The following is a 72,089-nucleotide window of genomic DNA, read 5'->3' on the forward strand; positions in this document are numbered from 1 at the left end:
AATTCCACACCAACGTATTCATAACCTACACATTCATACCAAGAAATGTCCAATAGTGGCCTTATTCATCACAAGTCCATTTATCTTGAATTTTTCGAATAAGCGAAAATGTCGGATGTAACATCCTCCCCCCCCTTTAAAAACATTCGTCCTCGAATGTTAAATTGACCTTATGGGGCATCATACTACTTCGGGAGGGTCCTCTTTATAATCGTCCTTTGCTGACTTTCCGACATGGCTCCTTTACCAACATTATGGGGTAATGTTTTTTTCACATCACTGATTCAAATGCCTCGATAATATACTTTCTCATACCCCACATAATCATCGAACCATAAGCTATATTCTTGTAACAGACGAACGCTTCCCAGATATCATAGTCAATATCATTTCTTGTTACTCTGCTGAGTTCCCTACCACATTATCGTAATCCCTCTTCATACCAGACACTTCATACCAGCAGCTTCCGAATTAGGACCGGACGCGTAGAAGCATATCGGACGGATTCGTAATCGGGGGCAGACGTACTAAACTATGGCGGACGGATTCGTAGTCGAAATCAGAGGTACGGAAGTACGTCAGACAAATATGAGATCTTAGTCCAACGTACAGAGAGGTATCAGACAGATTCGAAATCAGAATCAGACGTACAGAGGCATATCAGACGGATTCATATCCAGAGTCAGACATACAGAGGTGTCGACCAGAAACAGATTCAGAATCGCATGTGCAAAGATCTATCAGATGGGAACGTAATCGAGTTCAGGAGCATAGAGGCGTAATAGACGGAGCCCTATCAGAATCGGAAGTGCAAAAGTATAACAGAGAGAATCCGAATTAGGGTCAGATCACTCCTATTAAGGCTCTAGTGATTCATGAAAATTTCCCTTTATTCGTAAACTTGTTCGCCAAGTGGTCATACAGATCGTCGTCCCTTCTTCGCTTCATGTATTCGGTTTAGTAAAACCTTCCGTCTATCACAACATCAGTCGCCGGGACTCGGCTCTGGATCCATACAGGCATCAGACGAAAATCGTACACATACACATTCACATACACATACACACATACAGATATATCTACTAATATCTTACTGGCAAACGTCTCTGACTGTTATTCGAATTCGTTCAATTTCCCGAGCGGTATTGCACCTTTTTATTTCCGCCCATTTAGTCCGCATCAGTCTGCGCGACTTCTGTAAGGGCACTAATTACTCCACACATTCTATTTTCCTTTTGGTTACCCCAAATTTCCATTTATATCTATCATACTTACACTTGGGCAAAACTTTGCATTACTTCCCAGGGGGTCACTCATCCCAGAATTGCTCTGGCTTGAGCACGCTTAACTCCGAAACTTTCATGCATTTTGACGCGTTAGGGCTAATATAATTTCGTCGATTGCCCCGCACGACCTTTGTCACGTAATTTTAGGTCAATTCGGGGTCTTAGCAATTTTTCGGAAAATTTTTGTAGCGGGTCCCACCCCCGGCTAAATCGTACAATTACCATGACGCCTTTTGAATCTCGGTATCTACCAAGTTAACATTTACCTTACTATTTCTAATACCCAGACGTATAAGATCACGTAATGCAGCAAAATACAGACTTATCCATACATATATCTCTCAAAACGAATCGCTGGCATACCTGGGCGTGCGCTCGAAGACGCTCCTGGGTCCTGCCGGCCGGTCAAAGCAAACACGCGGTTCGAAAGACCGCTGTAACCAGAAGCTGCGCCACGACCTCTGCCACGACCTGCTGGCGCTGGTGCTGGTGCTCCTCGCCCTGTGGGGCGTATAGCTGTCGAAAGGGAAGATGAGCCTGCAACGGACCCAGCAGGCTGAACTAAACCTGAACCCGAACTGCCCTTAAGCGGGCACTCTCTGACTCGATGGTCTGGGCTCCCACAAAAATAACAAGAGCCCGTAGTGCGATAACACTCCCCCGGGTGGGGTCTCCCACAGTAAGAACATGGGGGTATGGGTGGCCTCGACTGACCGGGACCTCTGCTCATCTGTGGGCCTGGGACTCTGGAGCTCTGTCCCGAAAACTGTGGGGGTGTACTGTAGGCTGGCTGGGACGAATACCTGTTACCCTGCCGCTGGGAAGGTTCGCTCTGAAATCCCTCTGAATATCCAGCCGATCTGGCTCTCTTAGGCCGGCCCCTGTCGTAACCCCTATCAGGCCGACGCTCCCTACGTCGGTCCTCCATGCCCTGGGCGTATGCCTGTACCCGGGCTACATGCATCCCTGGCTGAGAAGCCATGGCCAAGCAACCATCAATCAGATAAGGGTCTAGTCCCATCACATACCTGTGCACCCTGTCAGCCATCTCGGCTACTATGGCGGGCGCATACCTAGCCAGTGAGTCAAACTCTAGGCTGTACTCGCGAACACTTCTACCATTCTGTCTCAAGTTCAAGAACCGATCAACTCTAGCTCTCCGTAGCTCTGGTGGTAGAAAATGGTCAAGAAAGGCCTTAGTAAACTCGGCCCATACAGCTGGGGGAGCATCGTCACCCCTGGAGAGCTGCCAAGACTCATACTAATTTGCCGCCACCTCATATAATCGATACGAAGCCAACTCCACAGACTCAGTCGGCGAAGCCTTAATCAATCGTAGTGTGCTCTCCATCTTTCTAATGAACTCTTGGGGGTCCTCCTCAGGTTTTGTCCCGGAGAATTCTGGAGGATTACATGTCAAAAACTCACGAGCCCTGGAGCTCTCATACCTGTCCGCACGACCACCCCCAAATCCATGCCTGCGAACCTGCTCCGTCATCAATGTGGTCAATAACTGAACCGCATCCCGCATGGCCCTACCCTCCGCCCCTGCCTGTGGAGCTGGAGGCTCGGGCACTGGAACCTCAGGAGCTCGCGGTGGAGCCGTCTCCCGATTCGCAGCTCCTGCTGTTCTGACATCCTTCGGCAAGGGGGGTGTAACAGATCCAGACTACGGGAGCACATCCTCAAGTGCAGGCTGCACACTGGCCCTGGTAACCCTCGGGGCCCGGCTGGTCTCTCCTGCCTCAACCCTCGCCTTGCCCTTCTGGGCAGCTGCTGCCTTCTTCAGAGGCATCACTGAAACATAGCAGATCGTTAGGAGGGGATCATCCTAATCACACAGCTTTATCGCACGATCTAAGAATCCAAAGAAGGGTAACATCCTAAATGCCCTGTAGCTTCCTGTTTATAGATGTGGTGCACAACACATCGATAAACAAGACTCTACTAGACACGGCCTGTAGACATTCCGAGGACTAACCGCTCTGATACCACTTTTGTCACGACCCAACCCCGTGGGCCGCGACAGGCAACCTACCTACCCGTACATACCTACCTGACCGAATTTCGTATCGTACAGATTTTTTTTTGAAACAGAAATTACAAAAGTAGGCCGATACAACTACGGCACGCGCGCAAACCTATATATATCTGAATATACAGAAACATACGGATAAGCCGACAAGGCTAACATACAGACGAAACCCGTAACCCACACATCTCTCTACAGGCCTCTACAGACATACGGAGTCATATGACGGGACAGGGCCCCGCCGTACCCAGAATATCCATACATACAGAGTATACAGAAGACAGGAGATATATACCAAAAATATACGCTCCGGATCAAAGGAGCTCTTCAAAACAGCTGAATCAGAAACCTACGCTGGCGGCGTATCACCTGGCGCTTCTGTACCTGCGGGCATGTAGCACAGCCCCCGAAGAACGGGGGTCAGTTCAAAAAATGTACCGAGTATGTAAAGCAGAAACATAACAGATATAAGCATAGTCCGAACCGGAGTCACAGAAATATAACGGACAGAACCATAAATCAGACTGACGGACAGAGTCATGATCCAGACAGACATACAGAATCGTGTTCCATACAAATAAATCGAATTATGGTTCGGACAGACAGACGGAATCATAATACGGACAGACGAGCAGAATTAGAATCCATACGGACATACAGACATAGTCGTAATTCAGACGGACAGACAGAAGTATGTCGGACAGAATTATGCATGCAGAGTAGTACAGAGTCATACAGAATCATACAGAGGCATGTGCTTATATAAATATAGATAGCACACGCATACATACATACAGATCCCGGCCCTGTCTGGGGGCGCGGTAACAGAACCCGACCCTCTTAGTACGGGACGCGGTGGACAGACAGAATCAGATCAGATCATATGCCATCCTGGCCGCCATCCCCATACACAAATCATAATATCATACAGACATACAGATCCTGGCCCGTACGCCGAGGGACGCGGTGAACAATGCAGAGAAATATGCACGATAACAGAACCTGGCCCGGGTGGCAGTGAAAGAATGCATTGAGACAGACACGAACCGATAAATGAGAAACTACTTACATACAGACTCAACATACAGACTCGATCAACCTGAAGGGTGCCAAATGGCGAGTCAAATCATAGTATCCAGATAGTATGCATAGTACGAGCCAACATCCTAGTCGGGAAGGCACGGTAGATTATTATCAGAATCAGAATCTCAGATGTTCAAAAATCATTTCGTATAAATCGCACAAAAATGGTTATATCATACACAAAATAGTAGTCCAAAGATTTTTAGAGAAAATCGTACAAAACGGAAATATTTAAAATTTTACAGAAGATATTGGGCCTTGTGGGCCCGCCTCGGACCAACTCGAGGCTACATAGGTAAATTATTGCTAATAGACCTTATGAGGTCATCCATAGTCGTTTGGAAGTGTTCCGACTCCGTTTGGGGAAGTTTTGTACAAAAATTCACTTTAAAGGCAATTTGTAAGAAAATAGCTTCAATTGAATTGAAGGAATTGGAGCGGTTTTCCGTCTCGAATTCCGGGGAACGGAGTCGTACATAAGGCTCGCGGCCGAGCCTATCACATCCAGAACATGCCTAGGAACATAGGGAAATGCTTCACATACCTCGATGGCGCCTTATGCTCGCTTGGCGTCAATCCAAATTTCGTCCAAAATCTGGAAATGGTCAAGTTTACCATTTGGTTAGTTTCAAACTTTCAATATTCCAACTTTACACATACTTGCCTACCGAAATTTCGGCAGCATTTCCTCTGTATATACGACATCCCCGAGACTTAGCTCGGCTCAATTCATCAACACAACAACCCAAAAATGACATCAAAACATCAATGGACATTAAAACATACACTAAGGCATCATTAGCCATTTTTCGACATAACGAAACATTTTTCGTTTCAAACTTGCATTTCCAAACCAAACTTATTATTTTCATATCCATTATCCATCAAAATCATTACGACATACACCGGAGGCATCCATACCATTTTCACATAATATTCATAAGATACACAAACATTCCAACTTTCCATTAAATCACTACTTTTCCAATCTTTTCCTAATTTTCAACATACAAGTTCATAACACATTTCCATCTTCCAAATTCATCAACAATAATCATAATTTGCCTCTTGATACCTTCATTTCCATTTTTACATAAATCATAACAAAGTTGTATACTTTCCTACAACAACTTGATAACCATCTTTCCAAAACAATAAAGATTGTTATCTTTTCCATTCACTTCACCATAACATACTTAATATACAAACAAGATCAAATTCATACTCCATCAACACATGACCATACCACATGGCCACCTCCTACATTCTTCAATTTTCACTAATTCATTCCACTTCCATTTCTAATACAATTTCCACCACACTACAACTAAATTACAACATGAATTCCAATCATCCAAGACATGTAATACATATACATATATTCGGCCAACATGCATATTTTTCCACACACAAAATTTCCATGTTTTTCATTCATTCACACATACTACAACATACATATACCATTTATAACATAACAAAAGCATTAAATCCTCACCTTTCTTCAAGTTCTTCACTTCGAGGATAGAATTGCTTTCTTGCCACAATAGTTATACCAACTTGTAGAGGGCTTTGCACTTGGTAATATTCCCACAAGAACATGATTTTTAAACCAAAGATTAGGCCTCAAAATTTTTTTCTTTCTTTTTCTTTCTTTTTCTCCTTCAAACCCGAAATGCCTCTTTCTCTTCCTCTCAATTCTTTTTCTTGAAGCTTCTTTGGATAAACATGTATTATTACCTCTTTATATTAACTAGTCATGTGACTAATCACATGACTTATGGCCATGGATTTTGGGCCAATATGGCCGGTTGGGCCTCCAAGTTTGGGCCTTGTTCTCTTATTTTTTTTTGAGTCCAACTTGGCTAATTTTGTAATTTATGGAACAAGTTTCCAAAATTCCAATTTTTCCCTTGGCCTCCTTCCGTAATTCCACACCAACGTATTCATAACCTACACATTCATACCAAGAAATGTCCAATAGTGGCCTTATTCATCACAAGTCCATTTATCTTGAATGTTTCGAATAAGCGAAAATGTCGGATGTAACATTATCGTTACATTTACATTATAGGCTTACTCGTCATACGAGGAACGTAGTATAAGCATAGTACATATCAAGGGTTGTGAGCTTATGAGCTCGGAATGTCAACCATGTAAAGACAACATACTCATATAGAGGAATTTAGGAATTTGGCCAAGAACCATGCCTTATGAAAGAAGGGTTAGCCTTACATACCTTTCCATCGAACTATTCTATGCTTGCACGTTCCCTTCCAATGCTAGCGTTTATACCTTCATTAATATCATAACAATGGCCTTTAGTCATTCACATTATCTAGAATTCCTCAATTTGCCTCTAATTCACCCACATTCATGATTATAACACCCATCTTCGTCCATTCGTCTAAAGTGTTTAGTTCATGATCTTAATACCATTTATAACACATTCATATCACAACACAACAACATTCATAACTCATTTCAAACTATTTCTCAAAATGTCACTATTTATCATTCATGACCTAGTTGACCACATTTTCTACAATCCATGTATTTTAATTCTCCAATACCTCAAACATCTTGTAAAAATCATGAATCTTACCTTAGAAGTTGTAGGAACAAGCTTTGGTTGATAATACTCTTCTTTGAGCAAAACCATAGTTTTTCTCCATTTGGATTTCTTGACTTGGATGATCCTTGATGATTCCCTTATCCTTGATTTACTTATCTTAATGTTATGGATGACTAATAATCCTTGAAAACTCATAAAATAAATGTAGAGAGAAGTTCTAGAGAGAAGTGGTGTAATGTTGTAAATGAAATAAGACAAGTCTTGATCCTCATATTTAATGAATTGAAAAATCTGTGTTGGGTGAACAGTGGTCATCCATGGAGGTTTACGGTCCATATGTCAGTTTACGGACCGTCCCTCGTGGTCGTTTTTAAGCTTAAGCAGAACCAGAAACTTTGTCCTGCATGCATGGTGATTTACGACCATGGTTTACGGGCCGTAAATCCCTTTATGGTCCGTCCACCAGGTCGTATTTTAGCCATTTCCTCAGCTGGCAGAAAGTTGAAGTTGGACATGCCAGTTTACGACGTCAAGTTTACGGACCGTATTGCACTTTACGGTCCGTATTTTGCACTATACGACCACTGGGCAGTTTTGCCAACTTTCAATTTTTCTCATTTCTCGACTTTTCATTCTAATCATCCACATCCCTTTACATACATTTCCCATGAAACATTATACACTCGCACTCCTCGCACACATCATTAGTTCATTTACTTGCGTACCAACGGGAAATTTTCCGAGGTGTAACACTCAGCCCCAGCTCCAGCACCTCCGGCTCCTCCACCGGATGCTTCAGGCTAAGATGTGAAAGAGGCCAAACGTTTGCTTACTCAGTTGGTTGCTGCTCAGACTCAGCGGCAAAGTGCTAGGCAAGGTGATAGGGCTGTTAGTGCAAGGGCCCGTGACATCATTACTTTGAACCCTCCGAAATTCTTTGGATCAAAGCCGGAGGAGGACCCTCAGTATTTTATTGATGGTATGTTGAGGACGCTTCGACCGATACACGCTTCGGACACCGAATCGGTGGAGTTAGCGTCATATAGATTGAGAGATGTCTCGATCCAATGGTACACGGTTTGGATGCCTTCACGGAGAGCCAATGTACCTCCCCCGGTATGGCAAGAGTTTGTTGATGCTTTCCTCCGACACTATATGCCTCCAGATGCTTGGCAAGCTAGAGCTGACAAGTTCTTAAATTTGAGGCAAGGTAGCATGAGTGCTCTAGAGTATAGTCTCCGCTTCAATTCCTTGGCTAGGTATGCTTCGGCCATGGTAGCGGATATGGGTGACCGAGTGCACTGATTTGTGAAAGGCCTAGGGCCGCATTTGATGGATAGGTGCTTGACTTCGTCCCTTCAGGACAACATGGATATTGCACGCATTCAGGCTTATGCTCAGAACTTAGAAGAAAGTTTACAACAGCAGAGAAATGAACGCGAGCAGGATAGGGGTCATAGCAAGAGGGCCAGATCCTCAGGTCCGATCAGTGAGTTCAGAGGTAGGCACAGACAACAGATTTCTAAGTACTCAGGCTATTCTATGACTAGTGCACTGTTATATCCTGCATTTTTTCACATTCGGATAAATCAAGACAATTTCAAGAAGTTAAGGACAGGCCTCTATTTTGACCTTGTTTAATACATAAGTTGTTTATAAAAATTTTGAAGTGGGAATATTAAGAAAGGCTAGGGGCAAAAAGGGAAATTTGCAAGATGGCTCATAGAAAATATAGAAGAAGGCTAAGGGCAAATTTGGAATTTGAAAAATAATTTTTCATTAATTACAAAACAAAAAACAAAGATGGGCTTGAGTTAATGGGCCACTTGGCCGTCCAAATGGAGTGGGCTTAGGCCCACATAGAGGCTTAATGAATAAGATAAAAGATGACTAAGTCATCATAATCTTCATCATATCACTTGGAAATTTCAAGAAGCTTGGAGAACAAAAAGAGAAGGCAAAAAAATAAGAGGCCATTCGGCCATACCCCAACCAAACAAGAACCTTGGAAAAAAAATGATCAAAAATTATTTTCTTCTAGCTAAACAACCCATTGAAAGGTCCCTAGCAAAGTGAAGTGGTCATTGGAGCAAGTAAAACATCTATTCTTACAAGTTACAATTCTAGCCAAGTGAGAAGTTAAGGGAAAAAGGTAAGGTTTAGTCCTTTTCTTATATGTTATGGATGATTATGTATGTTGTAGTATGTAAAAGTGGATGAAATTCATGAAAATAGGGATGTTATATGTGGCCGTGTATATGTAGTGTGTGGCCGTATGGGTATGGTGTGGTGTGGAAGAAAATGAATCAATTTTACTTAGTATTTTGGTTGTTGTTGTAATGGAATCTATGAGAGGAATGAAAGTTTAATGATTCAAGTTAAAGTTGTAAGTGTTGGAGAGTTGTTTGGAAGCTAATGTGATGTTAAAGATCATTTCTTATATTCATGGAAAATGATGTTGTTAGTGTGTAAATTGTTGGTATGGTTTATGAACTTGAAAGAAGGAAATGTGTTGTTATTGTTCTGGTTGAATTTGGAAGGTCTCGGGTGAAGTAGTATGTTGATTGGGTTGTTTTGAATGTAATGTGAATTGTTTGAAGTATTCATGAATCATGGTAGAAAGATTTCGAATTAATACTTGAATGTGGGATCATTGGTGTTAGTTGGATTATATGTAACTGAATTGAATATAAATGAAATGCCGTTGAATTGTGTGACGAAGGTTGCTAATGCTAGAATATATTTTGGATTGATTGTTGAAGTTGTTAGTATGATTGTTGGTACTGTTGTTGATAATTTGGCCGAGTTGAATTCTCGGATTATTGTTGATGAAATTGGCCGAGTTAGATTCTCGAGGATGGTGTATTTACAGGGGAAATGCTGTCGAAATTTCGGCAGAATATAAATGAATTCATTTGAATGACAAAGCCAAGTATATGATGATGAATCTAACGATTATGTGAATCTTCTTGAATGTAGACTAGCGATAGCGAGCTTGGACAATTAAGCGTAGCTAATAGGACACGGAGTAGGTATGTAAGGCTTACCCTTTCTTTCTTTTGGCATGATCTTTGTGAAACCAACAAGACAAAGTATATGTATGATTTCAAAGAAACTCCCATTCTTAGAGCCACTAGGATGGCTAACGTTCTTGATTTCCATAAGCTGTTTCATATGGTTTTGATGCCTATCTATGGTGTCCAAAGTTCGGTTGATATGTTTTCTAATGGCATTCGAGAGATAATTGATATGACTAATGTCTTGATTTTCAAATGAAAGCACGTTTGGTTATTCCTTTGAGTCTTTGATATATTTAGATATGTACATATGGTTCCAAAAGCTATATTTGATTTGATCCATAACGAAATCCGAAAGGTACTTGATATGATTGTTGCTTTGATTTTCCAAAAATAGCTTCTGAAACGCTTGTAGAAGGTTCTGTACTTCAAACACGCATAACTTTCTTATACTAAGTCGGATTGACCCGAAACTTGTTTCTGAGCCTTCAGGTGTCGGTAAGTATACTTGTCTATCGAGTCTTCCATAATATATTCGGAGGTGACCGACCTTACGTCAGTTCGATAGGGACATAACATTCTTTATGCTCTCCTTCATGCTGCTTACATGATATATGTATGTGATATATGTATATGATACATGAGCATGATATATGTATATGTAAATGGCGAAAATGGGAAAAAGGTGAGGCGCTATAGACGCATTGCCCCCTGATCAGTGGGTATCGGAGCTGGTGGTGGGGCAAACCTCAGCAAGAACGCTGAGTCTCAAAGTGGGGGTGGGGGGTGGGGGGGTGAGTGTAAGGCTTGCCTTAGGCAAATCCCACATTGGTTTAGGCAAATCCCACATTGATTCAAGCAAATCCCACATCGGTTAATATTGTCCCGGACGCGGGATATATTTGGTTACATGAATGGAAGCCGATATTGCTCGGCAATACAATATGTTCTATTTTCTATGTATATGATAAAGAAATGTGTTTAAAGGAAAGATAAGCATGCATGGCATCCGACCTATGAGGCACTCGAATGTACAGGTTGCTCTTCTATCTCATGATATGCTCTATATTTCCTTTATGTCATTATTCATGTTATGTATCTCTCGTATGTTATTATTCATGCCTTACATACTCGGTACATTACTCGTACTGACGTCCCTTCTTGTGGACGCTGTGTTTCATGCCACGCAGGTAAGCAGGTAGACGCGTTTGATCCCTAGGAGCTCCACCAGCGGTACATTGGGAGCGCTCCAGTTGTTCTGGAGCTTGTGTTTATCGATATTACTTTTGTGTATATATTTTGGCACGGCAGAACCCGACCCTCCTTGTGAATATATGTATTTTGTTTAGAGGCTCGTAGACAGATATGTACAGTCAGATGTTTCACAATCTTGTTTGTCCCTGTTGCTGCATAATATATTAGTAAAGTTTACTGACACTTGTTTACGAGTATGCTATTAATGATGGTGTTGAGTAAAGAAATAACGGTATCGTCCATACGACCCACTCAGTAGTAAAAGTAGGATGCGAGATAAGAGGTGCTCGGTATAGTTGTATCGGGTACCCGTCACGACTTCTAGTGGGGTCGTGACAAAGTGGTATCAGAGCAGCTCGTCCAAGGGGTTGTCTATGAGCCGTGTCCAGTAGAGTCCTGTTTATAGGTGTGAAGCGCGCCACACTTATAAATAGGGGGCTGCAGGGCATTTAGGAAATCTGACCTTTTTTGTACTTTAGATCGTGCGATAGAGCTATGTTACCAGGTTTCCATGTCCTTTTCTTAATCATGTGTTATGGTTTCAGTAATGCCGGTGAAGAGGAAGGTTACGGCGGCCCAGAAGGGCAAGACGGTGGCTGGAAGAAGAGCTGAACAGGAGCCACCGGCGGAAGTAGAAGAAGGCGAGTATCAGAACGAAGCTCCTCCTCAGACTTCTTATGCTCCCCCCGTGTCAGCAGAACAGGAAGGAGTTCCAGCTCCAGCCCCAGTACCTCCAGTTCCACCGCTAGCAGCTTCGGGCCAGCAGATAACAAAAGTTATTCAGTTGCTGACCCAGTTAGTTGCCGCACAAGCTTAGCGGCAAGGTGCGGGCCAAGGAGACAGGGCGGTGAGTGCAAGAGCCCCTGATTTTATCACCCTGAATCCTCCGGAGTTTTTTAGATCGAAACCCGAGGAAGACCCGCAACGTTTCATAGACGAGATGCTGAGGACGCTGAGGATAATACATGCTTCGGATATAGAGTCAGTAGAGTTGACTTCATATAGATTGCGAGATGTAGCAGTCCAGTGGTATAACGCTTGGATATCTTCAAAGGGAGCAAATGCACCTCCCCTAGTTTGGCAAGAGTTCACTGAAGCATTCCTGCGACATTACTTACCACCAGAGGTTCGACGGGCTCGAGCCGATATGTTTTTGAATCTCAAACAGGGAAATATGAGCGCCCGGGAATATAGTCTCCGTTTTAACTCTTTGGCCAGGTATGCCCCAGCCATGGTGGCCGATATGGGAGATCATGTACATCGGTTCGTGAGTGGATTGGGGCCACATTTAGTTAAGGATTGCTTGACGGCTTCACTCCAGCATGGAATGACTATCGCTCGTATCCAGGCCCACGCCCAAAACCTGGAGGAACAGCAACAGCTACAGAGAGGTGAACGTTATTCTGATAGGGGTCCCAGAAAAAGGGCCAAATCTTTCGAAACTAGAAGTGAGTATAGAGGGGGACAGGCACAGCAGCATTCCAGTTATTCAGGCTAATCAGTGGCCCGCGCACCTCCTCTATTTGCGGATAAAGGATTTGATCATTCTATTTATTCAAGAAAGGGCCAAAGCTCGAGAGTTTTAGGTTCTCTGTTAGGAGGAGCTCCCAGTCAGAGGAGACAATCAATTCCACGATGCAGCCAGTGCGAAAAATTTCACCTGGGTCTGTGTCACCACGGCTCGGATGCTTGCGGTCAAATTGGGCACATGATGCGTGAGTGTCCATCAGTAGAGGGTAGCGGTAGGAGCCAGCCCGCCGGGTCGGCAATTGGTTCATCATCGTCCGTGCGCCCTCCTGGACATACTTTCCAAGCTCCAGCAAGCCGTGGCCGAGGCAGAGGAGGGGCACCCAGTTCAAGCGGTCCTCAGAACCATATATATGCATTAGCGGGATGGCAAGATCTTGAATCTTCCCCAGACGTGGCTACAGGTACACTATCGGCATTCTCCTATGATGTGTATGTGTTGATTGATCTAGATTCTACTTTATCATATATCGCCCCTTGTATTGCTGAACGTATTGGGTGAAACCCGAGCCAAATCAAACGGTTTGGGATGTCTATGTCTGTTGGCGACCAAGGTGCTTTCGCCACTATTAGGAATCTGGAAATCCAGGACGAAAGGTAGTCGTACGCATAGGTGAGAGGTGAATGTTAGGGATTGCGAAGGATAAAATAGTAATTGTTAAAGGAGTGATGTGTTACGAAAGTGTTTCGGAAGTTGTCAAGACCCCAACTTGCTCCAGATTACATGATAAAGGTCGTGCGGGGGGAGTGGATGCAAATATACCAGCATTAAGACACCGAAATGCATTAAAGTTTCGAGGTTATGCGTGCTAGGGTGAGAGCAATTTTAGGATGGGTGACCCCCCTGGGAAGTGTACTAAAAGTTCCATAAATGTAGATATAGGAGACGAATGTGAAATTAGGGCAACCTAAAGAAAATTAGAGTATATGGAGCGGTTAGAAACCTTATAGAGGTCTCGTAGGCTAAGACGGACTAGACTGGTGAAAAGGAAGAAAGCGCAACATAGCTCTGGGATCAGAGTAAGTTTGAATAGCGTTTGGAAATGTTTGTGAGTGAAATGGTAGTAAATATATGTATGCATATGACATCTCATTTGTGATTGTATTGATCGATAGGTGAATCCCAGCAACCATTGTTGCGATGTACGGAAGACACTAATTGAACGGAATTCAAGAGACAGAGTGAAAGACATAAGTACAGATGTTACAGGATAAAACTGATATTGGATCCACCACTAGTTAAGGCTAAAAAGTCCTAATACAGTGATATTCGGGAACAGAAAGAAAGTGAGTACGTATAGGGTAAGGAGCTTCGAAGTATCGGAAATATCAAAGGAAGAACCAGGATAATGGGCAGTTGACCGGAAAAACCCATGATATGGAATGAGAGATTCATGTGAAGATCGAGAGGTTCGACTATAAAGAAAACAGGATGAAAGATAAAGAACGGGCATGGAGGAAAGGACGTAGAAGTAGATTGACAACGAGTGTAATATGAGGCAGATATAGGGAGAAAATACGGAAGATACCTGGAGAGGTCAACAAATATAAAAAGGACAACTGAGACGACACCATATGAGTCTTTGTATAGCAAGAAGTGCAAGTCACCAATCGGTTAGTTCGGTGTTGGCGGAACTAAGTTAATCGTCCCACGGCCTACAGGTAACCTAAGCTTCTAAAACGGATGTGTTAAGTGATCGTATGTGACAACTATAAAGGAGACCTCCCCGAAGTATTACAATACACCATGCGGCCAGTTCAACATTTGAGGAAGAATGTTCTTAAGGGGGGGGGGGGGGGCGGGAGGATGTTATATCCCGCATTTTTGCACATTCGGATAAATCAAGACAATTGCAAGAAGGTAAGGACAGGGCTATATTTTGACCTTGTTTAATACACAAGTTGTTTATAAAAATTTTGAAGTGGGAATATTAAGAAAGGCTAGGGGCAAAAAGGGAAATTCGCAAGATGGCTCATAGAAAATATGGAAGAAGGCTAATGGCAAATTTGGAATTTGAAAAATAAATTTTCATAAATTACAAAACAAAAAAAAAGATGGGCTTGAGTTAATGGGCCACTTGGCCGTCCAAATGGAGTGGGCTTAGGCCCACATAGAGGCTTAATGAATAAGATAAAAGATGACTAAGTCATCATAATCTTCATCTTATCACTTGCAAATTTCAAGAAGCTTGGAGAACAAAAAGAGAAGGCAAAAAAATAAGAGGCCATTCGGCCATACCCCAACCAAACAAGAACCTTAGAAAAAAATGATCAAAAATTATTTTCTTCTAGCTAAACAACCCATTGAAAGGTCCCTAGCAAAGTGAAGTGGTCATTGGAGCAAGTAAAACATCTATTCTTACAAGTTACAATTCTAGCCAAGTGAGAAGTTAAGGGAAAAAGGTAAGGTTTAATCCTTTTCTTATATGTTATGGATGATTATGTATGTTGTAGTATGTAAAAGTGGATGAAATTCAAGAAAATAGGGATGTTATATGTGGCCGTGTATATGTAGTGTGTGGCCGTGTGGATATGGTGTGGTGTGGAAGAAAATGAATCAATTTTACTTAGTGTTTTGGTTGTTGTTGTAATGGAATCTATGAGGGGAATGAAACTTTAATGATTCTAGTTAAAGTTGTAAGTGTTGGAGAGTTGTTTGGAAGCTAATGTGATGTTAAAGATCATTTCTTATATTCATGGAAAATGATGTTGTTAGTGTGTAAATTGTTGGTATGGTTTATGAACTTGAAAGAAGGAAATGTGTTGTTATTGTTCTTGTTGAATTTGGAATGTCTCGGGTGAAGTAGTATGTTGATTGGGTTGTTTTGAATGTTATGTGAATTGTTTGAAGTATTCTTGAATCATGTTAGAAAGATTTCAGATTAATACTTGAATGTGGGATCATTGGTGTTAGTTGGATTATATGTGACTGAATTGAATATAAATGAAATGCCGTTGAATAGTGTGACGAAGGTTGCTAATGCTAGAATATATTTTGGATTGATTGTTGAAGTTGTTAGTATGATTGTTGGTACTGTTGTTGATAATTTGGCCGAGTTGAATTCTCGAATTGTTGTTGATGAAATTGGTCGAGTTAGATTCTCGGGGATGGTGTATTTACAGGGGAAATGCTGCCGAAATTTTGGCAAAATATAAATGAATTCATTTGAATGACTAAGACAAGTATATTGTTACATCCCGTGTTTTCACACGTTTGGAAAGAATTGGAAATATCCTTGACTTGTAAGAAATAAGGTCAAAATTGATTTTTTTTTTAATGTAGGAGTTATGCGTGAAAGAATATTGCTGTGAAAGTATGGAATAAGGCTAAGGGTAAATTTGGAATTTTGGAAATTAGCTTCGGGAATTACAAAACGTAGACTATGAATCATTGGGCTCAAAAAAAATTAATGAAATTGAGGCCCAAATCAAGGGGCATGGCCGGCCAACATGGCCTTGGCCCAAGTCCATTCACTTAGTCATGTGCTTGGTCATGTGACAAATTAATATAAGAAGACCAAGTCTTCATATTATATACATTAGAAAGTTCAAGAAATTAGAAGGCAAGAAAACAAAGCAAGAGCAAAAAAAACGAGGGGTTTCGGGTTTGGCCATAGAAAATTGACCACCAAAAATCTTGCTTCAAAAATTTTTCTCTTGTTGAATTTCTACTAAGTTGAGTGCCCTTTTCAACTTGGTATAGTTGTTTTGGAGGAAGGAGCACTTGGTTCCTCAAAGTGATCACATATCCAAGTAAAGAAGACTAAGGAAAAAGGTAAGAATTCATCCCTTTTATTTGTGTTATGAAGTCTTGTTTGTGTTGTAGTATGTGGGAATGAGTTGATTGTATGGAAATATGGAGGTTTACCAAGTGGACACATATATATGCATGTAGCCGTGTGTATATGTATATGTATACCTATAGTGTGTTGAATTTTTATGTTGTATTTTAGCTGTGGTTATGGTGGAATGCACATTGGAAATGAAAGTTGAATAAATTTGGTTGAAGTTGAAATATAGGTGTTTGGCCGTGTGGTATGGTGTTGGTAGGATGCCAACGAATTAATTTTGTTTAATGTGGTAGTTGTGTCGTTGTGATGCTTGCAATGTAAATGAAGATAAAATGATATAAGTTTGCATTGAAATGGAAGGTAGAAGCTTATGTCTTTTTAGTACGATTTGATGACATTATGAAAAATGAAGTTGTTAGGTTGCAAATTGTGATGATCATTGATAGATTTGGAAGATGAAAACATGTTATGAATATGTATGCCAAAGATTAGAAGCTTTGGATGAATTATGACTTTAGCGGAGAGTTTGTATATTATGTATATCGTATGAATATATTGTGGAAATGATACGAAATGCTTCTAAATTATATGGTGATGATCTTGATTAATGATGAATATGAAAACATGGAACTTGGTTTGGAAGTGCGAAGTTGGAATGAAGGTTGCGATATTATGTTGGAAAGATACTAGTTGTGCTATATTATGTTATGTAGTGATTGTTGTTGTTGTTGAAGTTGTTGTTGGGTTGTTGTTGATTGTTTTGGCCGAGTTAAATTCTCGGGGGTGCTATATGTATAGGGGAGGTGCTGCCGAAATTTCGGTAGACAAACATGAGTTAAGTTGAATTCGTAGAATCTACAACTCACAATTGGTAAATGTGACCATTTGCAGATTTTTGACGAAACGGGAAGTGAGCTTGGAAAAGCGTGAGGGGCCCAAAAGGTATGTGAAGCTACCCCGATTCTTCTTTTGGCATGCCCTAAGTATACTAGGATCGGATTCGGGCCTCGAAAGACTTTTTGCCCATCGGAATCCACAATTGAAAATGTCACTTTTTCCTTCAGTAAGACTGAACCCTTTTTGTATGTTTTCTTGTGAGTTATGCGAACCTTCCCCAAATTACTTGGAAAGTGATAGAATGTCCGTAGAACCTTCGTAGGTGACCCCATAAGCTTAAAAATGCGTAATTTGAGCCCACCGCCTTACTTGTCCCGAGGTGGGCCTATTATTCCCGGTTTTGCCCTTATTGTACTTAAGACTTGTTTTCGAGCAATTTTTTTTTTTGAAAGAAATGTTCTGACTACTCTTTTAATTACTAAACAAAAATTATTTTAAATATTCCATCAAGTTTTATAAAATGTTTTGACACTTGGAACGATTTCAGAAAAGATTACGCTTCTGTAATTCATTATGTCATCCGAAACTCACTTATTATGATCCCGTCCGACTTTATTGGATTGGTTTGCCATTGATATGCCTCATTGAGTCTTTGAAAATATTTATGATGTTTTAATTGCATTTAGTTTCTCACTACTCTATTCGTGGATGCCCCAATGTTTCCCACACTGAGCCCGGGCCAGGATATGTTGTCAAGCGTGATCCTCTGCATTGTTCGCCGTGCCTCGATGTGAGGGGGCAGGTATACGCGTACATAGGTTTGTGGGGTATGCTGTGAAATGTACGCTCGTTCTGATATGATTTGCTATGGCCATCTGATATGACATATTATGTTACGGGGCTATGCCCCTATTCTGATTCTTCTGTGGTGGCACCAGTGTCGGGAGGGTGGCCACGTTCTGTCTGCCGAGTCCCTTGTTGTGGCACCAGTGTTGGTTGAAGTTGAAATATGTCGTTTTAGTACGATTTGATGACATTATGAAAAATGAAGTTGTTAGGTTGCAAATTGTGATGATCATTGATAGATTTGGAAGATGAAAACATGTTATGAATATGTATGCCAAAGATTAGAAGCTTTGGATGAATTATGACTTCAGCGGAAAGTTTGTATATTATGTATATCGTATGAATATTTTGTGGAAATGATACGAAATGGTTCTAAATTATATGGTGATGATCTTGATTAATGATGAATATGAAAACATTGAACTTGGTTTGGAAGTGCGAAGTTGGAATGAAGGTTGCGATATTATGTTGGAAAGATACTAGTTGTGCTATATTATGTTATGTAGTGATTGTTGTTGTTGTTGAAGTTGTTGTTGGGTTGTTGTTGATTGTTTTGGCCGAGTTAAATTCTCAGGGGTGCTATATTTATAGGGGAGGTGCTGTCGAAATTTCGGTAGACAAATATGAGTTAAGTTGAATTCGTAGAATCTATAACTCACAATTGGTAAATGTGACCATTTGCAGATTTTTGACGAAACGGGAAGTGAGCTTGGAAAAGCGTGAGGGGCCCAAAAGGTATGTGAAGCTACCCCGATTCTTCTTTTGGCATGGCCTAAGTATACTAGGATCGGATTCGGTCCTCGAAAGACTTTTGGCCCATCGGAATCCACAATTGAAAATGTCACTTTTTCCTTCAGTAAGACTGAACCGTTTTTGTATGTTTTCTTGTGAGTTATGCGAACCTTCCCCAAATTACTTGGAAAGTGATAGAATGTCCGTAGAACCTTCGTAGGTGACCCCATAAGCTTAAAAATGCGTAATTTGAGCCCGCCGCCTTGCTTGTCCCGAGGTGGGCCCATTATTCCCGGTTTTGCCCTTATTGTACTTAAGACTTGTTTTCGAGCAGTTTGTTTTGAAAGAAATGTTCTGACTACTCTTTTAATTACTAAACAAAAATTGTTTTAAATATTCCATCAAGTTTTATAAAATATTTTGACACTCGGAACGATTTCAGAAAAGATTACGCTTCTGTAATTCATTATGACATCCGAAACTCACTTATTATGATCCCGTCCGACTTCATTGGATTGGTTTGCCATTGATATGCCTCATTGAGTCTTTGAAAATATTTATGATGTTTTAATTGCATTTACTTTCTCACTACTCTATTCGTGGATGCCCCAATGTTTCCCACACTGAGCCCGGGCCAGGATATGTTGTCAAGCGTGATCCTCTGCATTGTTCGCCGTGCCTCGATGTGAGGGGGCAGGTATACGCGTACGTGGGTTTGTGGGGTATGCTGTGCCATGTACGCTCGTTCTGATATGATTTGCTATGGCCATCTGATATGACATATTATGTTACGGGGCTATGCCCCTATTCTGATTCTTCTGTGGTGGCACCAGTGTCGGGAGGGTGGCCACGTTCTGTCTGCCGAGTCCCTTGGCAGGGGCCGGATTTGATATGACATATGTTTTCTATACGCAATCAGTATGTTTTGAAAATATGCATTTGATACTTTGGATTTTCTACTCACTTTTTCTGTACGTTCTGCACCAGTTATGATTTTGTTTCTGCAATTCAGGCTTTGCATATTCAGTACATATTTCGTACTGACCCCCTTTCTTCGGGGGCTGCGTTTTCATGCCGCGCAGGTACTGGCGACAGGTTTGCTGACCCTTCCGTCTAGGAGATCTTTTCTGCCATTTGGAGCGCTCTTTTATCCAGAGCCCATCTTTTGGTACAGTCTGTCACTGTGGTATATATATGTACGTTATTCAGGGGTATGATGGGGCCCTGTCCCGTCTTATGATTTTGCTATGCTCTGTAGAGGTCTGTAGATGTATCTATGTGGGTTCTGTATATATATTTGGGGTTGTTTTGATCTGCGATGGCCTTATCGGCCTCCACGTGCCAAACCTGTTCATCTGTGATATTCAGTAGCGTCAACTAACCCTCTAATTAATATGTTCTAATAGTATGCTGGTTTAGGGTATTGGGTACGTCTAGGTGTCCAGCACGGGCACTAGTCGCGGCCTACGGGGTTGGTTCGTGACATATATGATGATGAATCTAACGATTATGTGAATCTTCTTGAATGTAGACTAGCGATAGCGAGCTTGGACAATTAAGCGTAGCTAATAGGACACAGAGCAGGTATGTAAGGCTTGCCCTTTCTTTCTTTTGGCATGATCTTTGTGAAACCAACAAGATAAAGTATATGTATGATTTCAAAGAAACTCCCATTCTTAGAGCCACTAGGATGGCTAACGTTCTTGATTTCCATAAGCTGTTTCATATGGTTTTGATGCCTATCTATGATGTCCAAAGTTCGGTTGATATGTTTCCGAATGGAATTCGAGAGATAATTGATATGACTAATGTCTTGATTTTCAAATGAAAGCACGTTTGGTTATTCCTTTGAGTCTTTGATATATTTAGATATGTACATATGGTTCCAAAAGCTATATTTGATTTGATCCATAACGAAATCCGAAAGGTACTTGATATGATTGTTGATTTGATTTTCCAAAAACAGCTTCTGAAACGCTTGTAGAAGGTTCTGTACTACAAACGCCCATAACTTTCTTACACTAAGTCGGATTGACCCGAAACTTGTTTCTGAGCCTTCAGGTGTCAGTAAGTATACTTGTCTATCGAGTCTTCCATAATATATTCAGAGGTAACCGACCTTACGTCACTCCGATAGGGACATAACATTCTTTGGGCTCTCCTGCATGCTGCTTACATGATATATGTATATGATAGATGAGCATGATATATGTATATGTAAATAGGGGAAATGGGAAAAAGGTGAGGCGCTATAGATGCATTGCCCCCTGATCAGTGGGTATCGGAGCCGGTGGTGGGGGCAAACCTCAGCAAGAACGCTGAGACCCAAAGCGGGGGGGGGGGGGGGGGGGGTAAGTGTAAGGCTTGCCTTAGGCAAATCCCACATCGGTTAATATTGTCCCGGATGCGGGATATATTTGGTTACATGAAGGGGAGCCGATATTGCTCGGCAATACAATATGTTCTATTTTCTATGTATATGAAAAAGAAATGTGTTTAAAGGAAAGATAAGCATGCATGGCATTCGACCTATGAGGCACTCGAATGTACAGGTTGCTCTTCTATCTCATGATATGCTCTATATTTCCTTTATGTCATTATTCATGCTATGTATCTCTCGTATGTTATTATTCATGCCTTACATACTCGGTACATTACTCGTTCTGACGTCCCTTCTTGTGGACGCTGTGTTTCATGCCACGCAGGTAAGCAGGTAGACGCGTTCGATCCCTAGGAGCTCCACCAGCGGTACATTGGGAGCGCTCCAGTTATTCCGGAGCTTCTATTTATCGGTACTACTTTTGTGTATATACTTGGGCATGGTAGAACCAGGCCCTCCTTGTGAATATATGTATTTTGTTTAGAGGCTCGTAGACAGATATATACAGTCAGATGTTTCACAATCTTGTTCGTCCCTGTCGCTGCATAATATATTATTAAAGTTTACTGACACTTGTTTACGAGTATGCTATTAATGATGGTGTTAAGTAAAGAAATAACGGTATCGTCCATACGGCCCACTCAGTTGTAAAAGTAGGATGCGAGATAAGAGGAGCTCGGTATAGTAGTATCGGGTACCCGTCACGACTTCTAGTGGGGTCGTGACAAAGTGGTATCAGAGCAGTTCGTCCTAGGGGTTGTCTACGAGCCGTGTCCAGTAGAGTCCTGTTTATAGGTGTGAAGCGCGCCACACTTATAAACAGGGGGCTGCAGGGCATTTAGGAAATCTAACCTTCTTTGTACTCTAGATCGTGCGATAGAGCTATGTTACTAGGTTTCCATGTCCTTTTCTTAATCATGTGTTATGGTTTCAGTAATGCCAGTGAAGAGGAAGGTTACGGCGGCCCAGAAGGGCAAGACGGTGGCTGGAAGAAGAGCTGAACAGGAGCCACCGGCGGAAGTAGAAGAAGGCGAGTCTCACACGAAGCTCCTCCTCAGACTTCTTATGCTCCCCCCGTGTCAGCAGAGCAGGAAGGAGTTCCAGCTCCAGCCCCAGTACCTCCAGTTCCACCGCCAGCAGCTTCGGGCCAGCAGATAACAGAAGTTATTCAGTTGCTGACCCAGTTAGTTGCCGTACAAGCTCAGCGGCAAGGTGCGGGCCAAGGAGACAGGGCGGTGAGTGCAAGAGCCCGTGATTTTATCACCCTGAATCCTCCAGTGTTTTTTGGATCGAAACCCGAGGAAGACCCGGAAGGTTTCATAGACGAGATGCTGAGAATACTGAGGATAATACATGCTTCGGATACAGAGTCAGTAGAGTTGACTTCATATAGATTGCGAGATGTAGCAGTCCAGTGGTATAACGCTTGGATATCTTCAAGGGGAGCAAATGCACCTCGCCTAGTTTGGAAAGAGTTCACCGAAGCATTCTTGCGACATTACTTACTACCGGAGGTTCGACGGGCTCGAGCCGATATGTTTTTGAATCTCAAACAGGGAAATAAGAGCGCCCGGGAATATAGTCTCCATTTTAACTCTTTGGCCAGGTATGCCCCAGCCATGGTGGCCGATATGGGAGATCGTGTACATCGGTTCGTGAGTGGAATGGGGCCACATTTAGTTAAGGATTGCTTGACGGCTTCACTCCAGGATGGAATGACTATCGCTCGTATCCAGGCCCACGCCCAAAACCCGTAGGAACAGCAGCAGCTACAGAGAGGTGAACGTTATTCTGATAGGGGTCCCAGAAAAAGGGCCAAATCTTTCGAAACTAGAAGTGAATATAGAGGGGGACAGGCACAGCAGCATTCCAGCTATTCAGGCCAATCAAACGGTTTGGGATGTCTATGCCTGTTGGCGACCAAGGTGCTTTCGCCACTATTGGGAATCTGGAAATCCAGGACGAAAGGTAGTCGTACGCATAGGTGAGAGGTGAATGTTGGGGATTGTGAAGGTTAAAATAGTAATTGTTAAAGGAGAGATGTGTTACGAAAGTGTTTCGGAAGTTGTCAAGACCCCAACTTGCTCCAGATTACATGATAAAGGTCGTGCGGGGGGAGTGGATGCAAATATACCAGCATTAAGACACCGAAATGCATTAAAGTTTTGAGGTTAAGCGTGCTAGGGTGAGAGCAATTTTAGGATGGGTGACCCCCCTGGGAAGTGTACTAAAAGTTCCTTAAATGTAGATATAGGAGACGAATGTGAAATTGGGACAACCTAAAGGAAATTAGAGTATGTGGAGCGGTTAGAAACCTTATAGAGGTCGCGTAGGCTAAGACGGACTAGACTGGTGAAAAGGAAGAAAGCGCAACATTGCTCTGGGAATAGCGTTTGGAAATGTTTGTGAGTGAAATGGTAGTAAATATATGTATGCATATGACATCTCATTTGTGACTGTATTGATCGATAGGTGAATCCCAGCAACCAGTGTTGCGATGTATAGAAGACACTAAGCGAACAGAATTCGAGAGACAGAGTGAAAGACATAAGTACAGATGTTACAGGATAAAACTGATACTGGATCCACCACTAGTTACGGCTGAAAAGTCCTAATACAGTGATATTCGGGAACATAAAGAAAGTGAGTACATATAGGGTAAGGAGCTTCGAAGTATCATAAATATCAAAGGAAGAACCAAGATAATGGGCAGTTGACCGGAAAAACCCATGATGTGGAATGAGAAATTCATGTGAAGATCGAGAGGTTCGACTATAAAGAAAACAGGATGAAAGATAAAGAACGGGCATGAAGGAAAGGACGTAGAAGTAGATTGACAACGAGTGTAATATGAGGCAGATATAGGGAGAAAATACGGAAGATACCTGGAGAGGTCAACAAATATAAAAAGGACGACTGAGACGGCACCATATGAGGCTTTGTATAGCAAGAAGTGCAAGTCACCAATCGGTTGGTTCGGTGTTGGCGAAACTAAATTAATAGGCCCACGGCCTACAGGCAACCTAAGCTTCTAAAACGGATGTGTTAAGTGATCGTATGTGACAACTATAAAGGAGACCTCCCCGAAGTATTACAATACACCATGGGACCAGTTCAACATTCGAGGACGAATGTTCTAAATGGGGGGGGGGGGGGGGAGGATGTTATATCCCGTATTTTTGCACATTCGGATAAATCAAGACAATTGCAAGAAGGTTAGGACAGCGCTATATTTTGACCTTGTTTAATACACAAGTTGTTTATAAAAATTTTGACGTAGGCATATTAAGAAAGGCTAGGGGCAAAAAGGGAAATTCGCAAGATGGCTCATAGAAAATATGGAAGAAGGCTAAGGGAAAATTTGGAATTTGGAAAATAAATTTTCATGAATTACAAAACAAAAAAAAAGATGGGTTTGAGTTAATGGGCCACTTGGCCGTCCAAATGGAGTGGTCTTAGGCCCACATAGAGGCTTAATGAATGAGATAAAAGATGACTAAGTCATCATAATCTTCATCTTATCACTTGGAAATTTCAAGAAGCTTGGAGAACAAAAAGAGAAGGCAAAAAAATAAGAGGTCATTCGGCCATACCCCAACCAAACAAGAACCTTGGAAAAACATGATCAAAAATTATTTTCTTCTAGCTAAGCAACCCATTGAAAGGTCCCTAGCAAAGTGAAGTGGTCATTGGAGCAAGTAAAACATCTATTCTTACAAGTTACAATTCTAGCCAAGTGAGAAGTTAAGGGAAAAAGGTAAGGTTTAATCCTTTTCTTATATGTTATGGATGATTATGTATGTTGTAGTATGTAAAAGTGGATGAAATTCATGAAAATAGGGATGTTATATGTGGCCGTGTATATGTAGTGTGTGGCCGTGTGGATATGGTGTGGTGTGGAAGAAAATGAATCAATTTTACTTAGTTTTTTGGTTGTTGTTGTAATGGAATCTATGAGGGGAATGAAAGTTTAATGATTCTAGTTAAAGTTGTAAGGGTTGGAGAGTTGTTTGGAAGCTAATGTGATGTTAAAGATCATTTCTTATATTCATGGAAAATGATGTTGTTAGTGTGTAAATTGTTGGTATGGTTTATGAACTTGAAAGAAGGAAATGTGTTGTTATTGTTCTTGTTGAATTTGGAAGGTCTCGGGTGAAGTAGTATGTTGATTGGGCTGTTTTGAATGTTATGTGAATTGTTTGAAGTATTCTTGAATCATGTTAGAAAGATTTCGGATTAATACTTGAATGTGGGATCATTGGTGTTAGTTGGATTATATGTGACTGAATTGAATATAAATGAAATGCCGTTGAATTGTGTGACGAAGGTTGCTAATGCTAGAATAGATTTTGGATTGATTGTTGAAGTTGTTAGTATGATTGTTGGTACTGTTGTTGATAATTTGGCCGAGTTGGATTCTCGGATTGTTGTTGATGAAATTGGCCGAGTTAGATTCTCGGGGATGGTATATTTACAGGGGAAATGCTGCCGAAATTTCGGCAGAATATAAATGAATTCATTTGAATGACTAAGACAAGTATATGATGATGAATCTAACGATTATGTGAATCTTCTTGAATGTAGACTAGCGATAGCGAGCTTGGACAATTAAGCGTAGCTAATAGGACACAGAGCAGGTATGTAAGGCTTACCCTTTCTTTCTTTTGGCATGATCTTTGTGAAACCAACAAGACAAAGTATATGTATGATTTCAAAGAAACTCCCATTCTTAGGGCCACTAGGATGGCTAACGTTCTTGATTTCCATAAGCTGTTTCATATGGTTTTGATGCCTATCTACGATGTCCAAAGTTCGGTTGATATGTTTCCGAATGGAATTCGAGAGATAATTGATATGACTAATGTCTTGATTTTCAAATGAAAGCACGTTTGGTTATTCCTTTGAGTCTTTGATATATTTAGATATGTACATATGGTTCCAAAAGCTATATTTGATTTGATCCATAACGAAATCCGAAAGGTACTTGATATGATTGTTGATTTGATTTTCCAAAAACAGCTTCTGAAACGCTTGTAGAAGGTTCTGTACTACAAACGCCCATAACTTTCTTACACTAAGTCGGATTGACCCGAAACTTGTTTCTGAGCCTTCAGGTGTCAGTAAGTATACTTGTCTATCGAGTCTTCCATAATATATTCAGAGGTAACCGACCTTACGTCACTCCGATAGGGACATAACATTCTTTGGGCTCTCCTGCATGCTGCTTACATGATATATGTATGTGATATATGTATATGATACATGAGCATGATATATGTATATGTAAATGAGGAAAATGGGAAAAAGGTGAGGCGCTATAGACGCATTGCCCCCTGATCAGTGGGTATCGGAGCCGGTGGTGGGGCAAACCCAATGGTGGGGCAAACCTCAGCAAGAACGCTGAGTCCCAAAGTGGGGGGGGGGGGGGGTGAGTGTAAGACTTGCCTTAGGCAAATCCCACATTGGTTCAGGCAAATCCCACATCGGTTAATATTGTCCCGGACGCGGGATATATTTGGTTACATGAATGGGAGCCGATATTGCTCGGCAATACAATATGTTCTATTTTCTATGTATATGAAAAAGAAATGTGTTTAAAGGAAAGATAAGCATGCATGGCATCCGACCTATGAGGCACTCGAATGTACAGGTTGCTCTTCTATCTCATGATATGCTCTATATTTCCTTTATGTCATTATTCATGCTATGTATCTCTCGTATGTTATTATTCATGCCTTACATAGTCGGTACATTACTCGTACTGACGTCCCTTCTTGTCGACGCTGCGTTTCATGCCACGCAGGTAAGCTGGTAGACGCATTCGATCCCTAGGAGCTCCACCAACGATACATTGGGAGCGCTCCAGTTGTTCTGGAGCTTCTGTTTATCGGTACTACTTTTGTGTATATATTTGGGCACGGCAGAACCCGTCCCTCCTTGTGAATATATGTATTTTGTTTAGAGGATCGTAGACAGATATGTACAGTCAGATGTTTCACAATCTTGTTCGTCCCTGTCAATGCATAATATATTAGTAAAGTTTATTTACACATGTTTACGAGTATGCTATTAATGATGGTGTTGAGTAAAGCAATAATGGTATCGTCCATACGGCCCACTCAGTAGTAAAAGTAGGATGCGAGATAAGAGGTGCTCGGTATAGTAGTATCGGGTACCCGTCACGACTTCTAGTGGGGTCGTGACATGCACCTCCCCGGTTTTCGAGCCAGAGATTCGATAGATCTATTCATTCCAGGCCGAGTCAGAGTTATTCGGGGTCTCAGTTTAGAGATGATTCGGGTCAGGCAAGGCCACCCACACTACGATGTTCCTAGTGTGGGAAGTTGCATTGGGGTCGATGCCGATTGGGTTCAGATGTTTGCTATTCATGTGGTCGACCAGGCCATATCATGCGTGATTGCCCCTCAGTTCATGGTAGAGGTAGGACCTAGCCTTCAGGGTGGGTAGCTGGGTCTTCAGCATCTGTGCGCCCTATGGGGCCTGGTTCACATGCGCCCGTCGGTCCTCAGCTCTAGCGGTCCTCAGCACCGTGTTTATGCTTTGGTTGGATGTCAAGATCTTGAGTCTTCTCCTGACGTGGTCACAGGTATATTATTGGTATTCTCTCATGATGTATATGCTTTGATTGATCCGGGTTCCACATTATCATATGTTACTCCATATATTGCGGGTCGATTTAGAGTCGAACCGGAGTCGATCAAACCTTTTGAGGTGTCTGCACCCGTTGGTGAATCGGTAATAGCTAGCCGAGTATATAGAAATTGTGTAGTTGTGATTTGTGATCGTCGTACCATGATTGACTTGCATGAGTTGGAAATGGTGGATTTTGATGTTATTATGGGCATAGATTGGTTGGCTTCTTGCTACGCCAATGTTGATTGTAGAATGAAAGTGGTTCGGTTCCAATTACCGGGAAAACCAGTCTTGGAATGGAAAGGGAATACGGCGTCACCAAAAGGTAGGTTTATTTCCTATTTAAAGGCAAGGAAAATGATCACGAAAGGTTGCGTTTACCATCTAGTCCGGGTTCAAGATGTAGAAGCTGAATCACCGACTCTTCAGTCAGTTCCTGCAGTAAATGATTTTCCGGATGTGTTCCCGGAAGAGCTTCCAGGCCTTCCTCCCGAGCGGGAGATTGATTTTGCTATTGTTGTGTTGCCAGGCACTAAGCCTATATCTATTCCTCCCTATAGAATGGCACCCGCAGAATTGAAAGAGTTGAAGGAGCAGTTGAAAGACTTGCTTGATAATGGCTTTATTAGGCCTAGTTCATCCCCGTGGGGAGCACCCGTATTGTTTGTCCGAAAGAAAGATGGCTCCTTGAGAATTTGCATTGATTATCGGCAATTGAATAAGGTGACGATTAAGAATGAATATTCTCTCCCGAGGATTGATGACTTATTTTATCAATTGCAAGGTGCCAAATGGTTTTCAAAGGTCGATTTGAGGTCCGGTTATCATCAAGTGAGAGTTAGAGAGAAAGACATCCCTAAGACAGCCTTCAGAACAAGATATGGTCATTTTGAGTTCCGAGTAATGTCATTTGGGCTAACTAATGCACCGGCAGTGTTTATGGATTTGATGAATGATGTATTCAGGCCCTTCCTAGATCTGGTTGTGATTGTATTCATCGATGATATCTTGGTATATTCTAGATCCGAGGCAGAATATACGGATCATTTGCGTACTGTCCTTGGAGTTCTCCGAACTCGAGAGTTGTTTGCAAAATTCTCAAAATGTGAGTTTTGGTTGAATTCAGTGACATTTCTGGGGCACATTGTTCTAGCCGATGGTATTCGGGTAGATGGACAAAAGATTGAGGCCGTGAAGACTTGGCCATTACCCACAACTCCTACGGAGGTTCGTAGCTTTCTGGGCTTAGCAGGTTATTACAGGAGATTCGTTGAGAGCTTTTCTTCTATTTTTGCACCACTCACAAAGTTGACCCAGAAAGCAGCAAAGTTTCAATGGACAGATGCTTGTGAACGTGGTTTCCAAGAGTTGAAAGATAGATTGACTTCTGCCCCAGTCTTGACACTTCCAGAGGGATCGCAAGGATATGTTGTTTATTGCGATGCTTCAGGTGTTGGGCTAGGCTGTGTATTAATGCAACATGGTAAGGTGATTGCGTATACTTCAAGGCAGTTACGAAAACATGAGAAGAATTACCCAACCCTTAATCTAGAATTAGCCGCAGTGGTTCATGCATTAAAGATATGGAGACTATTTATATGGTGTCCATGTGGACATTTATACAGATCATAAGAGTCTTCAGTATATCTTCAAACAGAAAGAGTTAAATTTGTGGCAATGACGATGGTTGGAATTGCGGAAAAACTACGATGTCGATATCATGTATCACCCCGAAAAGGCAAATGTTGTGGCTGTGCCCTTAGCCGCAGATCTATGGGAAGTTTATGTGATGTACGACCAGAGAAAAGAAAAATGGCTCGTGAGCTCCAGAAACTAGCTAGTCTAGGAGTTCGAGTAGTGGACTCAGGTAGCAAGGGAACTACTATTCAGAATTCAGCAGTCTCGTCGCTAGTAGCAGAAGTGAAGAAGCGACAATACGACGATTCCATGCTAATGCGTTATAGAGATACACTCCCTCAGAAAGAGGATTCATCATTTGATATTTCAAGAGACGGAGTTCTCCGATGCCGAGGCAGATTATGCGTTCCTGATGTGGCAGGTTTACGCCACCAGATATTGAGAGAAGCTCATTATTCCCGTTATTCTGTTCACCCCGGTGCGACGAAAATGTATCATGATCTTAAGTCTATATATTAGTGGAATGGAATGAAGAAAGATATAGGGGAATTCGTAGCTCAATGTCCCAACTGTCAACAAGTGAAAATCGAGCACCAGAAACCGAGCGGATTGTTGCAAGCTATAGAAATTCCAACTTGGAAGTAGGAAGTGATTAACATGGACTTCATTGAAGGCTTACCCCGTTCTCGACGTAAGTATGATTCTATATGGGTGATTGTAGACAGGCTCACAAAGTCAGCTCATTTCTTACCGGTCAGAACGACCTATGTGGCAGAGGATTATGCGAGGCTTTATGTTAAAGAGATAGCGAGACTCCATGGTGTTCCAGCATCTATTATCTCTAATAGAGGAACTTAGTTTACAACAAATTTTTGGAAGTCTTTTCAAGAGGGTTTAGGGACTCAAGTGAGCCTTAGCACGACATTTCACCCACATACCGATTGGCAAGCTGAACGCACCATTCAGACTCTTGAATATATGTTGTGGGCATGTATGCTAGATTTTGGAGGTAATTGGGATGACCATTTGTCGCTCATTGAATTTGCTTACAATAATAGCTATCACTCTAGCATTCAAATGGCACCGTATAAAGCTCTATATGGGCGAAAGTGTAGATCCCCAATTGGGTTGTTTGAAGCAGGAGAGGCTAGATTGATAGGACCAGACTTGGTCCGGCAAGCTATAGAGAAAGTCAAGCTCATACAAGATCGGTTGTTAGCAGCCCAAAGTCGTCAAAAGTCCTATGCGGATAATCGTCGAAGGGACTTAGAGTTCCAAGTGAAATATTGGGTATTCTTAAAAGTGTCACCGATGAAGGGTGTAATGAGATTTGGCAAGAAGGGGAATCTTAGTCCCCGATACGTTGGGCCTTATGAGATTGTGCGCAAAGTGGGCAAAGTGGCCTGCGAATTAGATCTACCTCCGGATTTGGAGTCAGTTCACCCAGTTTTGCATGTCTCAATGCTTCGAAAATGTGTTTGAGATCCTACTAAAATCATGCCAATAAGTGATGTGCAAGTGACAGAAAAGTTGACTTATGAATAAGTGCCCATTGCAATACTAGATAGGCAAGTACGGAGGCTTAGAAACAAGGAAGTGGCCTTAGTTAAGGTTTTATGGAGAAGCAGTAAACGAGAAGAAATGACAAGGGAAGCGGAAGAAAGTATGCGATCTAGATACCAGCATTTATTTCAGCCCTTAGGAGAGATCCAAGACGAGATATCAAGATCATAAGGTATGTATGATTTCCTTTTCATGCTTTTGGTGGTGCGTGGCCATAGATATGTTGATATTGTTACGTAGCCCTGTGAGGCGATGGTATTATGGGTTGTTGTGACAAGTTGGTTGTTATATCCCGCATTTTTGTACAATCGGATAATTCAAGGTAATTGCGGGGAGATGAAAAACAAGGTCTTACTTTTATTTTGTTAAGCATATGAGTTGCTTATAAAGAATTTAGAAGCGGAAATATTAAGAAAGGTCAAGGGCATAAAAGGAAATTCGCGGTATGACTCGTGGAAATATGGAGGAAGACGAAGGGCAAATTTGGAAATTGGAAAAAAATTGCTTTCATGAATTACAAGAACTAGCCCAAAATATAATTGGGCTTGAAATTTTCAAGAAAATAAAGAGGCCCAACTGGCCATAGTTATGGCCCAAGCCCATGTTGACTTAAAATTCATGGAATTAAAAAGAAGACCAAGTCTTCTACATGCCTACATAATATTCAAGAAGTTTCAAGAAACTCAAGAACAAAAAGAAGAAGGAGAACCATCTAGGGGACATTTCGGCCATAGTAAAAATTCCATAAGAAACCTTGAAAACTTCCTCCAAAAATTGTATTCTACTAATTAAAGGGTCCTTAACAAGGTGGAGTTGTTGTTGAAGCAAGAAAAATTCATAATCATACAAGTTGCCAAGTTGTAGTCAAGTGAGAAGTTGAAGAAGAAAGGTGAGTTTTAATCTTGTTTTATGTGTTATGAATGGTTTATATGTGTTGTAGTATGCTAAAATGGATGAAATTCATGAAGGAAAGGAATATGGTATGTGGCCGTACACATGTATGCATGTGTAGGAAGCATGTTTCAATTATTTTATTTAATATTTGGTTGTGTTGTGAATGTTATGTGGAAAATGGAAGTTGAATGAGTTTGGAGAGATTGTAGTTGTGAATGCATGGTGAAGCCGTGTAGAGTGTGGTGTGTATATCGTCGTATATGTGTGATGTATGGTGAATGGATAGCGAGCAAGTTTTATTTGGTATGTTGGTCGTTGTGTTGTGGAGCTCATATTACAAATGAAAGCGTAATGAGCTTAGAGAAATATTAGTAGTGGAAAGCTTGTTTTGGAAGATTATGTAAACTGATTGTTATGTTCTTGCATGTATGAAATATAATGATACTAGAATAGTGTTGTTGGAATATGTTATAAGATTGTTATTGTGTTCATTGGAGTCGGATGGTTTTGAAGAAAGTAGTAAATTGATATCATGTATCTTGAATTGAATATGTGAATCGCTAGTGTGGTTGTGGAGTTTATATTGATAGTTTGGCCGGGTTCGAATTCCCGGATTGTGATTGATTAAAAAATTTGGCTAGGTTGAATGTTGAGGATGGTATATTTACAGAGGAAGTGCTGCCGAAATTTCGGTAGCCAAGTGTTACCTTAAGATTCCAACTCTAAGTACCCTAATGAAAGTTTGGGTAAATGTGACCAAATTGCAGATTTTGGCGGATTTGCAGCTTGAATTCGGAATAGCAAAAGGAGCGGAAAGAGGTATGTGAGGCTTCACCCTTCTTTCTATGGCATGTCTTAGACGTAATAAGTTGGGTACGAGCCTCGGGGACGACTCTATTCCCCGGAATCTGCATCCAAAGTTTCCCTTTTTTCCTTCAGTAGAATTGAACTAGAAAGTGCGCGAAATGTTGGAAAGACCTCCTAAACCCCTAGAACTTGTATAAATGGGACCCGACTACCCTAAAACCCTCACAAGTAACGCCATGACATGTAACATATGCAAATCGTATACGCTACCCCATTCGGGCCGAGGTGGGCCCGTTGCTCTCGGATTTTCCTTATAGTTCTGTTTGACTTACTTGAGGTTGAATCCAAAGGGGACCTTTGATCCCGATTTCGTACTAAATGATAAGTACTATAACTACTCTAACGAGAATACTTCTATGATGCCATGATTCCATTCTATGTTTACTGTTGATACTATTCTCCGTTGGTAGTCTCGCCTTAAAATACTTGTTCCTATAAGGAGAGACAAAGCGACCACGATTGTTCCATAATGTAATCGGAGGCCACCGACCTTACGTCACTCCGATGGCTACATGATTTTTCTTTGGGCTCTCTTGCGTGCTTATATGACATATGTACATAAGATATGTAAATGTATATAAGACACGTATATGTATAGAATAAAAGAACCAGAGCACTATAGACGCTGATGTATGTACATGACACACGTATATGTCTATGATGAGAGAGCCAGAGCGCTATAGACGCTGATATATGTACATGATATATGCATATGTATACGGGGAAGATGGAGATGAGGGAAGAGCGTTATATACGCATATCCACCTGGTCAGTTGGCATTACATGACATGATATCGTCCCGGACGTGGGATGCCCGGACGCGGGATATGTATATTTATGGTTAAATGGATCGGTTGCCGACGCCTCGGCAACATGACATGTTCTACTTTTATAGATATATATGAACAAGAAAATATTTTCAAAGGGAAGCTAAGCATGCATGGCATCTGCCCAAGGGCACTTATATGTACAGGTTATGTTTCTACCTCAGGACATGTGTTATAACTCTTTTATGTCATTATCCCTATTTTATATTTTCCGTATATTACTATTCATGCCTTACATACTCGGTACACTATTCGTACTGACGTCCCTTCTTGTGGACGCTGCGTTTCATGCCGCGCAGGTCAACAGACAGGCGGGTTTGGTCCTTAGGAGCTCTACCAGCAGCACTTGACAGCGCTCCAGTTGTTCCGGAGCCTCACTTCCTTGGTACTATTTTGTGTATATATATATTTGGGCACGGCAGTACTCGGCCCTTTCTATGTATATGTGTACTATGTCTAGAGGCTCGTAGGCAGATATGTACAGGTAGATGTCTTGTATTTTGAATTGTTCGCGTCTCTGTATAATGTGACAGCAACGCTTACTTGTCTATGTTTATGATGACGCGGCTAATGTTAAAGCTCAGCAATGAAAAAAATGTATAGCACAGTTCCTACGGCCCGCTGAGAAGTAAAGGAAAAAAAATGATAGATAAGGGGTGCTCGGTACAAGTATCGGGTACTCGTCATGGCCCCTAGTCGGGTCGTGACAGAAGTGGTATCAGAGCAGTTCGGTCCTAGGGGTTTGTCTACGAGTCGTGACCAGTAGAGTCTTGTTTATGGGTGTGTAGCGCGCCACACTTATAAACAGGAGGCTGCAGGGCATTTAGGAAATATGACCTTCTTTGTCTTCTAGATCGTGCGATAGAGCTATGTTACCAAGATTCCTTGTTCTTTTCTTAATTCTATGTTACGATTTCAGTAATGCCGAAGAAGAGGAAGACTACGGCGGCACAGAAGGGCAAGTTGGCTGCTGGAAGCAGAGTTGAACAGGAGCCAGAAGAAGACGAGTCCTATACTGAAGCTACCCCTCAGACTCCTCCTGCTTCCCCTGCACCAGCAGAGCAGGAAAGAGTTCCAGCTCCAGCCCCCGCACCTCCAGTTCCACCGCCAGCAGCTCCGGGCCAGCAGATGACAGAGGCTATCCAGTTATTCACTCAGCTAGTTGCCGCACAGGTTCAGCGGCAAGATGTAGACCCGGGAGACAGGGCGGTGAGTGCAAGGGCTCGTGACTTTATTACCCTGAAGCCTCCGGAGTTTTATGGATCAAAACCAGAGGAGGATCCACAGAGCTTTATAGACGAGATGCTGAGGACTCTGAGGATCATGCATGCTTCAGATACGGAGTCCGTAGAGTTGGCTTCATACAGGCTGCGGGATGTGGCAGTTTTGTGGTATAGTAGCTGGACATCCACGAGGGGAGCGAATGCACCTCCCCCGGTTTGGCAGGAGTTTACTGAGGCATTTCTACGGCATTTCCTACCGCCAGAGGTTCGACGAGCTCAAGCCGATATGTTCTTGAACCTTAGACAGGGAAATATGAGTGTTCGAGAATACAACCTTCGTTTCAACTCACTAGCCAGGTATGCCCCAGCCCTGGTAGCTGATAGGGGAGATCATGTGCACCGATTCGTGAGTGGGCTAGGGCCACATTTAGTTAAGGAGTGCCTGGCGGCTTCACTCCAGGATGGGATGACTATTACCCGCATCCAGGCCCACGCCCAAAATCTGGAAGAGCAGTACCAGTCACGGAGAGAGGAGAGTCATCCAGATAGGGGTTCTAGGAAAAGGGGCAGGTTTTCTAGGACTAGAAGCGAGTATAGAGGGGGACAGGCACAAGAGCAGTCTAGGTATTCAGACCAATCAGTGGCCAGTGCACCACCTCGATTTGCGGATAGGAGATTTGACCGCTCTGCCTATTCGGGACCAGATGAGAGTACTAGAGCTTCAGGACCCCAGTATAGAGCTGATTCTAGCGGGATGATGCCACCCCCGCCACGGTATGCTCGATGTGGTAGGCCACACTTTGGAGAGTGTCGCGCAGGTACAGGTGCATGTTATACTTGTGGGCGGGTTGGCCATTTGATGCGTGATTGCCCACTGAGGTATGAGGGAGACAAAGCCCAGCCCGTCGGGTCCGCGGTTGGTTCATCGTCGCCCGTACGCCCTCCTGGACAGACTTCCCAAGCTCCAGTGGGCCGCGGCTGAGGCAGAGGAGGGACACCCAGTTCAGCCGGTCCTCCGCACCTCCTATATGCATTGACAGGATGACAGTACCATGAGCCTTCCGCAGACGCGGCCACAGGTATTTTTTCGGCATCTTCTATGATATGTGTGTTAATTGATTCGGATTCTATCTTATCCTGCCTTGCCCTTTGTATTGCTGAACATATTAAGAATTCGGAAATTTGGACGAAAAGTGGCCATACGCACAGGTAAAAAGATGAATACTAGAGATTGCGGAGGTTAGAACTGTAAATAAAAGAAAAGACGTGTTACGCGGGCGTTTCGAAAACTGCTAAGACCCCAACTCGTTCCATATTATGTGATATAAGTAGTGCCAGGGAGTGGAGGCGAAAATACTAACGCTAAGACGCTGAAATGCATTAAAGTTTCAAGGTTAAGCGTGCTAGGGTGAGAGCAATTTCACGATGGGTGACCCCCTGGGAAATATGCTGAAAATGTCATAAACGGGGGAACAAGAGATGAATGCGAAACTAGGTAGCCTAAAGTAAACTAGAGTGTATGAAGTGGTTAGAAACCCTATAGAAGTCATGAAAAGGGAACTTATTAACGTAGGGCCAACGTTCAGAGGTTACTCAATGGACTTACGACATAAAAGCGACCTAAGCGACATGTGAGATGTCTACGAAGGAGACCTCCCCGAAGTATTATGATACACTATGAGGCCAGGTTAACATTCGAGGACGAATGTTCTAAAGGGGGGGAGGATGTTATATGCCGCATTTTTGTACAATCGGATAATTCAAGGTTCGGGGAGATGAAAAACAAGGTCTTACTTTTATTTGGTTAAGCATATGAGTTGCTTATAAAGAATTTAGAAGCGGAAATATTAAGAAAGGTCAAGGGCATAAAAGGAAATTCGCGGTATGACTCGTGGAAATATGGAGGAAGACGAAGGGCAAATTTGGAAATTGGAAAAAAATTGCTTTAATGAATTACAAGAACTAGCCCAAAATATAATTGGGCTTGAAATTTTCAAGAAAATACAGAGGTCCAACCGGCCATAGTTATGGCCCAAGCCCATGTTGAATTAAAATTCATGGAATTAAAAAGAAGACCAAGTCTTCTACATGCCTACATAATATTCAAGAAGTTTAAAGAAACTCAAGAACAAAAAGAAGAAGGAGAACCATCTAGGGGCCATTTCGGCCATAGTAATAATTCCATAAGAAACCTTGAAAAATTCCTCCAAAAATTGTATTCTACTAATTAAAGGGTCCTTAACAAGGTGGAGTTGTTGTTGAAGCAAGAAAAAAATTCATAATCATACAAGTTGCCAAGTTGTAGTCAAGTGAGAAGTTGAAGAAGAAAGGTGAGTTTTAATCTTGTTTTATGTGTTATGAATGGTTTATATGTGTTGTAGTATGCTAAAATGGATGAAATTCATGAAGGAAAGGAATATGGTATGTGGCCGTGCACATGTATGCATGTGTAGGAAGCATGTTTCAATTATTTTATTTACTGTTTGGTTGTTATTGTTGTGAATGTTATGTGGAAAATGGAAGTTGAATGAGTTTGGAGAGATTGTAGTTGTGAATGCATGTTGAAGCCGTGTAGAGTGTGGTGTGTATATCGCCGTATATGTGTGATGTATGGTGAATGGATAGCGAGCAAGTTTTATTTGGTATGTTGGTCGTTGTATTGTGGAGCTCATATTACAAATGAAAGCGTAATGAGCTTAGAGAAATATTAGTAGTGGAAAGCTTGTTTTGGAAGATTATGTAAACTGATTGTTATGTTCTTGCATGTATGAAATATAATGATACTAGAATAGTGTTGTTGGAATATGTTATAAGATTGTTATTGTGTTCATTGGAGTCGGAAGGTTTTGAAGAAAGTAGTAAATTGATATCATGTATCTTGAATTGAATATGTGAATCGCTAGTGTGGTTGTGGAGTTTATATTGATAGTTTGGCCGGGTTCGAATTCCCGGATTGTGATTGATTAAAAAATTTGGCTAGGTTGAATGTTGAGGATGGTATATTTACAGAGGAAGTGCTGCCGAAATTTCGGTAGCCAAGTGTTACCTTAAGATTCCAACTCTAAGTACCCTAATGAAAGTTTGGGTAAATGTGACCAAATTGCAGATTTTGGCGGATTTGCAGCTTGAATTCGGAATAGCAAAAGGAGCGGAAAGAGGTATGTGAGGCTTCACCCTTCTTTCTATGGCATGTCTTAGACGTAATAAGTTGGGTACGAGCCTCGGGGACGACTCTATTCCCCGGAATCCGCATCCAAAGTTTCCCCTTTTTCCTTCAGTAGAATTGAACTAGAAAGTGCGCGAAATGTTGGAAAGACTTCCTAAACCCCTAGAACTTGTATAAATGGGACCCGACTACCCTAAAACCCTCACAAGTAACGCCATGACATGTAACATATGCAAATCGTATACGCTACCCCATTCGGGCCGAGGTGGGCCCGTTGCTCTCGGATTTTCCTTATAGTTCTGTTTGACTTACTTGAGGTTGAATCCAAAGGGGACCTTTGATCCCAATTTCGTACTAAATGATAAGTACTATAACTACTCTAACGAGAATACTTCTATGATGCCATGATTCCATTCTATGTTTACTGTTGATACTATTCTCTGTTGGTAGTCTCGCCTTAAAATACTTGTTCCTTCAAGGAGAGACAAAGCGACCACGATTGTTCCATAATGTAATCGGAGGCCACCGACCTTACGTCACTCCGATGGCTACACGATTTTTCTTTGGGCTCTCTTGCGTGCTTATATGACATATGTACATAAGATATGTAAATGTATATAAGACACGTATATGTATAGAATAAAAGAACCAGAGCACTATAGACGCTGATGTATGTACATGACACACGTATATGTATATGATGATAGAGCCAGAGCGCTATAGACGCTGATATATGTACATGATATATGCATATGTATACGGGGAAGATGGAGATGAGGGCAGAGCGTTATATACGCATATCCACCTGGTCAGTTGGCATTACATGACATGATATCGTCCCGGACGCGGGATGCCCGGACGCGGGATGTGTATATTTATGGTTAAATGGATCGGCTGCCGACGCCTCGGCAACATGACATGTTCTACTTTTATAGATATATATGAACAAGAAAATATTTTCAAAGGGAAGCTAAGCATGCATGGCATCTGCCCAAGGGCACTTATATGTACAGGATATGTTTCTACCTCAGGACATGTGTTATAACTCTTTTATGTCATTATCCCTGTTTTATATTTTCCGTATATTACTATTCATGCCTTACATACTCGGTACACTATTCGTACTGACGTCCCTTCTTGTGGACGCTGCGTTTCATGCCGCGCAGGTCAGCAGACAGGCGGGTTTGGTCCTTAGGAGTTCTACCAGCTGCACTTGACAGCGCTCCAGTTGTTCCGGAGCCTCACTTCCTTGGTACTATTTTGTGTATATATATATTTGGGCACGGCAGTACTCGGCCCTTTCTATGTATATGTGTACTATGTCTAGAGGCTCGTAGGCAGATATGTACAGGTAGATGTCTTGTATTTTGAATTGTTCGCGTCTCTGTATAATGTGACAGCAACGCTTACTAGTCTATGTTTATGATGACGCGGCTAATGTTAAAGCTCAGCAATGAAAAAATGTATAGCACAGTTCCTACGGCCCGCTGAGAAGTAAAGGAAAAGAAATGATAGATAAGGGGTGCTCGGTACAAGTATCGGGTACTCGTCACGGCCCCTAGTCGGGTCGTGACATTGGTAGTGCAAAATTACAGGGGAAACTCTTGCGAAATTTTCGTAGGATCCCGAGTGTTTAACATTCGAGGATGTTACACCTTGAAAATATCCCCACGAACGTACAGTGGATAGGCTAACAAAAGGCATAGCATATACGATGTTTTAATAAGAAGGGAACGATGTTTGATCACCCTAAGTAAGATTGCAAAGGCAATTGCAATAAAAGATAGGTTATGTTCCATAATAACTAACTATAGGTTCTGAAAATGTGGGAAGTTGCAGATTTGCACTTTGGCCAGTTGATCGTAAACTGAAATACGGACCGTAAAGTAGTTTACGGGCCGTAAACTTCCATGTCGTATTTCAAATCCCAAAACTTCATCTTTCTGTCAAGTGCTCAAATAGTTAAAGACAACTTGAAATACGAACCGTAAACTGTAATACGGACCGTAAACTGAGCTCGTAAACCACCATGTCCTCAACTGGACTTTCTGTTTCTGTCATCCTTAAATACGCCCACAGCATACAGACCGTAAACTGGAATACGGGTCATAAACTGAGTTTACGACCACTGTTGCACTTTCGACGACTATTCATTTCAAATCTAATTTTAAGTCATTGAAAAGGGGACTCAAGCTCATTAATTCATTTCATATCCACACCCCTTCTCTCTAAAACATCTCTCTACATTTATTCCACAAGAATTCAAGGATTATTAGTGATCAACAACATAAACCAAGTGAATCAAGTGTAAGAAAACCCATTGAAGATCATTCAAGTCAAGAGATCTCATTGGAGATGAACTAGGAGTTTTGCTCAAGTGGAGTATTATCAACCAAGGCTTGTTTCTATGACATCTAAGGTAAGATTTATGATATTTCTATGTCGTTTAAGGTATATGAGAGTTGAAATACTTGGAATGTAGAAGGGTATAGAAAAATGGGTCATGAATGTGGAATAGTACCATTTTTGAGAAATAGCTTGAATTGAGTTATGATTCTTGATGTGTTGTGACGTAAATATGCTATAAATGATGTTGAGAACATGAGATGAGCAATGTATGTGAATGGACGTCGTCGTGCGTTATGGCCATGGATATGGGTGATTGAAAGTAAGTCTAGAATATGGATAATGTGGATGAATAATGACTATCGTTATAGTATTGTGAGTGTATTATTGACGTTTGGGAGTTGATATACGCTACGCAGGAATATCGTATAAATAAAGGAGATGCTGTCCGATTTTCTCTAGTTTTAGTCATGTATGCTAGCTATCGATTTCTAATGATAGTATGACTTTAATGAAGGTAGAAACGCGAGCGTCGAAGGAGAACGTGCAAGTGGTAAATAGTTGAACGGAAAGGTATGTATGGCTAACCCTTCTTTCATAAGGCATGGTTCTTTGGCTAAACGTCTAAATCTTCTATAAAACTATGATATCTTTCAAATGAATTGATCTTCCGAGCTTGTAAGCTCACGAATCTTGATACACTACGATTGTACTAAGTTCCTGGTATGACGAGTAAGCCTATAAAGATAGATATGATGAATGATGATAATAGTGACAATAATATGGAAGACGACTATAGTGGTAATAGCGATGACGATAGCGATGACGACGATGATAGTAATTATAATAGTAAAGATGCTTATGAGATATTATGTATATGTATCTATGTATGACTATTATGGAACCCCGAGCTTATGAGGCCGGGTAGGATATGTAAATATATATATATATATATATATATATATATGATTATGTAATGTGCGCACACCTCTGCAGATGGTACGGATAACCCTTACGCCTTGGTAGGGCAAGGTATGTGTAACCTTAAGCCTTGGTTGGCCAAGTATGTATGAAACACCGATCCTGCATGGTCGGGTATGCTATGTAAATGCTATGTATATGATATGATTGTGTATATGACATAGACACGAGTATGTATACAAATATGGAACGGATACGATTATGGATACAGATATGGATATATGTTCACAAATACGCATTAGTAATGGAAAGTTCCTATGAAAGGGAAGTAAGTGCTTATGTCGATGATATTACTATCTCCAATCCTGTGTTATCTTTCCTGTTGCTTATTATGCTTCTACATTAATACTGATCATGCTTTACATACTCAGTACATTCTTCGTACTGACGTCCTTTTGTTTGTGGACGCTCGTCATGCCCGCAGGTGCACAGGGAGACAGGATTGGTCCATAGCTATATTCTCAGGGACTACATAGCAGAGCTCCATTTCATTCGGAGCCATAACTTTTGGGTACTTATTCTTTTGTGTACATAATTATGGGCATAGCGTCGTCCTGTCCCGCTTATGTGATATGTTATACTTTTCTTAGAGGCTCGTGGACATGTGTATATGGTTAGGTGCGTCAGGCCTTGTCGGCCTATATTTTGTATATCATTTTGATAGCCTTGTCGGATCATGTACATTGATGTGGCTTAGATGCCAATGGTGATATTAAGGTATGGTTGTCCAATGGGACTAGTATGATGAATGAATAGAATTATGTGTCTAATTATGTGGCTCACCTAGATGTAAGTGTAAGTGTAAGCCAAGGGGTGCCCGGGTGGGCTAGCACCGGGCACTCGTCGCGGCCCTCTAGATGAGTCGTGACAGGATGTATGTACATAATCTCGCATTAGATATTGAAAGTCCTTATGAAAAGCAAGTAAGTGCTTATGACAATGATACTACTATCTCCCATCTTATGCTATTCCTTATTTTTCTTATTATGCTTCTATAATGATATTGATCATGCTTTACATACTCAGTACATTCTTCGTACAGACGTCCTTTTATTTGTGGACGCTGCGTCATGCCTGCAGGTGGCCAGGGAGACAAGCTTGATCCATAGCTATATTTCTCAGGGACTGCATAGCTGAGCTCCATCTCATTCGGAGCTATAGCTTTTTGTATTGATTCTTTTGTGTACATATTTATGGGCATACCTATCCCGCCTATATGATATGACATACTCTCCTTAGAGGCTCGTAGACATGTGTATATGGTTAGATGTGTTTAGCCTTGTCGGCCTATATTTTGGATATCATTTTGTTAGCCTCGTCGGCTTATGTACATTGATATGGGCATAGTTGCAAATGATGATATAGAGGTATTGTTGTCCAATGGAATTAGCATGAATAATGGATATAAAGTATGATCTAGCTATGTGGCTCACCTACAGGTAAATGTGAAAGTAGGTTAAGAGGTGCCTGGGTGGGTTAACACCGGGTGCCCGTCGCGGCCCTCCGGTTGGGTCCTGACAAAAGTGGTATCAGAGCAGTTATGTCCTAGGGTGTGTCTACGAGTCGTGTCTAGTAGAGTCTTGGTTGTGGGTGTGTTGCGCGCCACACTTATAAACAAGAGGTTACGGGCATTTTAGGAATGATTGACCTTCTTTCTTCATAAGATCGTGCGATAGAGCTATGACATAAGAGCTTCTTTTTCCTTAACCATGTGTTATGTATTTCAGAAAATCCCGTAAAGAAAAAGGCTACGGCATCCCAAAAGGGCAAGACAGTGCCAGAAAAGCGAGCTGAAAGAGCACCGCCAATAGTTGTAGAGGAAGGTGAGTCCTAGAATCCGGCTCAATCTCAGTCCTCCCAGTCAGTGCCTATTTCTGAGGAGCATGTGGGAGCCTCAGCCCCAGCTCTAGCACCTCCGGCTCCTCCACCGGATGCTTCAGTCCAAGATGTAAAAGAGGCCATTCATTTTCTTACTCAATTGGTTGCTTCCCAGACTCAGCGGCAAAGTATAGGGCAAGGTGATAGGGCTGTTAGTGTAAGGGCCCGTGATTTCATTAGCTTGAACCCTCCGGAATTCTTTGGATCAAAGCTAGATGAGGACCCTCAGAATTTTATTGATGGAATGTTGCGGACGCTTCGTTTGATACATGCTTCGGACACCGAATCGGTGGAGTTAGTTTCCTATAAATTGAGGGATGTCGCGATCTATTGGTACACGGTTTGGATGGCTTCACGGGGAGCCAATGCACCTCCCCCGGTATGGCAAGAATTTGTAGATGCTTTCCTCCGACATTATTTGCCTCCAGAAGTTCGGCGAGCTAGAGGCGATAGGTTTTTGAATTTGAGGCAAGGAAGCATGAGTGCTTTAGAGTATAGTCTCCACTTCAATTCTTTGGCTAGGTATGCTTCGGCCATGGTAGCGGATATGGGTGACCGAGTGCACCGATTTGTGAAAGGCCTAGGGCCACATTTGATGGATAGGTGCTTGACTGCGTCCCTTCAGGACAATATGGATATTGCACGCATTCAGGCCCATGCTCAGAACTTAGAAGAAAGTCTGCAACAGCAAAAAAGTGAACGTGAGCATGATAGGGGACATAGCAAGAGGGCTAGATCTTTGGGTCCGATGAGTGAGTTTAGAGGCGGGCACAGACAACAGTTTTCTAGGCATTCCGGCCATTCTATGACTAATGCGCCTCCACGGTTTTCAGGCCAGATTTTCGATAGATCTACTCGTTCTGGGCCGAGGCAGAGTTTTTCGGGATCTCAGTTCGGAGGTGATTCGGGTCAGGCGAGGCCACCTGTACCACGATGTTCCCAATGTGGGAAGTTACATTGCGGTCAGTGTCGATTGGGTTCAGAGGTTTGCTATTCATGTGGCCGTCCAGGCCATATTATGCGTAATTGCCCCTCCGTTGGTGGTAGAGGTAGGACCCAGCCTTCAGGGTCGGTAACCGGATCTTCATCATCTATACGCCCTATGGGGCCAGGTTCACATGCGCCAGTCGGCCATGGTAGAGGCAGAGGGAGAGTCCCCAGTTCTAGCGGTCCTCAGCACCGTATTTATGCTTTGGCTGGAAGCCAAGATATTGAGTCTTCTCCTGATGTGGTCACAGATATATTATCAGTATTTTCTCATGATTTATATGCTTTTTGATAGATCCAGGATCCACATTGTCATATGTTACTCCATATATTGCGGGTCGGTTTAGAGTCAAACCGGAGTCGATCGAACCTTTTGAAGTGTCTACACCCTTTGGTGAATCGGTAATAGCTAGTCGAGTATATAAAAACTGCATAGTTGTGATTTGTGACCGTCATACTATGATTGACTTGCATGAGTTAAAAATGGTATATTTTGATGTTATTATGTACATGGATTGGTTGGCTTCTTGCTATGCCAATGTTGATTGTAGAATGAAAATAGTTCGCTTCCAATTTCCGGGAGAACCAGTTTTAGAATGGAAAGGGAATACTGCGTCACCAAAAGGTAGGTTTATTTCCTATCTAAAGGCAAGGAAAATGATCACGAAAGGATGCATTTATCATCTAGTTCGGGTTCAAGATGTAGAAGCTGAACCACCGACTCTTTAGTTAGTTCTCGTAGTGAATGAGTATCCGGATTTATTCCTGGAAGAGCTTCCAATCTTCCCTCCTGAGCGGGAGATTGATTTTTCTATTGATGTGTTGCCAGACACCAAGCCTATATCTATTCCTCCTTATAGAATAGCTCCCGCAGAATTGAAAGAGTTGAAGGAGAAATTGAAAGACTTCCTTGAGAAAGGTTGTATTAGGCCTAGTTCATCGACGTGGGGAGCACCCGTATTGCTTGTCCGAAAGAAAGATGGCTCCTTGAGAATGTGCATTGACTATCGGCAATTGAATAAGGTGACGATTAAGAATAAATATCCTCTTGCGAGGATTGATGACTTGTTTGATCAATTACAAGGTGTCAAATGGTTTTCCAAGATAGATTTGAGGTCCGGGTATCATCAAGTGAGAGTTAGGGAGAAAGATATCCCTAAGGCAACCTTCCGAACAAGATATAGCCATTTTGAGTTCCGGGTGATGTCATTTGGACTAACTAATGCACCGGTAGTATTTATGGATTTGATGAACAATGTATTCAGGCCCTTCCTATATCTATTTGTGATTGTATTCATCGATGATATCTTGGTATATTCTAGATCTGAGGCAGAACACGCAGATCATTTGCGTACTGTCCTTAAAGTTCTTCAAAACTCGAGAGTTGTATGCAAAATTTTCTAACTGTGAGTTTTGGATGAACTCAGTGACATTTTTGGGGCACATTGTTGCAGCCGATGGTATTCGGGTAGATAGCCAAAAGATTGAGGCTGTGAAGACTTGGCCAAGGCCCACAACTCGTACGGAGGTTCGTAGCTTTCTGGGCTTAGCAGGTTATTACAGGATATTTGTTAAAGGATTTTCTTCTATTTCTGCACCACTCACAAAGCTGACCCAGAAATCGGCTAAGTTTCAATGAGCATATGCTTGTGAACGTAGTTTCCAAGAGCTAAAAAATAGATTGACTTCTGCCCCCGTCCTGACACTTCCAGAGGGATTGGAAGGTTATGTTGTTTATTGCGATGCTTCAGGCATTGGGCTAGGTTGTGTGTTGATGCAACATGGTAAGGTGATTACGTATGCTTCAAGGCAATTACAACAACATGAGAAAAATTATCCAACCCATGATTTAGAATTGGCTGCAGTGATTCATGCATTAAAAATGTGGAGACATTATTTATATGGTGTTCATGTTGATATTTACACAGATCATATGAGCCTTGAGTATATCTTCAAGCAGAAAGAATTGAATTTGCGGCAATGACAATGGTTGGAATCGCTAAAAGATTATGATGTTGATATCCTATATCACCCCGGAAAGCCAAATGTTGTAGCTGATGCTCTTAGCCGTAGATCTATGGGAATTTTGTATGATGTACGACCAGAGAAAAGAGAAATGGCTCGTGAGCTCCAGCAGTTAGCTAGCCTAGGAGTTCGAGTAGGGGACTCAGGTAGCAGGGGAACTACCATTCAGAATTCAGCAGTCTCGTCGCTAGTAGCGGAAGTGAAAGAGCGACAATACGAAGATTCCATGCTAATGCATTACAGAGATACACTCCCTGAGAAGGAGGAGTCATCATTCGACATTTCGGGAGACAGAGTTCTTCGATGCCAAGGCAGATTATGTGTTCTTGATGTGGCAGGATTACTCCTCCAAATATTGAGAGAAGCTCATTGTTCCCGTTATTCTGTCCACCCCGGAGCAACGAAAATATATCGTGATCTTAAATCTATATATTGGTGGAATGGGATGAAGGAATATGTAGCGAAATTCGTAGCTCAATGTCCCAACTGTCAACAAGTGAAAATCGAGTACCAAAAGCCGGGCGGATTGTTGCAAGCTATAGAAATTCCAACTTGGAAGTGGGAAGTAATTAACATGGATTTCATTACAGGCTTCCCCCGTTCTCGACGTAGATATGATTCTATATGGGCGATTGTGGATAGACTCACGAAGTGAGCTCATTTCTTGCCAGTCAGAACGACATATGTGGCAGAAGATTATGCAAAGATTTATCTTAAAGAGATAGTGCGACTCCATGGTGTTCCAGCATCTATTATCTCTGATAGAGGAACTCAGTTTACAGCTAATTTCTAGAAGTCCTTCAAGAGGGTTTGGGGACTCAAGTGAGCCTTAGCACGACATTTCACCCGCAGACTGATGGACAAGCTGAACGTACCATTCAGACTCTTGAGGATATGTTACGGGCATGTATGATAGATTTTGGAGGTAATTGGGATGATCACTTACCCCTCATTGAATTTTCTTACAACAATAGTTATTATTCTAGCATCCAAATGGCACCATATGAGGCTTTATATGGGCGAAAGTGTAGATCCCCAATTGGGTGGTTCGAGCTATGAGAGACTAAATTGATAGGGCCAGACTTGGTCCAGCAAGCCATAGAGAAAGTTAAGCTCATAGAAGATCGGTTATTAGCAGGCCAAAGTCGTCTAAAGTCCTATGCGGATAATCGTCAAAGGGACTTATAGTTCCAAGTGAAAGATTGGGTATTCTTAAAAGTGTCACCATTGAAGGGTGTAATGATATTTGGCAAGAAGGGGAAGCTTAGTCCCCGGTACATTGGGCCTTATGAGATTGTGCGCAAGGTAGGCAAAGTGGCCTATGAGTTAGATCTACCTCCTGATTTGGAGTCAGTTCACCCCGTTTTCCATGTCTCGATGCTTCGTAAATATGTCGGAGATCCTACTAGGATCGTGCCAGTAGATTATGTTCAAGTGACAGAAAAGTTTACTTATGAGGAGGTACCCATTGCCATATTAGATAGGCAAGTACGGAGGCTTAGAAACAAAGAAGTGTCCACAGTTAAGGTTTTGTGGAGAAACAATAACCGAGAAGAGATGACGTGGGAAGCGGAAGAAATTATGCGATCCAAGTACCCACACTTATTTCAGCCCCTAGAAGAAATCCAAGATCATAAGGTATGTATGTTTTCTTTTTATGCATTTGGGTCGTGAGTGGCCAAATTCTATTGTTATTATGTTATGGCCCTGTGAGGCATTGTTATTATGGGCTGTTGTGACAGGATGGTAGTGCCATATTATAGAGGAAACTCTGGCGATTTTTTTTTTGAATCCCTGACGACTTAACATTCGAGGACGAATGTTCTTAAGGAGGGGGGGGGGGATGTTACACCTCGAAAAATTTTCCGTTGATGCACAGTGAATGTTACACCTTGGAAAGTTCCCCGTTAATGTATAGTGAATAGGCTAGCGAAGGGCACGACGTATATGACATTTTGATAAGGAAGAAATAGCATTTGATGATCCTAATCGAGATACAAAGACATTTGACGCAAGGGAAAAGGTTGTCAAGGGAAGTAAAGGATATGTTGCGTGTCGGGTAAGAATTATGAGCGACGAGTTAATGATGGTGTAATGATGTCCTAGAGAAGAGTGATAACGTCCCTTAGATTGGTATTGAGGTGTTAATCAAGTGTCAAAAGTTTACATAAGGATTGGAGATCAAACGAGTCAACGAGAATGAGTTTCGGAGAACTGGGCATTAAACGGCCAGACATACTGGCCGTATAAAACATACGGACCGTATGTCCAGCCGTATGTCTTTGTTATGTCCCGTGTTTTCGTATAATGGGAAATCGAGAAATAAGTAAGACTTGTATGTTATAAGGAAATATTTTGATTCTAGTTGACATGACTATGTTGGTTATGAAATCATTAATGTTAAGACACCGGGGAAGGCCGAGGGTAAATTTGGAATTTTGAAAATTAGTTTCGGGAATTACAAAATGGGACTTTTAATGAATTGGGCCAAGAAGAAATTGATGAAAATTGAGGCCCAAAGCCTTGAAGTGGCCGGCCAAGAGGCAAGGTCTAAGCCCATTTTTTTTTGGTCATGTGCTATGCACATGACCTATAAGTGGATATATATCAATGTAAGCCTTTGGAATTATTAAGGAAAAATCACAATTTCAACTTTGAGCTACAAAGCCATTCGGCCGAGCCCTTTCTTTTCCCCAACAAAAAAATTTTGCTAGCCTTGATTTAATCCTAAAAAATCGTGTCCTTGTTGTAGTTATAGCAAGCGCAAGACGCTCTTCAACGTGATACAAGTTATTTGGTGGAAGAATCACATTTGCGACAAGTCGGATTTTCAAGAAAAGGTAAGAATTTTGTTACTCAAATGTTATGGAATTGGTATAAATGTGTTAAGGATTGAGAATAGACGAGAATTCCGTCGTTTTGATGTGCGTGCAAAACCGTGGGTGTATGTATATTTGATGTCATGGCCGTGTGCCCTAGGAAGAAGAAAGAAATGTGAATTGATCTTGTTTGGTTTGTTTATTGTGTCGTTGTGACATTTATGACGTAAATGATTGTTTAACGAATTGAATTGGTGTTGGAAAATGATTTCGGAACATTATCGGAAAGTATATACCTTTGGTATATTTGTGTATATCATTGTACATCTATGATACTAAAAGACTTTAAATGTGACTTATAGTTGATGTTAGTGAATTCAGAATGAAACGATGCAAGTTAGAATGTTCGTCGTGGCTTTTGATGTTTTGGATAGAATATGGAAAGTAATGAACTTCGGGAAATTTTGTATATGGTTTGGAACATAATTGGGATGTGATTGAATAATCTTAAATGAGTGAATGAATACAATAATGTGGATATAAGTTTGGAATTGTGAAGTTTGAATGAAAGTTGCCAATTTGTGTAGTAAGATAGAACTTTGAAGCTAGAATGATTTGATTATGGTTTGTGTTGTTTGATGACGTTTGGGTTGTTGTTGTTGATGTATTTTGAGCCGAGCTAAGTCTCGGGGGTGTTAGATTTATAGGGGAAATGCTGCCGAAATTTTGGTAGACAAAACTCAAGTTAATGGGGATTTTAAGCCTAAGAATCTCTAATTGGTAACTTTGACCATTTGCAGATTCCGGACGAAACGGGATTTGATTTTAAGGAAAGCATAAGACGTCCATAAGGTATGTAAAGCTTCCCACTTCTTCGTTTGGCATGTCTTAGTATGTTAGGTGAATATTGGAACCTCCGGAGCATTTCTGCTCCTCGAAACCCGATCTACAAAATGACTACTATTCATTCAATTCAATTGAAGCCTAAAGGCTCTATTTTGGCTAGAATGCAACCAAATGTTCGAAACTTCTCGAAATGTGATCGGGTCACTTTGAAATCATTGTGTATGATCTTTTGGCCTTTAAATGTTCGAAATTATGTTCGCCACCTCAATTTGACTCGAGGTGGGCCCGCTAACCCCGAGACGCCCTATTTGTCCTATTGGGCTCCCTTTTTGGATGAACTTAGATATGAGATCTTCGACCTTGAAACTTCCCTCTATGAAATATGTTTTGACTATTATGATATGTTAAGTTTCGTTTGAGCCATACGTACCACTTTGGAAACAATTTGTGAGATAAACTTTCGTATGAACTAATCATTCGACTATTTTGGTTTATGAAATGACTTATGAGATTATTAAGTTTTGAAAGGCTATTTTGAAATATAAATTGCATTTGTATGCTCACGACTCCGCTCGTGCCTTATTTTGACTTCGTTCACCGCTTCCCGGGCCGGTTATGATTCGTGCGTCCTATGATAATTCGGCCGTATGCTGTGTTACGGTTCCCGAGGCCTCGCCATAGGGCCGGGTTCCGTTTGGAGTTATGCTGTGATATGGCTAGTGATGCGATACGCTCACCTACGTTTGTGTTCGGGGATGTACGGAGATTCGGAACCTTCTGGTGTTATGCTGTGTGTGGGGCCAGCGTCGGAGCGGCGACCACGTTCTGGAGCGTTTGCATGATTTCGTTTGCATTATGTATATGTATATGATTTGATACGGATTTTGACATACTGATTGGTACTTCCCTTTGATATCCGGTTTGCTTTCAGTTTTGACTCATATTTCTGTACTCCGTGCTTTACATACTCAGTACATATTTCGTACTGACCCCCTTTCTTCGGGGGCTGCGTTTCATGCCCGCAGGTACAGACATTGGTGATCCTCCACTGTAGGCTTCACTCTTTGCTATTTCGGAGTACTCCTTCTTGACTCGGAGTCCACTTTTGGTACAGACTTCTTTTGCTATGTATATATTCTGTACATTTGACTATTTGGGTACGGCGGGGCCCTGTCTCGCCATATGTCTTTGTTTTGAATTCGTAGAGGCCTGTAGTCATATATGTGGGGCGAGGGTCCTATATATGTTTGTTTGATTTTGTTTTCTGGTCTTAAAGCGGTCCGTTTGTTATGATGGCCCTAAATGGCCCTTATGCTTATATTTGCACTTGTAAGCGGCGATGTCTATTCCGCCGCTCCGTTTGGATTCGATATGACATTTTGATTTGTGCGACCGCTTAGGACATATTTTTGATATAAATTATGTTTGATATGACTTTTATCAAATTCTGAAATAAGTTTGGATTTGGTAACGAATATGCGATTTGGTCTGGGTACCCAGGTAGGGTGCCAGTCGCGGCCCGCGGGGCTGGGTCGTGACAGTCTTGCCCAGAATAAGGGTCCTCATTGGATGAAACATATGGCCAGACATACGACCCGTATAAAATGTACGGACCGTATGTTTCGGTCGGGACAGATTTTAAGTGTTGATATAAGGACCCTTCTCTCATTTTATTTCATTTCATTTCACTTCTCCACACCTCAAGAATTCTCTAGAATTCTCTCCACTCTTCAACTACAAGAAACCAAGAGAAATCCATGATCAACTTAATCAAACCCACAAAATCAAGTGTATGAAACCTATTAAATGTTCATCTGCATCAAGAAATCTCAAGGGAAGTGATTTAGGGTTTTAGTGCAAGAAGAGAAGTTCCACTCAAGGTTTATTTATCCATCATCTAAGGTGAGTTTTATGATCATTCCTTGTTGTTTAAGGTGTTGAAAGTTAATAACACTTGGATTGTAGAAAGATATAGGAAATGGGTCATGAATGTGTGAATAGTGTCGTTGTTGAGTAGTAGTTTGGGGTGAATGATGAATATTGGTATGTTGTGATTGTAGATATGTTGGGAACGATATTTAGAACATGGAATAAGTATTATATATGAGAAAATGAAATAACAAACTATAACCATGATTATGGAAAAATTAGTGCGAAATGTTGAAATGTGGGTAATGTAGATGAATGATGATTGTTGTTCGCGATATTGTGAATGTTTTTATGAACGTTTGGGAGTGGATATAGAATATGGGAAAAGTTGTATAAACAAAGGAAATGTTGCCCCATTTTCTTTAGCTTGAGTAAGCACGTTTAACTAATCGATTAGCTAATGTTAATGCGAATTCTCTTGAAGGTAGAGACGTGGGCATTGAAGGAGAACAAGTAAGCGATAGATTAGTTAAACGAAAAAGGTATGTAAGACTAGTCCCTTCTTTCTATGGCATGATTCCTATGACATGAATCTTCTAAATTTTCCATAATATTCTTATATAGAGGAACTATGAGTCCATGACTGTAATGAGCTATATATATGTATGAGGTAAAGAACAGAGATACGACGAGCAAGATAATGATGACGATGAGTTAAGTATAAAGAGTCCTAGAGTAAAGTAAGATGTCCATGAGGCTAATGATTCTAGATATGGTCTCATTGATACTTTCCATTATATACACTCACCTTAACATATTAGTTCCTCCAAGGTGAGCTACGATGTGGATGATTACTCCATACTATAATCGGGGGGTTCACGACCTTATGTCACCCCGACATAGCCATGGTTGCCTTCAGGTTCTAATGTATGTTTTTAATGATAAATATATAAAGATGCAAAGTCATGATATGTCTATGAGATGATCAATAATGTAAGTTTATAATTTGCCTATGCCATGTATGAAAGTGTTGAGTTACGCTGGGTATATGACGATACGATTACACCGTGCCTAAATGGTCGGACAGGTCACTGCTAATACGAGCTGCTTATGATTACACCGTGCCTAGGTGGTCGGATATGTCACCGCTAATGCGGGCTTGTTACACCTCTCGTTTTTATATATAGAGTTCCGCCGAATGCTAATTGGCCTAATTTTGGGAAGTAGGATAAGTCTTGCAAGGTCATGAAGGTAGATATGTCCATCTTGAGTATATAATGGAGTAAAACCATGTTTAGTAAACTTCGGGAAGATTTAAGACTCGTTGGATCATCGGAGATAAGTTTCAGGGGAAGTTTGAAAAATTTCATGTTCTGGCGCACTTTGCGGCACAACATGCATCCAGCAAACACGACATGCGGCCACGCAGTTGCACAGCAAAGCGTGCCAGTGGAATTTGGTTAGCTGGCAAGCTTTGCGACACAACATGCGGCTCGCAGAGCACACTTTGCGTCTAACAAAGTGTGCCACATGTTGTGTCGGTCCAGAATTTTATGGACCACTTTAAATAGACCCAACTCGACCAAAAATCATATTTTTAACCATTCTTGGTCAAGAAAACCTCTAGAATACTCTCTAACATTCATCCATAAGAACAATTCAAGGGAAATCCATGATCAATGACACCAAATACATGAACCCAAGTGTATGAAGCCTGGCCAAAGTTCATTTAATTCAAGAAAACCCAAGGGAAGTGAAGTAGGGTTTTGGTGCTAGAGGAGTAACTCCACTCAAGACTTGTTCAACCACTATCTAAGGTAAGTTTCATGACTTTCTCATGATGATTAAAGTGTTGATAAGTTAAAATACTTGGATTGAAGAAGAGTGTAGGAAATGGGTCTGTTATATCCGGCATTTTTGCATATTCGGAAAAATTCGAGATAACTTTGACTTGCAACGAATGAGGCTATATTTGGACCTTACTTAGTATGAATGTGCCGGCTAGGAAAACATTGGTGTGGAAATACGAGAGGAGGCCAAGGGCAAAATTGGAATTTTGGGAATTAGTTTCGGGAATTACAAAACAAGATTTGTAGCCAATTGGGCTAAAAAAAATTACAAAATAGAGGCCCAATTGAGGAGGTGGCCGGCCATGGTACTAAATAAAGAGGCCCAAGCCCAAGTTGTGAAAATCATGTGATAAATATGAGTAAAGAGAGGCTAAGTCATCATTTGTAAGAAACTTCAAGAACACAAAAGAACCTAGAGAAAAATAAGAGAGGCTCATGACCAAGTGAAGGAAAAAGAAAAAAAAAATCTTAGAGCTCAATTCATTGGTTCAAAAATCCATCTCTTTTGGAATTACTACTAAGTGTAAGATTCTCTTCAAGATGATATAATTATTTTGGCAAAAAGGTGACTTTGGTGGCAAGGAGAAGTTGTGGGAAAAAGGTAAGGATTTCTTGTTTCTTTTATGTTACGGAAGATTTATAGGTGTTAGAGTGAGTAGAATTGAATGGAAATCATGGAATTGTGGTGTGGTGTGTGTGAGCCGTGTGTAAGTGTGTGTATATGTGTGGCCGTGTATGTGCAATATGGTATAGATAATATGAGTTGAATTTTATGTTGTAATCTAGTTGTGATTATGGTGGAATTTATATTGGTAGTGAAAGTTGAATGAATTTGGTTGAAATGGGTTGTATCTTGTTATGGGGAATTTATGTGATTTTTATATGATTTTCGTATAATTGTGAAAATAAGAATTTAAATGTGAACTTTGGTAATTGTTGACGAATTTGGAAGAAAACAATGTAAGTTGGTAGTATTGTTGCATTCGTTGAAGTTTCGGATGGAATATGGAATTGGTAGAGATACTTGAATTCGTGAATGATGTTTGCAATGTTATTGAAATATGTTTGAATTACCTTGAGTTAGTGAATGAATATGAGAATAATGACATTAGCTTGATATGGTGAAGTTGGAATGGAAAGTGTCGTTTTATGTAAAAAAGAGGACTATTTATGATATAGTGCGTTTTATGATAATTGTTGATGTTGCTGGATTGTTGGGTTGTTGCTGTTGATATATTGGGCCGAGCTAAGTCTCGGGGATGCTATATGTATAGGGGAAATGCTGCTGAAATTTCGGTAGATAAACATGACTTCAAGTTGAACTCTTAGAAGCTATAACTCAGAATTGGTAAATATGACCATTTGTAGATTTTGGGCGAAACGAGAATTGAATTTGAGCGAGCGTAAGGCGCAGCTAAGGTATGTAAAGTCTTTCCCTTCATTCTTTGGCATGTTCTAAACATAATAGGCTCGGACGCGAGCCTTAGACACGACCCTGTTCCTAGAAATCCGAAATTGAAATTGGCCCCATTTCATTCAATGAGATTGAATTGGTTTCTTACTATTTCGTCGACAAAATGACCTATATGTATGCAACTCTCACAAATGAAGTCGGAATGCCCTAAAACTCTCATGGGTGACTCCATAAGACCTATGATCCATAATTTACGTACGCCACCTTGGTTCGGCCCAAGGTGGGCCCACAAAATTCTGACACCTTCTGTACGGCCCTAATTAACTTATTTCTGTCCGAAACTCACAGGTAACTTTTGGTTATTATTCTGTCTGCTATATGACAAGTGTTATGACTATAGTTGTGAGTCTTATAATATATTTGACGTCTGGAGCGGTTCTGGACATTTTATTCCGATGTAGTCTGTCATGCCATCCCAAATGACATATATGCGTATTTTATGAACATTGTCCGATTACTCTGATTTGACCCACCGTTTGGCCTACTTCCGTTTCATCAAGTCTGTATAATGATCTGTATGCGTATGGTTTCCCATTAATCTGTTCGTGGATGTCTCAATGCTTCCTTCACTGCGCCCGGGCCAGGTTCTGTTACTCGTGCACATTCCACTGCATTGTTCACCGCGTCCCTCGGTGTGCGGGCCGGGTTCTGTTTGCATCTGTATATGATATGATGATACGGGGATGGCGGCCAGGATGGCATATAATATGTCTGTCCACCGCGTCCCGTACTAAGAGGGCTGGGATCTGTTACCGCGTCCCTCATTAGACGGCCAGGATCTGATATATATGCTATCTGTATCTGTATATGTTTATGATTCTGCATGCATGATTCTGTCTGTTACACTTCTGGAAGTCTGATTCGGATACTAATTCTGTCTGCTGTACTTCTGTACGTCTGATTCGGGTTAGGACTCAGTCTGTCACACTTTTGTATTTCTGACTCAGACTACGACTTTGTCAGCCACACTCTGTACTCCTGATCCGTGTTATGCTCTGGTCAGCCATATTCTGTACCTCTGATTCATATTACAACTCTGTCTGTTATACCGTGTACTCACTATATACATATTTACACTCGTACTTCTGATTCGGATTCGGGTTCGATTCTGTCCGCTCTGTTTTGTACCTCTTGTTCGGATTATGATTATATTTGTTACATTTCCGCTTTACATACTCGGTACATTTTTCGTACTGACCCCCTGTTCTTCGGGGGCTGCGCTACATGCCCACAGGTACAGACGCACCGTGCGATACACCACCAGTATAGGACTTCTATTCTGCTGTTTGGAGTGCTCCTTTGACCCAGAGCGTGTACTTTTGGTATATATCTTCTGTTCTTTACTCATTCTGTATATATGGTAACTTGGGGTACGGCGGGGCCCTGTCCCGCCATCTGATTCTGTTATGTCCGTTAGAGGCCTGTAGACATGCATGTGGGTTATGGGTTGTTACTATACAGGTAGGTATGTACGAGTTCGCGATTCTGTCTGCTATGATAGCCTCAACGGCTTATGTGTAAGTCTAAGCGTGTTTATGTGTTCGTATATTTCTGTGCGTTGATATTGTGATTGTTGTTAGGGATGTTGGGAGTTGGTATGGAGTATGGAGGAAAGTAGTGTAAACAAAGGAAATGCTGTCAAATTTTCCCTAGAATTAGTAGCGCATTCTTAGGGACGAGTAACTAACGTTAATGCGAATTCTCTCTTGAAGGTAGACACGTGACATTGAAGGAGAACACGCGAGCGATAAACTAATTAAGCAAGAAAGGTATGTGAGGCTAGTCCTTTCTTTCCATGGCATGAATCCTGTAGCATGATTTTTCTTCTCTTCATGAGTCTCTTAAATCCCAGAAAAATTACGAGCCTATGACCCTAAATTGCTACACAAGGTGATGAGTTAGAGTATATAAATTTTTGATGTACATGATATGATGATTCCCAAAATGTTCATGATTTCATTTATTGCTTACACTCACCTCATACCCTATTTCCTTCAAGGTGAGGCAGAATGTTAATGAGTGCTCCATAATGGAATCGGGGAATCACGACCTTACGTCACCCCGATAAAGTGTAGTTGTCCTTGAGTTTCATGCATATATTATGATGCGCATACTATAATTAGTACATTATGATGATGATGATACACCATACCTATATGGTCGAGCAGATACATACACCACTATAGTGGGCAGCTTATACCCCAGACGCGGGAGGCCTGGACGCAGGCTAATGTTATGATTATCACACCAATCCGATAGGGACGGGCATCTTGCATATTAACACACCGTATCTATAAGGACGGGCAGCTTATACATTATGCATATATGATACGATGATGAGTATGAGTAAGACAGCATGACTTATTTTCTTTATGCTTGGCAGTCGGATATAGATGTCCCATATTGATATTTCCCCTGTATCATTGTCTTATTTCATTGATTATGCCTCTCATACTCAGTACAATGTTCGTACTAACGTCCGTTTTCTTTGGACGCTATGTTCATGCCCACAGGTAGACAGGGAGTTGATCCTGATCTAGACTCATAGGAGCTAGCGGCTGATTTGAGAGCACTCCATTGTCCGGAGGTGCTTATGATTATTCCTTTGTGTATACAGTCATGTATATGTATTTTTGGGCATGACGGGGTCTTGTCCCGTCTTTACGTTTAGCACTCCAGTAGAGGCTCGTAGATGCACAGTGTGGGTTAGGTGGTCTCATAAGATGCTATCATGCATATATATATATATATATATATATATATATATCCGTACTTACGTTTCCATACAAAATATGATCTCTTCTATGATTTGCATATACAGGTGATAAAAGAGCATTAAATGAGTAAAATGAGCAATAGAATGAGCGGTGCTCGGTGGTTAGCCCCGGGTACCCGTCGCGGCCCCTAGCTTGGCCGTGACAGAAGTGGTATCAGAGCTGTTCAGTCCTAGGAAGTGTCTACGAGCCGTGTCTAGTAGAGTCTTGTTTATGGTGTGTTGCGCGCCACATTAATAAACAGGAGGCTACAGGGCATTTACGAAAAATGACCATCTTTCTTCTTATGAGTTCGTGCGATAGAGTCGTGTATGAGATTTTATTCTCCCTAATAGTGTGTTGTGATTTCAGAATGCCGCCAAAGGGGAAAGCTATAGCCGCCCAGAAGGGCAAGACTACGACAAAGAGGCGGGTAGAAAGATAGCCTCCGGTCAATATTGGAGAGGGCAAGTCACAAAATGTGACTCCATCCAGCACTTCCTCCACCCCGCCTAATGTGGAAGAACAAGGGGGAGCTCCAGCTCCAACCCCTTCGCCAGCTGCTTCGGGTCAACAAATGACCGAGGCCATTCAGTTATTGACACAGTTGGTTGCTGCCCAGGCACAGCAGCAAAATGTGGGCCCGAGTGATCGATCCACCAGTACTAGAGTGTCACGACCCAACCCCGTAGGTCATGACTAGTGCCCGATCTGGGCACCCGAACCCATCTATCAAATGCATTCAAGTAAATAGCAGAAGCCGACAAGGCTATATTCCAAATTTAGATAATTTCCAGAAAAATTTCGGCAGAGTTTCCTCTGTTTTACAGACTATCCAAAATAACCCTGTACACAACAAACACCAACAAAGGCCACACAGGGCTAACAAAGCAACGTATAAACATATGCGGACCGGCCGCCTCGGCGTATGGGATCGCCCAAACAACATATACACATATCCACACAGAAAGACCCTAACCCACAAACATGTCCACAGACCTCTAAACTGACCGACAGAATCATATGACGGGACAGGGCCCCGCCGTACCCAAATAGTCAGATATACAGAAATATATACATAGCAAAAGATATATATACCAAAAGTGGACTCCGAATCAAAGGGAGTACTCCGAAATAGCAGAAGTGGAGCCTACAGTGGTGGATCACCTGTGTCTGTACCTGCGGGCATGAAACGCAGCCCCCGAGGAAAGGGGGTCAGTACGAAAGATGTACTGAGTATGTAAAGCAAAGAGTACAGGAATATGGGCCACAACTGAAAGCAAACACATACAAAGGGAAGTACTGAATGATATATCAAAATTTGTATCAAAACTTATATACATAATGCAAATAAAATCATGCAAAGCTCAGGAACGTGGTCACCACTCCGACGCTGGTGCCACACACAGCATAACACCAGAAGGTTCAAATCTTCGTACATCCCCGAGCACACAAATCAGCATAACATATCACCAGCCATATCACAGCATAACTCCAAACGGAACCCGGCCCTATGGCGAGGTCTCGGGAACCGTAACACAGCATACGGCTGAATTTATCATAGTACGCATGAATCATAACCGGCCCGGGAACCGGTGAACGAAGTCATAATAAGGGCACGAGCGGAGTCGTGAGCAAACAATGCAATTTGTATATCAAAATAGTCTTTCGAAACTTGATTACATCATAAGTCATCTCATTAGTCAAAGTAGTCGAATAATTTGTTAGTACGGAAGTTCATTTCACAAAGGTGTTCTCAAAGTGGTACGTATGGCTCAAAATATAGTTTAGTACATTATAGTAATCAAAACATTCTTTCATAGAAGACAATTTCATAACCGAAGATCCCTTATCAAAACTTTTCCAAAAAGAGAGCCTAATAGAACAAATAAGGCATCTCGGGGTTAGCGGGCCCACCTCGGGTCAAGTCGAGGTGGCGGACGAGAATCACGGACATTTGGGGTCTATGGGATCAAACATAAAGGTTTCGAAGGGATCCGACGACGTTTGCATAGGTTTCAGACATTTGGTTCCTTTCTAGCCAAAATAAGGTCTTTAAGCTTCAATTCAATTGAATGAATAGTAGACATTTTATAATTCGGATTTCGAGGAGCGGGATTGCTCCCGGGGTTCCGATATCAACCTAGCATACCTAAGACATGCCAAAAGAAGGAGTGGGTAGCCTTACATACCTTATATACGACTTACGCTCGCCCAAAACTTAAGTCCCGTTTCGCTCAGAATCTGCAAATGGTCAAAGTTACCAATTAGAGATTTCAAGGCTTAAGAATTCACTTAACTTCATTTTTGTCTACCGAAATTTTGGCAGCATTTCCCCTATATATATAACACCCCCGAGACTTAGCTCGGCTCAATATACATCAACAACAACCCATAATATCACAACATCATAAATTATAGCAAAATCACTCCAATGTCAACATTCTTCCTTTCTACACAAATTAACAACTTTCATCCAAACCTCACAACATCTAATTAACATCCACATTAACATACTCATTTACTCGTTCAAAGTTATTCAAACACATTCCAATAATGTTCTGGGCAATATACTTAACTCCAAGGGATTCGTCACTTTCTATATTTCATCCGAAACGTCAACAACTACGACGAACATACTAACTCGCATTGTTTCATCCCACATTCATTAGCAACAACCATAATTCACATTTAAATTCTTACTTTCATAATTATACAAGAATATATAAAAATCATATACTTTCCTATAAGAACCCGCAACTATTTTCAATGCGAATTCAACTCATTAAACATTCATTTACGCCATAAATGCCATAACGACGCAACTAACGAACTAAATAGAATTCAGTTCATTTTCCCTACCAAACTAACATGGCTCACGGCCAACACTACTCCACACACACTCACGCCATGCATATACACACCAAAATCCCATAATCTTCATGCAATTCTAATCACTATCACATTCATACAAGTTCCATAGCTAAAAAGTGACAAAATCCTTACCTTTTCTTGAAAATTCGACTTGTCACAAACGTGATCCTTTCGCCAAATAAATTGTATCACGTCGGAGAGCGTCTTGTACTTGTTACAACTACAAGAAGGGCACGATTTTTAGATTAGAAACAAAGGCTTGGGAATTTATTTATTTTTTTGCTTGAAGAGGGTTCGGCCGAGAGCCTCCCTTGAGGTGTTCTTCAATTTTTTTTTTGTTTTGATTGGCTTTTCTTGAAAATTCTAAAGGGGATATGGATATATACTAGATTAAGGGTCATGTGATAATCACATGACCACTTAAAATGGGGCTTGGGCCAAGCCTTTGGCCAGCCACCCCTAGAACTTGGGCTCCAATTTTTCATCAAATTTTTCTTGGCCCAATTCGTTAAAATCTCGTTTTGTAATTCCCGAAACTAATTTCCGAAATTCCAAATTTTGCCCTTGGACTTCCCCGAGGTCTTTGCACCAATACTTCCATAAACAACATAAACATATTAACTAAAATCAAATTATTTCCTTGTACATACAAGTCTTAATTGTTTCACGATTTCCAATTATACGAAAACACGGGATATAACATAGAGCCCGTGATTTCATGACTTTAAATCCTCCAGAGATCTTTGGGTCAAAATCGAATGAAGACCCACAGGGCTTCATTGAAGAGGTATTGAGGCCATTGAGAATTATTCATGCATCTGACACCGAGTCCGTGGAGTTGGCATCTTATAGACTCCGGGATGTGGCAGTCTTATGGTACAATAACTGGGTATTGTCAAGAGGAGAGAATGCGCCTCCTCCGGTTTGGCAAGAATTTGTAGATGCTTTCATTCGTCACTACTTGCCACCCGAGGTCCGCCGAGCTAGAGCGGATAAATTCCTAAATTTAAAGCAAGGAAGCATGAGTGCCCGGGAATATAGCCTACAATTTAATTCATTGGCTAGATATGCCCCGTCTATGGTGGCTGACATGGGAGATCAGGTACATAGATTTGTGAGTGGTTTGGGGCCACATTTATTTAAAGACTGTTAGACGGCTTCATTGCAAGACGAAATGGATATTTCCCGAATACAAGCCCATGCTCAGAATCTAGAGGGACGACAACAACCACAAAGAAGTGATTGTGATATTGATAGAAGGCAAGGTAAAAGGGCCAGATCCATGGGAGCAGACAGTGATTACAGAAGGGGACAAAGACAGACACATTCTAGGTACTCAGGCCAGTCGGTGACTAGTGCACCACCTCGATTTGCAGGCAGAAGATTTGATCGCTCCTTTCGTTCAGGATAGGGTCAGAGTTCGAGGGCCTCAGATTCCCAGTTCAGGGAAGATTATAGTCAGAGGAGACCCCCGGTACCGCAGTGCAGCCAGTGCGGCAGATTACATTTCGGATGCTTGTTATGCCTGTGGCCAGATTGGGCACATGATGAGAGATTGCCCATCGATGATAGATAGAGTTGGGACTCAGCCGACAGGTTCAGCAGCTGGTTCATCGTCAGTGCACCCGTCAGGGCAGCCTCCTCAGATGTCAGCAGGTCGAGGTTGAGGTAGAGGGGCAGCACCTACTTCAGGTGCCACTCAGCCCCGTGTATATGCTTTAGCCGGACGACAGGATCTCGAGCCCTCTCCGGATGTGGTTACAGGTATATTGACTATAATCTCCCATGATGTGTATGCATTGATAGATCCCGGTTCTACATTTTCGTATATCACTCCATATGTTGCTGGTTGTATTGGGGTGAAACCTGAATTAATTAAACCTTTTGCGGTACTCACTCCGGTTGGTGATCCCGTGATAGGGAGGCAAGTGTACAAAAATTGTGTAGTTGTGATATGTGATCGCCGGACCAAACCTGACTTGATTGAGCTAGAAATGTTAGATTTTGATGTGATTATAGGTATGGATTGGTGGCCTCGTGCTACGCTAATGTTGATTGCCGAACGAAAGTGGTTCGATTCCAATTTTCGGGAGAGCCCGTGCTTGAATGGAAGGGTAATTGTTACATCCCGTATTTTCATGTGTTCGAAAGCGTGCGAGTTAAATGATATTAGTAACGAAAACGAGGTTATCCTCCCACGCTTGTGGGTGGTTGTAGTAATGGTACAGATGTGTTATAAATATTTGAAGTTAAACAAATCTAAGAAAATGAGTTTTGTCGAGGTTCGAAATTTATTTGATGAGAAATCGGTCCAAGCTATAATATCCCGTATTTTTGGACTAGAAAAATTTAATCGTCCAATATGAGCAAAATTACCCGAGCCCGGAAAAATTCGATCATATTCAAGGATGAAAATCGAGAGCTCGGTATACAAAGAGTTTGAGGTCCCGAAATAATTTAGGACTTAACAAGTGTGACCACGATGATTGAGAATAATATTTTACGTGTACCAAAAGGGACTATGGACTAGTGCTATGTCACATAATCATGGCAATGAGTATATAAAGTGTATTAAAAATAATTGCTATTAAAGTGAAATGAGATCAAGAAATTAATTAAGATCATTGCATAGCTATTAGTGGACATAGTCCACGTGTTTTATTTAGAGTGGGCTGCAACCTTGTATATATATACACATACATATTGTGCCTTAGGTGTCAAATAGATGATAACTATTTAAAAGAGTTTGGCCAGCCTTGATGCACGTGTAAAGGGCCAAATTAGTAAAGACTTTGTGTCATTTTCTTTATATACATAATGGAAGGGAGGGGTGGCATAATTCTCTTGCAATTCAGCAAAAGAAACCAACATCAAACGGCATAATTCTCTTGAAATTCAGCAAAAGAAACCAACATCAAACAAATATTTAGTTCTATGGTTAGGGGATTAATTAACGTGAGCAGCAACACAGATGGATGTAGCATCAACGTGGATTTCAATTGTAATAGCAGCTACGTGAGTTGGTATTTTATGGAAGAAGAGTATTTCTTGGCATATAAGGTAAAGATTCTCCTCTCCTAGATATATTTAAATTCATCCAAGTCATAGTTATATTGTGGGATGAGAAATACGAAAATTATACCGTAAATCGTATTTGGTGGTGTCGCTGGCTTATGGGCTGTTTGTTGGATTTTTGTTTTTTAGTTATGTGGACGTTGGTATGGATGAGAATTGGGGCAAATAGAATGAATAAAGATGTTCATAAAGTTGTGGACTGTTCTTGTTGAATTAAAAGGTTAAAAGTGTGGTTATAGGTATGTTTATGTGTTGTTGTCGTGTTGTTATTGATATAGTTCACAATTTGGAAGAAAACAAGTGTATAACATATTGTATATGAAGCGTATGTTAGTCTGTTTGGTGTATAATCTTTTATGTTAATGATTTGGATTAAAAAGATTAGGAGAGGTTATTGGGTCGTTATCGTTGTTGTTGGTGTTGCTGTACTAATCGGAGGTTAATTGGAAATTCGGATTAGGCGAGTTATATAGAGGAAATGCTGCCCGATTTCCGTTAAATTCTTAGCTAATCAAAATGCTAATTAAAGAGTATAAACCAAGGAGTGATTCCCATAAGTGAGTAGTTGTAGATTTATATGTTTGGGAAGTCGTAGTTTATTAACAATAGTGTTACTCTCGTATTAATAGGCTAAAGGGGGCGATGAAGCAAGCTTGGTTACGGTTGATCTATAACAGGTATGTAAAGCTAACCCTTCCTTATTTTTGGCATGATCTTTATGAAACAAACAGACGATGTATATATGACTCCAAAGAAGCTCCTAATCTTAGAGCCATTAGGATGGCTAATGTTCTTGATTCCCAGAACTTTCTTTATTATGTTTTGATACGTATCTATGATTCCTGAAGTTCTATTTGATATGTTCCGTAGTGACATTCGAAGGATACTTGATATGACTATTGTCTTGATTTCCAAATGATAGTTCGTTTGAATATTCTATTGAGTCTCACGTATAATTTAGTTTGCATATGGTTGCTCACTACTCTGCTTGTGCATGCCTCAATATATCTTTCACCGAGTCCCAGACCGGGTATGTTTTCGTGCACAGTTTCACTGCATTGTTCACCGAGTCCCTCACTAGAGGGTCGGGTACGGTATATATATATATATATATGATGTGCTGATGTGATGGAGTGATGATGTGATGATGTGATTATGGCGCCAAGGATGGTAAGTGGCGACCTTATTCACCGAGTCCCATAATGGGCCGGATATGATATATGATATTGATATGCATGATTTTCATTTCATAAGGCAAGTGCATTGATATTTTAAAAGTCATACTTGTTTCTGGTAATCTCTATTTGAGTTATGATCCTCTTTATTGTATTTCATGCTTTATATACTCAGTACATATTCCGTACTGACCCCCTTTCTTCGGGGGGCTGTGTTTCATGCCCGCAGGTACAGATAGTCAGTTTGGTGAACCTTCAACATAGGACTTCTACTCAGCTGTCTTGGAGAGCTCCGTGGTTCCGGAGCCTAGACTTTTGGTACAGATCTTATGATGTATATATATATGTTTACGCAAGGGTACGGCGGGCCCTGTCCCGTCATATTTCGCTATCGATATTCTTAGAGGTCTGTAGACATATGTGTGGGTTGTGTATAAGCTTGTTCAGCTGTGTCTATACGATGTACTATGGATATGCTCTTCTATAATGGCAGCCTTGTCGGCTTGCGTATGATCGTTAAAGGATCAGGTGCGTCTCGAGGTGTGATATATGAGGTAAGTTTCGACATCTTTATCCTTTTACTTGAAATTGGGAGCCCTGTGTGGCTATGATATGATACGATATGATATATACGTATATATGTTGGCCCTATGAGGTATTGTTGGTATTTCCTGCGTGCAGGTTTTGGGATAAGTAAGAAATACAGAGGAAACTCTGCCAAAATTTTCCTAGAAATAAAAAGAGGAATGAGATATAAGTTCGTAATATGTTTTGAAAGGTCGATATCGAAAGGGTAAATTTATCTTGTTGGACTAAAGCTTTAAGAGATACCCTCCGTATCATCCGTAAGAGGCATTATTCTTATTTGGGAAAATTGATTTCGAAGAAGCAAATAAGAGCAGCAAAGTTTGGAATTCATTTGAACGGACCAGAATATATTCCAGCCACATTTTAGCTTAGAAAAAGCTCGTGTTGAAGAGCAAAAACGTCCAGCAATTGAGTTTCACTCTTATTTGAAGAGTATAAAGCATACAGCAAGTAGTTTCTGAACTAAATAGTTCGTTCATGACCCAAGAACAAATCTGAAGGTAAACTATGTGAATCAAGCATTAGAAGTCCCGTGGTGCTTGTTATATTCTAGTTCTTCTTCTTGTGGTGGTTTTGGAGGATGCTTCATGGTGACGTAATCTTGGAGTTGGAGCGTTCTGGTGTTCTTGAGGTAACATTTCATCATATCTTTATGTCCTTGAGTTTATTACTTCTTAATCAATTAATTGGAAATGGAATTTGTGGAAGGAAAACTCAAACTTGTGGGCTGTCTAGGATCATGTATTTCATGCGTTGTTGAGGAAATTCTAGGATAAATTGGAAAGAGCTTGTGACACTAAGGGATGATGTAGAAAAAGGTGGAAAATCTTAACAGAACGTTTTATTGAGGTATCGAGTGAATTGATAAGAAGGGATAAATTACGACGAGTTACAATTAAAAGGAGTAATAGTATGATTGAGATAAAAGTACGGAGGGGGAAGAATTATGACAAATATGAAGGTATTGATAAGACAGCTTGTGAGATAAAAAGGATAAGATTGATCAGAGAGGGTGAAAGGTTAAGTACGCCTACCCCACAGAGTAAAATTAAACCATAGTAAGAATCATGAATCCTTAAGGTTAAGAAGTGTTACACCATAGGATTAATTACGAACAGGATATTATGTGAATACAATAAGGATTGTTATGAAAATGAGTAAAGCCTAGTGAGGAAGTGACTAAAGGATATGACGCGGTCTATGCGACTGAGGTATAAAGTCAAATGTGAAATGGAAAGGCAAGGTATAGAATGAATATGTCACACCCTAATCTTGCTAGGGTGTGATGGGCACCCGACCCTTCCTTAGGACCGAGCGAACCCTCTGACTCTTATTACATACATAATCCTTTGAATTCTTAATCAATAAAAATGACAAACATAATAAATGCTTTTGGAAACTTTCAGAAACAAGTCAAATCTGTAATAATACGGAATGTGTCACATAACATAAAATGACACATCGGCTGATAAAGCCGCTTACAAAACTGACATTCTATACCCACGACTCTGTCTGCAAAGTCTCTACCATCAATCAGAAATCATAGCACATATACTCTGACTCGGCAACACTCCAGGAGCAAATGGAGCTAGCCATTTTCGCTGGAACACCTTCTAGCAAGTCTTCTAATAATTCCTTCCACTCATCTCGATGTACCTGCGTGGCATGAAACGCAGACCCCGAAGAAAGGGGGTTAGTACGGAATATGTACTGAGCATGTAAGGCATGGAATACAGAAAAGAGGATCATAACTGAAACAGAGATTTACCAGAATTAAGTATGACGTTTTAAAACATCAAAGCACTTGCCTTTTTAAATGAAAATCATGCATATCCACATCATATCATATATACAGGTAACGTGTCTCGGCCCTCCAGTGAGGGACTCGGTGGATAACATCATACATATCCACATCATATATCTTGTATGCATATAACGTGTCCCGACCCTCTAGTGAGGGACTCGGTGGATAGAATCTGTCACGACCCAACCCCGTAGGCCGTGACTAGTGCCCGATCTGGGCACTCAAACACATTCTATATATATAGCAGAAGCCGACAAGGATTTATTTCCAATTTAGATAATCTCCAGAAAAATTTCGGCAGAGTTTCCTTTGTTTTACGGACTATCCCATATACCCTGCACGCAGAAAATACCAACAAAGGCCACACAGGGCCAACAAAGCAACATTTAAATATATGCGGACCGGCCGCCGCGGCGAATGGGATCGCCCAAACACAACATAAGCACACAACTGTACAGAAAGACCCCAACCCACAAACATGTCCACAGACCTCTAACAGACCGAGAAAATCATATGACGGGACAGGGCCCCGCCGTACCCATGAACGAGAATATACACATATAGAAGTCACAGACTATACCAAAAGATGGCTCTGAATAAGAGAGCACTCCAAATAGCAGAATAAGGTCCTAAGCGGACGGATCGGCAAACCTGTCGTCGGTACCTGCGCGGCATGAAAACGCAGCCCCCGAGGAAAGGGGGTCAGTACGAAATATGTACTGAATATGTAAAGCCTGAATTACAGAAACAAAATCATAACTGGTACAGAACGTACAGAAAGTGAGCAGCAAATCCAAAGTATCAAATACATATTTCCAAAACATGCAGAGTGTGTACAGAAACATATGTCATATCAAATCCGGCCCCTGCCAAGGGACTCGGCAGACAGAACGTGGCCACCCTCCCGACGTTGGTGCCACAACACAGAAGAATCAGAATAGGGGCATAACCCCGTAGCATAATATGTCATATCAAATGGCCATAGCAAATCATATCAGAACAAGCGGACATGGCACATCATACTCCACAAACCCATGTACGCGTATACCTTCCCCCTCACATCGAGGCACGGCGAACAATGCAGAGGATCACGCTTGACAACATATCCTGGCCCGGGCTCAGTGTGGGAAACATTGGGGAATCCACGAATGGAGTAGTGGGAGACTAATGCAATTAAAATATCATAAATGTTTTAATAGACTCGATGAGGCATATCAAAGACAAATCTATCCGATGAAGTCGAACGGGAACATAATGAACGAGCTTCGGATATCATAATGAATTACAGAAGTATAACCTTTCTGAAATCGTTCCGAGTGTCAAAACAATTTATCGGGCTCAATGGAATATTTAAAACAATATTTGTTAGGTAATTAGAATAGTAGTCAAAACGTTTCTTTTAAGAACTGCTCGAAAAGAAGGCTTAAGTACATTAAGGGCAAAACCGGGAATAGTGGGCCCACCTCGGGACAAACAAGGCGGTGGGCTCAGATTACATATTTTAAACACATGGGGTCACCTACAAAGGTTCTACGGACGTTCTATGGCTTTCCAAGTAGTTTAGGGAAAGTTTGCATGATTTTCAAGAATGCAAACCAAAAGGGCTCAATCTTACTGAAGGAAAAGGGCGAGATTTTCAATTGCGGATTCTGATGGGCAGAAAGTCTTTCGAGGCCCGAATCCGGTTCTAATACACTTAGGCATGCCAAAAGAAGGATCGGGTAGCTTTACATACCTTTTGGGCTTTTTTAAGCCTATCCAAGCTCACTCCTCGTTTCGTCGAAAATCTGCAAATGGTCACATTTACCAATTTTAAGTTATAGATGCTACGAATTCAATTCAACTCATATTCGTCTACCGAAATTTCGGCAGCACTTCCCCTATACATATAGCACCCCCGAGAATTCAACTCGGCTCAAAATCATCAACAACAACACAACAACAACATCAACATCAACAACAAACATTAGAAACACAATATCCTTCAACTAGCCACCATTCTAACAAAGCGACATAACCTTCACTCCAACCTAGCTCTTCAAACTAATATCAATGTTTTCACATTCATTATCAATCAAGATTATCACAATATAGTTTTAGAAACATTTCATATCGTTTCCTCAAGTTATACACACGATATACATAATATACAACTTTCAAAACATCTAATCTTTGGCACACATATTCACAACATGTTTCCAACTTCCAAATTCATCAATGATCATCACAATTAACAACCAATTAACTTCATTTTTCCTAATGTCGGAAAATCATACTAAAACGACATAAGTTTCTACATTTCATTTCAATACAAACTTATATCATTTTGTCTTCATTTACATTGCAAACATCACAATAACACACTAACACACCAAATAACATTAATTCATCGCCATGTTCCAAGAACCCTACCACACGGCCAACTACTATATTCCAACTTCAACTTCCTTTTTCAATGTGAATTCCTCCATTAACATAACTAGAATTCAACATAATTTCGACTCACCATAATTATACAACACATATACACACACGGCTATAGGCTATCTCTCTTATCCACTTTGCAAACTTCTATGTTTCCATACAATCAATTCATCTCTACATACTACAACATAAACATGACTTTATAACCCAAGAATAAGGGGTGAATTCTTACCTTTCTTACTCCCTCTTCTTCACTTGAATGAATGGTCACCTTGAAGAATTGAGTGCTTCTCCCTCCAAATCAACTACACCAAGTTGTAAAGGGACTTTGAATTAGTGAAAATACGACAAGAGAATAATTTTTTTGGTAAGATTTTTGGTGGTTGAATTTCACTATGACCAGCCGAAACCCTTCTCCTTTCTTTGCTCTTGCTTGTTTTGTTTTTCTCTTGTTCAATGTTTCTTGAATTTTCTTGAAACCTAACCCTTTTTTATAATTAGTTGGTCACATGCTAAGTCACATGACCAACATCATGGGTTTGGGCCAAGCCATGGCATGGCCGGCCACCCCCTCACTTATGGGCCTTACTTTTCTTTCATTATTCTTGGCCCTATGACTTATACTCCATATTTTGAAATTCCCAAAACAAATTTCCAGAATTCCAAAATTGCCCTTAACCTTCCCCGACACTTTCACATTAATATTCTTTCATAACAACTCATGTGTTACATAAAATTAACTTAAGACCTTATTTTTCACAAATCAAGATTATTTCCAATTTTTCCAAATACGCAAAAGCACGGGATATAACATCCTCCCCCCCCCCCCCTTTAGGACATTCGTCCTCGAATGTTAAATTAATCTTATAGGGTCTGAAAATACTTTGGGGCACAGCACATATGACTCTCATTTTGTTGAAATAGAATCAAACAAGGAGTCAAGATTACCTGTGGGCATAGGGAACAAATGGGGATATTTCTTCTTCATTTCCTCTTCGGCCTCCCAGGTCATTTCTTCCCTATTATTGTTCCGCCACAGCACCTTAACAGAAGCTACATCTTTGTTCCGAAGCTTTCTTACCTGGCGGTCTAAAATGGCTACGGGCTGCTCCTCGTAAGATAACTGCTCCGTCACCTGAATGTCATCTGTAGGGAATATTCTGGAGGGATCACCGATGCATTTGCGGAGCATAGATACATGGAATACCGGATGTACCGCTTCCAAATCAGATGGCAGATCTAACTCATAGGCAACATTTCCAATTTTCCGCACAATCAGATAAGGTCCAATATAACGCGGACTGAGCTTACCCTTTCTGCCAAACCGCATCACGCCTTTCATAGGCGATACCTTCAGGAATACACAATCACCAACCTGGAATTCCAAAGGACGACGCCGTTTATCCGCGTATGATTTCTGTCGACTCCGGGCTGCCAATAGTCGTTCCCGGATAAGTTTCACCTTATCAACTGCCTGCTAGATCATATCTGGGCCAATTAACTCTGTCTCGCCAATATCAAACCAGCCGATAGGTGACCTGCATTTCCTACCATATAAAGCCTCGTACGGAGCCATCTGGATGTTGGAATGGTAGCTGTTATTATAAGAAAATTCAATCAATGGCAAGTGATCCTCCCAGCTACCTATGAAATCAATAACACAGGCCCGCAACATATCTTCAAGCGTCTGGATAGTGCGCTCGGGCTGTCCGTCACTCTGAGGATGGAAAGCTGTGCTCAGGCTCAGCTGAGTCCCTAATCCTTCCTGAAAAGATCTCCAGAAGTTCGCTGTGAACTGAGCACCTCTGTCTGTGATAATAGATATAGGAACTCCATGAAGTCGCACAATTTCTTTAATATAAAGCCTGGCATAATCCTCAGCAGAGTAAGTAGTTCTGACGGGGAGAAAATGGGCTGATTTTGTCAGCCTATCAACAATAACCCAGATGGAATCATACTTCCGTGGAGTGCGAGGCAAACCTGTAATAAATTCCATATTAATGATCTCCCACTTCCACGTCGGAATTTGCATTTCTTGCAACAGTCCACCCGATTTCTGATGTTCAATTTTGACCTGCTGACAATTTGGACACTGGGCGACAAATTCTGCGATATCCCGTTTCATGCCATCC

Source organism: Lycium barbarum, chromosome 1 (assembly GCF_019175385.1).
Source record: "Lycium barbarum isolate Lr01 chromosome 1, ASM1917538v2, whole genome shotgun sequence".
Taxonomy (NCBI): Eukaryota; Viridiplantae; Streptophyta; class Magnoliopsida; order Solanales; family Solanaceae; genus Lycium; species Lycium barbarum.